General features: G+C 30.3%; 5 protein-coding genes across 10 annotated transcripts; 3 read left to right on the forward strand and 2 right to left on the reverse strand.

The window, feature by feature from the left end:
• Positions 1 to 13,522: 13,522 nt before the first annotated feature.
• LOC137814299 (putative methyltransferase PMT8) lies at positions 13,523 to 19,160 on the forward strand. Of its 6 annotated transcripts, none has more exons than XM_068616953.1 (9): positions 13,523 to 13,789; positions 14,161 to 14,238; positions 14,322 to 14,602; positions 14,730 to 14,894; positions 15,009 to 15,191; positions 15,537 to 16,131; positions 16,405 to 16,517; positions 17,047 to 17,267; positions 18,594 to 19,160. In XM_068616953.1, exons 3-9 carry the CDS (start codon positions 14,366 to 14,368, stop codon positions 18,925 to 18,927), a joined length of 1,848 nt encoding a protein of 615 aa, XP_068473054.1. In that variant the 5' UTR covers positions 13,523 to 13,789; positions 14,161 to 14,238; positions 14,322 to 14,365; the 3' UTR covers positions 18,928 to 19,160. The 6 variants fall into 6 exon arrangements, with proteins under 6 accessions (XP_068473054.1, XP_068473053.1, XP_068473051.1 ...); XM_068616952.1 differs by having other exon boundaries at positions 13,750 to 13,888; XM_068616951.2 differs by lacking the exon at positions 13,523 to 13,789 and adding an exon at positions 13,958 to 14,073.
• A 1,589-nt stretch (positions 19,161 to 20,749) lies between these two features.
• HAP6 (ribophorin II (RPN2) family protein) lies at positions 20,750 to 29,815 on the reverse strand. The gene is made up of 20 exons (XM_068616955.2): positions 29,655 to 29,815; positions 29,404 to 29,539; positions 28,639 to 28,828; positions 28,421 to 28,510; positions 27,985 to 28,047; positions 27,724 to 27,793; positions 27,527 to 27,591; positions 27,030 to 27,084; positions 25,648 to 25,775; positions 25,451 to 25,566; positions 25,237 to 25,306; positions 24,479 to 24,583; positions 24,267 to 24,356; positions 24,029 to 24,177; positions 23,695 to 23,806; positions 23,533 to 23,616; positions 22,971 to 23,051; positions 22,665 to 22,889; positions 21,314 to 21,436; positions 20,750 to 21,015 (listed from the first exon to the last, which is right to left on the reverse strand). Exons 2-20 carry the CDS (start codon positions 29,535 to 29,537, stop codon positions 20,899 to 20,901), a joined length of 2,067 nt encoding a protein of 688 aa, XP_068473056.1. The 5' UTR covers positions 29,538 to 29,539; positions 29,655 to 29,815; the 3' UTR covers positions 20,750 to 20,898.
• Positions 29,816 to 32,110: 2,295 nt separating this feature from the next.
• On the reverse strand, positions 32,111 to 34,185 carry NOP10 (nucleolar RNA-binding Nop10p family protein). Its single transcript, XM_068616956.2, has 4 exons — positions 34,059 to 34,185; positions 33,885 to 33,957; positions 33,553 to 33,595; positions 32,111 to 32,453 (listed from the first exon to the last, which is right to left on the reverse strand). The coding sequence occupies exons 2-4, from the start codon at positions 33,936 to 33,938 to the stop codon at positions 32,356 to 32,358; spliced, it is 195 nt and encodes a 64-aa protein (XP_068473057.1). The 5' UTR covers positions 33,939 to 33,957; positions 34,059 to 34,185; the 3' UTR covers positions 32,111 to 32,355.
• A 1,727-nt stretch (positions 34,186 to 35,912) lies between these two features.
• Positions 35,913 to 40,568, forward strand: LOC137814302 (uncharacterized). The gene is made up of 13 exons (XM_068616957.2): positions 35,913 to 36,136; positions 36,768 to 36,942; positions 37,076 to 37,159; positions 37,264 to 37,505; positions 37,724 to 37,931; positions 38,002 to 38,081; positions 38,302 to 38,386; positions 38,541 to 38,672; positions 38,765 to 38,878; positions 38,982 to 39,032; positions 39,360 to 39,444; positions 40,279 to 40,335; positions 40,461 to 40,568. The coding sequence occupies exons 1-13, from the start codon at positions 35,913 to 35,915 to the stop codon at positions 40,553 to 40,555; spliced, it is 1,632 nt and encodes a 543-aa protein (XP_068473058.1). The 3' UTR covers positions 40,556 to 40,568.
• Positions 40,569 to 47,806: 7,238 nt separating this feature from the next.
• Positions 47,807 to 48,736, forward strand: LOC150029658 (uncharacterized). The gene is made up of 3 exons (XM_090296867.1): positions 47,807 to 48,073; positions 48,157 to 48,363; positions 48,446 to 48,736. The coding sequence occupies exons 1-3, from the start codon at positions 47,807 to 47,809 to the stop codon at positions 48,734 to 48,736; spliced, it is 765 nt and encodes a 254-aa protein (XP_090152993.1).
• Positions 48,737 to 66,194: the final 17,458 nt, after the last annotated feature.

A 66,194-nucleotide genomic window follows, 5' to 3' on the forward strand; every position in this document is an offset into this window, starting at 1 on the left:
TATATGAGTGCAATGATCATGATAAAACAACTAAGATGATAATGCATAATCTGGATGATTTTTTTCTTATAGTTGTTATATCGACTTTGAGTTTGCTTATGTGGATAGAGGATTTAAGATAATAATACATAGTATGGATATTTTTTTCTTAATTATTATATCGACTTTGATTTGTTTATGCTGATAAAGCATTTAAGATAATAATACATAATATGAATAATTTTTTCTTAAATGTTATATATCAACTTTGAGTTTGCTTAGTGTGTAGGGAATTAACTTAGCAGGTGGTGGACCAAATTATGTATTGAATGCTACATCTCTAAGTTTAATTATGTAAGGTCATTTTTAGTCACATCTTCATGGTTTGGATGCAAAGAAAGGAGGTTGCAAGATATTACATAGCCTAGCCATGGAAAGAGATTTGTACATGGTTTGGATTTTTTTTTCAGAAACAATGTTTTTTTTATGAAAATTGGATTTGGTTTTTTTAGCGGTACATCTATCTTAAGGATTTTGTTTTCGTGCATATTGAGTTTTGTAAGCTAGATACATCTCAAAATATGTTGTATAATAGTTTAACCATCTTTTAAATACTTCATTTATTTATCTTATTCTTGGTTGATAAAAAATAAAAAATTAATAATATATTATATCTTTTGAATATCTTTAAAGATACAATATTTAGATTTTTTTGTCGAATGTAATACATGTCAGAAATTAAAGACTATAATCTGTATTATGCCATCAATTAGTGATTAGTCGCTTATAATATAGTTTTTAAGGTATTACGTTTACCTTTGGAGACAAAATTGTTGTTTGTAACAAATAAATAGATTATATTTTGACAAATGATTGGAACGACCTAATCACTAATTGTTACAGAAAATGTCATCCTCGACTACCCTATGTTAAATAATGTTATTATTAAAAAATCAAATAATTATAAGATTGACTAAGATAACAAATAGTCTTAATTAGTAGATTCAAACCCGAAGAATGTAAAAGTACCTGTATATACCTTTCATATAAAGTCGAAGAAAAAAGAAGATGAGTAGATAGAAAAATTCAATGCATGAAGCCTCCTAAAAAAGGAATTCCCTTGTGTTGGGAGTTCTTGAAATGCATCATTCAATTGAGGAAAGTCCTAAAATGTTTCAAGAGGTGACATCTGTTGTACTATAATCTTCTCAAAACCCCCAATTCTAACAAGTTTTGTATCATCATTCATATAAGGGATTAATTGCATGATGTGGATATATATTAGGACACATTTATGTAGGTAATGATTTCAAAAGTGTTTTTTAATTTCCCATTCATTAATGATGTCAATGAAACTTATAAACAAAACTGCATAATTACTTTGAGGATTTATGTCTAATTAAAATTCAATCCAGCTTATGATATATAAACATGTCCTAAAACGACTTTCATGGTCAGTTAGACCTTTCTAAACTAAAAATATATTTGAAGTTTTAAAGTTTGATTGATCAAACTTCTTTATAAATGTTTTGCATGCTAAAATTAAATTATATATACATAAATTAATAAGTAGATGCTCTCACTATATATTTTCTAAATTATTAGTTTTAAAATGTACGCATAAACTATACTTTTAATTTATAAAAATATTATTTCAATTATTTTCATTTTATTTTATAGAAAAAAATTGTTTTAACATTTCCTAGTATCCAAATAAGAATTATTACCTCTCAATCATTTTATATAACATTTTGTTAAGAAAAAAATTCAAATTATATTTTTTAAAACGTGTCAGAAAATCATTCCATGAATCTAAAATTACTTCTATTAATAAATTAAACATGTTAAAAGGTTACACAAAATAATATGTATATATATATATATATGAACTTCTTTCACCCAATTTAAACTTTTTACTACTAATAGGATATTCAACTTCATCTTCCATTCTATTTTTTACTTTAATTTTTAAAAGAGAACAACTTCAACCATCCACCCACGAAAAAGTTGTAAAAATCTCCACTCATTTGTTATTCTTAGTTAAATAGACTTTGATTTTATGTTTTACATCATCCTTACAATGTTTTTCCATAAAATCTCTCAAGCCAACAATGAAAAGCCACCGATATCCCAATATAATGACAAATAATTTCTTACGGTATTCGTATTAAGAAATTTTTTATAAAAAAAATAGTATTTTTCTTATAAAAAATTCATCATTTTTTATTAAATCTAATTCTTAATGTCTCCAACTTCCGTGTATTTGATTTTAAAAAGTCTATAAGGTTTAATATTTAATTTTATATTTTTTTATTTAATTATTTTGGTTCAGTTATAAATAAATCAAAATCACAGAAAAAATTAAAATCACATATAGAAGTCATAGAAACAAAATCACAATTAATTATAAATTCTTATATGAGAGTAATTTTTTTCCACTGGGATATAAATTACTCCTGCAAACCTTGTTGGCCTGGTTTATATATTATGTAAAAAAAAAAAAAATCGGGGTATTTGATTTCGATGCGACGTCGCACCTATACTAACATCGTGGCCCTGATTTTGCAGCGAATTTCGCCTGTCAATTATTGTGGAATTTCACCAACATCTTTTTGGAAATTTTTACAAATTTGGTAATTTTTTAAAATTTTATATAAATGGATAAATTTTTTAAAATTACAAAAATGGAGTTTTTTTTTCATAGTTGTGTCATTATTTGTGAGACTCTTCTTGATAAAACTTTATTTCAACCATTTCATGTTAGTTTTTTTTTTAGGTTCGCTTTATATAAGTAAAGAGTAGTTCCTATCTAAGGAGTCATGATATTCTTATCAAAGAAAAAAGGTTGACCTATTGGTTCTACATACACTTTTAAAAATCTACACTTAAAGTTTTTATAAGAGGAGGTGAAAGGGGCAAACAAATAGGAGCTTAGGTGACCGACTAGTGAAAGCCAAGAAATTCATTGGACAAGAAGACAACTATAATAATGAAGGAACACTTGAGGGGAATGGGATATCTGTACCATGTCACATATCAAGCGGAAAGCTTGAAGCACAGCACACGAGTTCGGATGAAGCTCTGTAAGGGAAATGTTTAGTAGACAAAGTACATTAGTGGTAAACTCATCGTAGGGAAGGAAAATATGGAGATTGATGCAAAAACAATAGTAAATGAAAAAGAAGTCTGGATCGGCATCAGCACAACCATGACACACATTGTCAATTGTTGTCGACACGATACCTACTTTTGCTTCCATACTCAACATGGACCCATTGGCCACAAAAGATCTAACTAAAGATGACCAACTATATCAAGAAAAGTGTTTGATGACCTTTTTGTCAACTCACTCATAGCTCGACCTCAACAACATAGTATTTTCGACTTGTTCTCTAGCCAATTTTCGTGCCTGTTCAGGGGCATCCACTCGACATGACTCCATCTACGAAGCACCACTCCATTTAGCTACCGAAGGCTCCCTGGATTTTACTGAGGACCGCCCACCTGAAGACGTCAAAGAACTCGAGGAAAGAGGCATTACCAACCTGAAGAGTAGGGGAATTCTTGACACTTAACCACTATTCGATATAGAGAGGAAAGGAAAGTGGTCCTCTATGACAATGACCCCTCCCTATTTATAGAATGTGAAGACGGACGAGAACTCAAGTGTCGCAACATCTTGAACCGTTAGATCATTTTCAATCAAATGGTTGAAAAGATACATACATGAATCCCAAAAACACAAAAAAAAACCCCACCAAAAGGTTGAATTTATAAACTAATCTGACTCTAACAAGCAAGGGCTTTACGAATCTAGGGACTAGTGTACCGTCGATATCCATGGGTGACGTGGTTGAATTCAACTCTCATGGAACCAAGGAGCATCCCTTTGTATGACCTTATTAACATAATCACGGTACAAAACATTATCCTAGCTAACACCGAGATTAATCCAATGACTCGCGCTAATTCAAACCCAATATTGAATGTCCACTTCGATCCTATAAATGCACTCCAATCAATACAAATATACACATTCAACAATATTTATTACTCTCAACCGTCACATTCTAAATACGAACTTAAATATAAGAAATCGAGATAAAAAAATCAAGACTCACACGACTTCAACACCAAGATTAATAAAATGAAAATCGAGATGGAGAAATTCTCTAACCATATAAAAACAAATATAAATATTAAATATTTTAAGTGAAGGAGTTTATATATCTTTTAAGTATATTCATTCTCTCTAGTACTTTTACCTATAACAATTACAAAAGTTAACGTTGTCAAATGCATGGAAGAACTAGTGCCTCTCGCCTTCCGTTCTCTTATTCAAGCGATTAGAAAGAGAAATAAATAGTGATAATATTGTTTATAAAAGTCGATCCAGAAAAAAAAATATATGTGCAAGTTGTAGCTGGTTAGATCTTTCAATTAGGAAACAGAAAATATACTAATTAAGACAAATAATGTGAATGTAATGCATTAATTATTGATTTCAGTTATAGAAAGTCATTTCTATTATACAAATCGCAGTCTTAATTTATTATATTATTTTTATGATGTTTTTACAATTTTTACTTTAATAAAATAATTTGATAAAATTTTACACTTTATTTAATACCCTTTATCACATTAAGTATTACTTATCCAATGAAAATACCCTTTTATGTTTCAGTGCTAAACTTTCTAAGGAGAAAATGGTTATTTTAGGATTGGTTCATATTTCAAATATATATATTGGTTAAGATAGGGATAAGTATACCTTAAAAAGATTTTGAAATTGAAGGCTAAAATGTTAGAAGTTGCATAATATGGCAAATAGTGTATTAAACAGAGAATGCTTTGCTAATTTTTTTTAAAACTTAAAAAAAATATTAAAAGATTGTTACCAATTAATATATATATATATATATATATATATATATATGTGTATGTGTTTTGCTCCATTTTAATTTTATAAATAGAGCTGGCAAAAAAAAGGACAGACAAGTGTTGGTGGTGGTTGTGTAGGTACCTTACAAGTTAGAGAGTATGTATTAATATATTTTTATTTTAGACGATAAAAAATAGCAATTTATATATATAAATAAAATCATAACATAATAAATTAAATTTTATTAATTTTTTAAAGGAATTAATTTTTTTAACAATATTATAGATTTTACAATTGTAAAATTCAAATTTATTTTAAAAAAATAAACTCAAAAAATTTGAAAAAGTATGCAAGTGTGTGACGAAGCATAGAGTGACAGTTCCTGGCAAAAGTAAGTCAAAACTAGATACTTGATAAGTTAAATCGTAATAGTTTCTAACCAATAAATTAGATAACAGTTAATAAACGCTTAACTTATAACTTTTAAACTAATAAATAAATTTATTAAATTAAAAATATTTAGTAAACTAACTCATAAATATACAAAGATATTATTACATAAGTTATTATGCTGATTAAAAAAAAATTACGTAAGTTATTATATAAATAAAATTTGTGTTTCTAGACAAAAATATTATGTAGTTATAATTTTAGATTTTTTTAAGAATAATTAATTTTTTTATAGTGCTTTTATTTATTTTTTAAAAAGGTTGTATATTTTTTATTTTAATAAATTATTATTTTTAAATGAATTGATCTAATAAATTGTAATTTATTTTTATTTTTATAATTTTTATTTATTTTTTTCTTAATCTGAACTACTGTTAATTAATTTTTTTCTTATTATGGATAATTTTTGCATAACATAGTATATTAAAATGTTTATTATTTTAATTTATAGTGTTAATTTTTTTTAGTCAAGCACTAGTTTGACATCTATTAAAAGAAGTGACTATTGTTATATCAATTTCATATTGTTTATAAAATAAATGTTACATATACACGAGTGATAATTTATTACTTTATTAAAAAAAAACTATTTTGTATACAATCTATCATTATCTTCGTAATATCATAATATGCATCAAACAATCTATTGTTATTTCTCACATCATGTTTAAATCATATATCAAGGAGATGAGATAAATATATATATATATAATATATTTTCTATCTTGAGTCTGAAATAAATATAAATAACCTAACATATTTTTTCTTCAACATAATTAAGGAGATAAATTGTAAATAATTAATAAAATGTCATGAACTGTGTTTATTATTTAAGTTCCCATTACGATTAAGCTCATTGTAATTAGTCCAATTCTTAGGTTTCTTGACCTTATTTTAAATACTACAAAAAGTTTCATCAATCATGGAGAATTAATTGGATGTCAAAGAAGTTCTTCACATTTTCTACCATTTTCCCGTCATGGATTTGTTGCATCCTCTATGATAGAAGATAGTCTTTTAAACATATGTGTTATCGACAAGTACTATAACACTCTAGTAGGAAAATCCTCTTTTCTTTTCCTCACAGCTACTTCCATCGAGTTTCTTTTTGACTTGTAACAACTCACACTTTGAACACATATCAATGTTGCAAACTCATTTTAGTATAATACACGATCAATAGGCCAATTGTGTATCTTCTTGTACTTCATGTCAGTTGCAAGATGCATGAATGATCTCATAATAGAAGCTAAGTAGGTCAAGTCACAATTGAATAGTGGTATTTGAGTTGTTACACTTAGTAGAAAGAATTGCACTCTAACTATTATAAGTTATCGTTTTTTATTTAGTGGAGGGTGTTCGATACAACAATCAGCATTAGAAACAAGATCACGAGTTAAATTCCCATTATAATATTTTTTTAGGAAAAGATTATTGCAAGTTACATCAATTGTTCGGTGATATAAGTCAGGTGGGTCAGCTTACAATCAAAGAGTTTGATTCCTATGAAAAAATTATTAAGGGAGAGATTGTTGTAGGGTGCATCATTTGTCTTGTAGCAAAGGCGATTAAGTGTGTCAAGTCGCAATTGAATTGTGTGTTTGAGTTGCTATGCTATAAAATAGAAAGAATTGTGTTCTAATTATAAGATATAGTTTTCGCCTTATTGGTAAACACTTGATCTAACAATGTCTATTGGATATAATATTTTCTTGGTTGCGTAGTTATAATTAGGTAATGTATTACCTTTTAGGAGCATCTCCTTCAACAATTCAAACAATTATGTCAATTTTTATACGTCCATTTATTTATTGCTTTTGAACTAAATAATTTTAAAATTATTGACAATCTTGTAAATTTATTAGATCTTGGATACAATGGTTGCTCGAAATTAGTTTTAACATTACTCTTTTAAAATGTTTTTATCTAACAACACATGTTGTTTCCTCTAAATAGGAATCCACCTCTTCATCAACATTATTGTTTGCGACACAATTAACATGTCTAATTTATTCCCATGTCACGTTCGTATTATATGAGTTTTGAAAATCCTAAAGATGAATAGGTGGCACATATCTCTCCAATTTCATTACCCCTCTCACATTACAAGAAAATAATTAAATAGAAATCAATGTTAGAGACTAAAAATAATTAGTTGTTATATTGACTAAATTAGATACTATTGTAAAGACTAAAAAATATTTTAGTATCTAAAGTAGTTTCTATTATTGATAAATAGTTTCTAAGTTGTTATCTAATTGGCTACCAATGTTTTAGGTACTAACTTTAAAATCTAAATAATTAGTAACTAAAACCTTGGTAGCTAATTAGATATTAATTTAGAAATTATTTATCAATCAATAGTATAAACTAATTTAGATACCAATAATTTTTTTAGTTTCTACAATAGTATTTAATTTAGTCAATATAGCAATTAATTATTTTTATCTCTAAAATTGTTTTTTATTTAATAATTCTATAATAGTATTACTCAAACAATGAATACGTGTCCATTAATATGTTCTCTTAATAGGTTTTCTATTTTACTAAATAAATTGTAAAAGCTCCTCAACTTCTTTTTCACACTCTTGACTAATGTGATGTGTATTCATCTAACTAATACAATGTTATTCTTATTTTCTAATTGAAGGTGATGTATTTAAGAATACATTGTTTATAATATGTTAATATATATAAATTAAGTTCATTCTCTTACAAAATTTAGATAACATTTTACATTGGTATTCATAATACACGAAACGAAAATAGTGACTTAGAATGCACCATAGTCAAGTGTGTGTGTATATATATATATATATATATATATATATATATATATATATATATATATATATATATATATATATATATATATAAAATACAAAATGCTTTAAATAGAAACTCTATTATATTTTATATCAAACTTAATCTTTATGTATAAATCAGCTAATAAAATTAATTTAACAATGGGTATATGAATATAATTAATAGGGAACATAATTTAACATTTAATACAAATTATTAATAGGAAAAGTAAGATTTATTCAATGGGTATATGAATATAAAAGTAAATATTAATAAAATTATTAAATAAATACAAAAATATCAATTAAATATGCATATATTTTGAAGCATCATGAGTTAAATAAGTTCATTTTAAAAAATTATCATTTCATCTAACTTTGCTTAGTCCTTATAATTTTGTCATATGGACTAAGATAATTTAGTTCTAAGGATAATTATATAATTTATTTTCTATACTCTATATTTTTTCTAGAATTTAGTCTCCATAATTTATTTCTAAGGACTAAACTATAATTTTAAACAATTTAAAATATTTACTCCTAGAGATTAAATTGTAATTTTAAACCATTTAAAATATTTACTCTTATGTATGGACTAAAATAATGTTGTTCATAATTTTTTTTTAAAAAAACATTAATAATTAACATAAAAAACAAAGAAGATATTCATATATTATCTTCTGGTTGAAATCTTCAAAATCAACCATGCTTCAATTTTAACACAAAAAAAATGGAAAGTAATGTAGGAATAGAAATGTTACCGCATAATCATTAGGTTGATTTTTAGCAACGTAAACCTAATAAAAGTAACATAAAATATTTCTTTTGCATTAGTAAGAAAATTAACTCATAATAAAATAATTTATATTAACTACTTTTGCATTATCAATAACTCTATATATATCCACACTATTAAATTATAAAAAGCTATTTGTATAAAAAAAATTGAGTTTTAAACAACAGTAAAAGGGCAATAAAATAATTCTTATTTTATATATTTTAAAAGTGTGTATTTTGTTAATTTTATAACTTTAGATTAATATAATTTTAAAAATATTGAAAGGAAATTATAATCTAAATAAAATTTGAAAGTAAGCAATTGAATTAAAAATATTGAATAATAAAATAGCGAATATAAATGATTGTTGTGGGTGAATTAAATAAACACTAATTCCTATTGATTTAGTTAATGTGTGTAGTGAGAGAGATAGTTTGAAAGGGAAAGTAGAAGAGAATATATAGTGAAGAATCTCACAACTGATGCAGCTTCTTCTTCACGTTCAAGATATCTTTTTCTACCTTCTTTTACTTTCCATGCCGTGTCATGCATTCAACAACAACTTTTTTAAATAACACACTCTCCTCAATTACCTTCTTCTTCTCTTATACGTAAGAACCAATCATTCATAACACACACAAAACTATCACGTTAAAGGTTTTGAAAGGAACTACATTCAAGATCAAGATCTCACCACTATTTCATACTATATATATAACTATAAATAAGTGTAAATATTAATTTATAAATTGATTTTATTAAATTGAGTTGAATTTAAAGTTATTTTTAATATAATATGTGAAAAATATATTTCACTTCTTTTATAAAAAAAAATTCTAAAATTATTTGTGAAACAAACAGTTTTCTCTAATTTGTCATCCTAACTCAAATATAAAAGTAATAGTTAGAGTAAGCATAAAAGAGATTGTTTTTTTTTTGTAGTTAAGGAAAACATGTGTACATAAACTATCATTAATATGGATTCTTAAGAGTTATAAGATTTTCCACAGAGTACCAGAAAAAATTATAATTTAAGAAAATAAAAATAATTTAGAAGTACGAGGTTTTGCTTTAACAACGTTTTCAGTATTTGTTATTTTCTAATAGCTGACGGTAAAAAATTGTACATCAGTGCTGATTGTTGAGAGGAATATTCCAACTACGTTTTATCAAATATTCCAAACAAAGGTGAGGTCCATGTCCACAAAAACACACACACATAAATATATATATATATATATAATCATAATTTTTTTTAATTTAAATCTTGAATATTAAAAAACAGTTTTTTTTTAATAAAGCAGTATATAGTTCCTGAGTTATATGTGATGACAATTAGATCTATAACCGTTTTAAAATAATTTTTGAATTATCAAAATACTAATTTTTTTATGCATTAACTAATCTCCTTGAAAAACTTATTAAGATATTCCTGAGCAGATAACAACTGTTATATTAATAAACGAAAATAAGAAGAAGACCTTTATACATAAATAGATACCCTGAATAGTTTTTCATTTCTCTATACATGAGTTATGAGCCAATTAGCAGTGTGGTCCTTAATAAAATGGCCCATGATGTTTATACTTCTTTTTTTCGAAAATTTCTTCCTGCACCTTCTTACGTTTCTTCCTGCACTTCATGTTTTAAAAATATTTTTTATTAAATATTTTTTTAATTTCAGAACGTGAAATTTGGAGACTTCTATATTATATTTTAGATTTTCGAATCCAAATACAAAATTTGAATTTTGTAATGTATAATCCAAAATACAAATTTTATATTTTATAATTTATATTATAAATTATACAGTTTAAAATATAAATTTGTATTCATGTTTTGTATTTCATATTGTACCATCAATAATGAATATTTTGTTTGAATGTATGGGGGTAGGAAGAAATGACTTTTTTTTCTTCTCAAACAAACTCACTTCTGCCCTCTCAACTTTGTTTTGTAAATAAAAATATCATCAACAGAAATTAATTTTGGGTGTTTTGACGTAAAGAAAAACTGGTTTTTTTATATGGGTGATACTAAAGCCTATAACAAACACAAAATTTGTCTATGAAGAAGCATAGTGAGTATTAGAACTTATACAGAGAAAATAATAAAATATAAGAAAAGGTAATGGTTGTAGAAGAAAAAATGAGAAGGAGGTTGAAGAAGATTAGAATAGAGGGTACAAAACAACTAAAGGGGGTGGGAAGATAAAAAAAGGGGTGTTAATAAAAGCAGTTTCTATTGAACCCAAAATAACAATTGAAGCAGAAACTCCTTAGACAAAATTAAGTGGAAAAATTCTTCCGGCACCGTACCATTTCCAAGATGCACCTAATTTTTCACTGGAAAATCAAAAACGACACTGCGAAATGACGAAAATAACCTCAAATAAAAAGAGGATGTAGATAAAAAATACTTCTAAATTTTTTTTCCATAAATATTTTGGATTTGGATTTGCATAATACATTTTTTAATTTCGGAAATCTTTTTTTTAATCCAGATGTTCTTTTTCAAAATATACTTTTTTGCGTTTCAGATTTTCTTTTCCAAAAAAAAATTAAAATTTTAACTTTTGAATTATATCTTTTCAATTTTATATTTTCAAGTCCAAAATAAAGGATAGGTTTTAAAAATTTTAAAAATATTGATTATGGTACAAAGAAAAATTTGTCAATAAAGTGACAAGGGACGCTAAACTAATCTGGAAACACAGTAACGGCCCATAAAATATTTGAAATAATTTTGGTTTTTCTGAATAATTTATTCATAACTTTTTTATGATTTAAGTTTGCAATAAAAGAGTTTGAGTTTGAGAGAAAAATGAGAAAAAAAAATCAAACTTTGAATATTTTATCACGTTATAAAAGAACTGTAACTACATGTATTAATAGCCATAAGGATTATCAGAACAGTGTTAGAAAACCGACACTTACTAAACTAAACATAATCAAAAACCATACACATAATTACGAAGAGTTTTACGCATAAACTCTAACACCAGATTTTTAAATTTTGTAATTTTGAACTCATTTTTAATTTTTTGCATATATTTTATTTCTTCTATTATGATCCAATTAAAAAATAATAAAAAAGTAAATACATGCAAAATTAATAATTGAACTAAATGTGTAAATTGTTTAAAATTCAGAACTAAGATTACAAAAAGTAAAAATTAAAATACCACATTAGCAAAGAAACATATTCCCACCCAAAACAATTGCATATTGTTCAACTTCACCAGACACAAATAGGCATGGTGGACCTACTTTAGAGAGGGAGTAGATTTTGTTGTCATTTATTTGAGAAAATTCTAAGAACATGCACATATTTTTTCCAATTTCCATACACTTAAATTTACTGTTTTCAATTTTTCATTTTGTTGTTAAAGTTGATATTGAATAAGTTTTATGGATACCTTATGCTATACTGAGTTAGATATTTTATTCCATCTCATTCTTCACTTTAGTCTATGACAATAATTCAGTGTTTGAATGCATTTGGTGATCCAATGAACCTTTAATGCATTACTTTGACTGTGCAGACAGAGATTGATACTTACTCAAAAACTGTGAAGACAAATTTGTAAAGAAGGCCTACACATTCATTCTGGCAAACAAAGTTAGAAATGGTTTACAAATATATTTGCCAAGAATCGCAAGGACAAGCCACTTTTGAATTACTACTGGAATTGTGAGTGATTCCTAGGAAACACAAATTTATTTCATAGCCAAATAAATATGCACTGCATAGGGTATACTAGCAGCCATTGCAAAAGGTACTTCTGAACTACATACCCCACTCTTTGTTAAAGAAGAAGTTTTCAACAAATCCAACTTAGTACTCTCTTTTTTTAATTTCTTGTTTTTTCATTTTAAATAATCAATTTATTAAAAGTAATGTTTCCTATTAGTTGCATTCAACTGTTAAGCTAACTCTCATGAGATCATGTTATTTAGATTATATAAGTTTTTTTTTTAGCTTATGGACTTTGACTTTTTCTGTGTTGAATGTTGCCACTTAAATGTATGAACAGGGTCTGTAATGCGGCGGCAGATCATACTGCTTATTTCAACTTTTATCAAATGATCCTCCATCTTTTCAAGAGTTCGAAACAATTTGGTTTTGGTTTTTTCTTATGGAAATGTTCAATTGTTGTTTTTTGAGTGTGTTCTAGTTGTAATGGTATGAAGATCTTTTTACATTTGTTGTTTTGAAAAGTTGCAGTCTCCATGTTTTTAGGGTTAAGACTATAACAAATGGATGTTTTACACAGTTATTTTTTATTTTCATTATCTGTTTTTCTTTTCTTTTACAAAACATCCCTAATGTTTTCTTATTTATAAATTTTTTTTATATTACATAGTACAGAGTGTAAACTAATTTTATAAGTTGTGTTAGAGGCTTAAATCCTTGAACAATTCCACTGCCACTAGTCACGCTACTGACCACTATCATCTATTCTCTGAATTAAATGAAATACTCTGTCTGTGCTGCTCATACCTACCCTATTGATGCTGCAAAACAATGAGCTTTTGGTATTAGGTTTGAGGTAAATATAGAAGTTGAGATGTAAAATATGTGATATTATATATTATGCATAAATATCAACGAAGATCCATCCAGAAAACGTGTGAATCACTCACAACATAACAAAATAGGATTCAAATATTTAATAAGAGAAGATATGCTGAAAGATTTGTGTAAAAACTAAAAATTATGCATATTACTGCTATGTGGCATTGTGCAAGTAAAAGTGTGCACGTGAAAATAGATAAAACTAATGTTCCTTAAGAAGGGTGGAGTCACTTTCCGTTGGCTCCTACAATTTCTTCCCTTCCCTTTTGGGAAGCCCTACTCTAACGTCAATTGCTAGCTGGCAAGTGGCACCTGTCGGTGATTCTCTTTCATCTATCCTTTTATGTCTTTCCCACTTGCACTTACTTAGCCTTCACTTCCACTATTGTTTCTACCACTTCCATGTGCTTTTTTTAAGTGAGCCACTTGCATAAGCTTCTCTCACTTTTTGGAATATTATTAGATAGATTTGATTTTGCTGTAGCTTTCATTTTTACTATCTTTCTGCCAAAACCAGTTTTTTCTTTGTTAAATTATTAATGTGTATTGGGTTCAACAGTGATGTTTCTATTGGGACGGTTGTGCTGCAGGTCCCACAGAGAGTAAATCATGTTTCAGACATGCTTATTCTTTTGGGCTGTTTAGTTTCTGTGATTTTCTTTTTCTCAACCTTTCAACTTTCTTTGCAGTTATTGTTTTGTGGTTCTAACTTCTTAGTCACATAAGTTCCTCACGGGCATGACCATGAGTGAGTGAACTTTGAATAAGTAAGTGCTTTGTGTGAAGATTTTGTATGAGTGTTTGAGGTTTGCCTTGTCAGCTTTTGATCTTTGATGCTGTGGTGTGGCAGTTGAAGTCGTATTGAAAAAGGGGATTCTTTTTGAAGTGGCAAGCATGGCAAGAGGAAGAGCAGATGTGAACTCTAGAAAAAAATTGGTCATAACTGTGTTGGTTTTGGTGATTGTTGGTGCTTTCTTCTACTTCTATTGCCAGAGTAGTGATTCATCTATTGTTGAGTATGGTGATAAATCTTTGAGACAATTTGGTTTGAAAGGGGACAAAGATGTGGGTGAATCTTCCTCCACACTTGTTGGAGGAGAGGACAGTGCTATTATACCAAAGAGCATTCCAGTGAGTTAATTTAAGATTTTGAACTGAATACGTGTAACGTTTTCCCTTGACACTGCCCTAGAATTGAAGTTTCTACTGTTATGGGATCTTCAACTTGTTTTTTTACTCTCGTATTTACCTTTTTAAGGTCTGTGATGATCGTCTATCAGAGCTTATTCCTTGTCTGGACAGAAACCTCATATACCAAACAAGATTGAAGCTTGATTTATCTGTGATGGAGCACTATGAAAGACACTGCCCAATACCAGAGAGGCGATATAATTGTTTAATTCCTCCTCCTCCAGGGTACAAGGTAACGTTTCACTCTCCAGGGATTGCTTACATTAGATGTGGAACTAAGAAAGTCCAGTGTTTTGAAATTTTCTTTGCTTAAGCTCTTAGTTTCTCATGTTGATGTTGATAACAGATTCCAATCAATTGGCCCAAAAGCAGAGACCAGGTGTGGAAGGCAAATATACCTCATACCCATCTTGCAACAGAAAAATCTGACCAGAACTGGATGGTTGTGAAAGGTGAAAAAATAGTTTTTCCTGGTGGAGGAACCCACTTCCATTATGGTGCTGATAAATACATAGCTTCAATTGCTAATGTAAGCTTCAATTGCCAATGTAATGCTTCAATTGTTATAGATCTTTTAATTTTCTGTCAAAATTGGTCCTAGTCCCCATATTCAAAAGCAATGATTTTGATCCTCTATTTTGTTTAATTGATGAATTTCATCTTTCTTTATGAAACTTTGGATACTAAGGTGAGAGACAAATTTCACCAATTATAAAAAAATACAGTGACAAAAACAACTGCTTTTCGAAACAGGAACTGATACCAATTTTGACCTTTGAGAACCTAAAAAACACATTTCACCGATGGAATGAGACAATTTTCTCACCTAATTCTGAGTATTTTAACACTTAATCCATTCACAATTTTCTTACAGATGCTTAATTTTCCAAACAATAATATAAACAATGAGGGAAGAGTCAGGTCTGTTCTTGATGTTGGCTGTGGAGTTGCTAGCTTTGGAGGATATCTTCTTTCTTCTGATGTGATAACAATGTCATTGGCTCCAAATGATGTTCATCAAAATCAAATTCAGTTTGCCTTGGAGAGGGGAATTCCAGCATATCTTGGTGTCTTAGGGACCCTAAGGCTCCCTTACCCGAGTAGATCTTTTGAATTTGCTCATTGTTCTCGCTGTAGAATTGATTGGCTTCAGAGAGATGGTATACTTCTCCTCGAGCTGGATAGGTTACTCAGGCCAGGAGGTTATTTTGCATATTCATCTCCTGAAGCCTATGCAGAGGATGAGGAGGATAGGAGAATATGGAAAGAAATGAGTGCTCTTGTGGAGAGAATGTGCTGGAAAATTGCTGCTAAGAGGAATCAGACTGTCATTTGGGTCAAGCCTCTCACAAATAGTTGCTACTTAAAGAGATTGCCTGGTACTCTACCTCCACTCTGCAGATCTAATGATGATCCTGATGCTGTTTCCGGAGTTAAAATGAAAGCTTGCATTTCACGCTATTCTGATCGTGAGTCATATCTCCTCTATTTTGCAATATCATGGATATATGCTGAAGAAAATGTTCTCAGATCATTAGTTGTTCTAAAATACGATTATGCAATTGTTTGAATAGTTCACTTTATCAAATTGCTTTTGCTATTGCCATTATAGATAGGTTCATGTCTCTCTGGATATGATATATATAACAATACTAGATCATTTTTGCATGTTGCACTATCAATGGCTGTATTAGTTAATAACTCTTGTATGCAATAACAGTATATTCTGGTGTTCTATGCAGAAATGCACAAAGCAAAAGGAAGTGGTTTGGCTCCTTGGCCAACTCGATTGACTACTCCACCTCCTCGTCTGGCAGAAATTCACTATTCTACAAAAATGTTTGAGAAGGACGTGGTAATTTAAACTCTATCTTGTTCACCATTTTAATATCTTAATTATAATTCTTTCATTGATCAGAAAGAAGTATCAACATGAGCCTTTTACAAGCTGTAACAACAGAAGAAAAATATGAAACAAAATACAAGAACAAGAGGGAGGGTGCTTTTAAAACCCTGCATTAATCAACTCATAGAGTAGATAGATAACTGAGATCACATTACTAGACCTTATTTGACCATGAACAAGTTCATTTCCCCCATTTGTTGCCCCCTAAATTTTCTTTCTGCAATTGGTGCCTTATTCGTTGTCTATAGGAAGACCATCTAAGGATGACACCATATGAACAATTCTTTATATCCGTTGAATTTGTAGTAATTTTATAATCTTGTTCTCTAGTTCTAAGATGATCATGGAGACAAAAATTAATAAGCTTTGAGGAAGAAAAGATTCTAGAAGTAAGCTAAGGTAGTGTAGCTTAATAGGCAGGCTGTATGATAATCTTGCAATGGAAACTGAGATGAAGAAACAAACGAATGTTGTGCAGGAAGTTTGGCAACAAAGAGTTGATAATTACTGGAGAAAGCTAGGAAGTAAGATTAAAGCAGGCACAATTCGGAATGTGATGGATATGAGGGCAAGTATTGGATCATTTGCGGCAGCTTTGAAGGAGAAAGATGTTTGGGTTATGAATGTGGTGCCAGAAAATGAACCAAAATCTCTCGCCATAATATATGACAGAGGATTGATAGGAGCAGTTCACAACTGGTATGGCTCGTTTCCTTCATGAAACAATTATTTTAACATGCTCAAATTATGGCAAACCTTATTCAATTTTTTGTTTCATTTTTTCTACTTACTCCCTCCTTTAGATAAATGAACACAAAATGCAAGAACCAATCAAAACATTACATTGTTATTGCCACACGGAGGTCTGAACAAGAAGAAGTTTATTTTCTTTTATCATGTCATTAGTGCAGAGTGTGACCAGTTTTGTCAATTACTAATCTCTCTTGAGAAACCTGATTAGTGACCTTTTTGCATCTTTAAAAATGTCACATTATCTAGTTATGATCTTCTAGGTGCATTTTCATGAGAGGAGTAATTGGTCAGTCAATAATCAAGACTTTTCAAAGTAGATATCAAATAATTTATATATTTTTTAAGTTATACCTAAATTTACATCTATTTATAATGTTAATGGTAGTTAAATTAATTTAATGTTCTTGTTTTCATAAAATAATGAATTGCAGTGTCTAAGTTACCGTGAATCATAATAATAAGCAATTGTGTACACTTTAGTGAAATTTGTTTTTTTTATATATACACACTCTTTGGACGCAAATATATAAAATAAATTTAATGCTTATAGTAAGTTTTAACTATCTCAGTGTTATTTAATGTAATTATATTTAAAATATATTTATGTTTTAATATGGATAGTGTTTCCAATTATTTGATTAGGTGTAATTTAGAAACTACAATTATATATTATGGAATCAAAAACATTAAATTAGTTAGTTCTTATTAACATTCTTAATCTATATGAAATTGGGTATAAAAGAAAAAAGTTATAAACTATATTTTTTTTAAAATATTTGTATGTATAAATGATAATATTTCAAAAATATCATAAAAATAACAAATACTAATTATTAAAATAAATTTATATCAAATAAGTAAATAATTTTTATAGTATATTAATTTTATCTCGCAATATAAGGTTTTACTATTTTTGTCAGAATGACAGGATTTGGTCTCTTTAGTGATGAGATCGGGTCAAGAAAATAAAGATTTAGCTAAGAAATTAGAAAGACCAGAATATGCCTAAGCCTTTTATGTATAAATGAGTTCAATGTCAAATATCATATACTGATCCTTTTTGAAGGAAAAGAAAGAAGCAAGTTCTGTTACAAGAAAATCTTTATTGGGTTAAAACCAACATGAGTTGTTCAAATTTTGACTCAACATGATCCGAGAAAAAGTAATTTGTTAAAATATGAATTACAACTACGTGAAATTCAACATAGAAGTAGATTTTTATGACCTGATATTAACGATGTTGTGGATATTTGTATTATAAAAATGGAACAGGTGTGAAGCTTTTTCAACCTACCCTCGAACGTATGATCTACTCCATGCATGGACTGTATTTTCTGATATTATGAAGAAAGAATGTAGTCCAGAGGATTTGTTGATTGAGATGGATAGAATCCTTAGGCCAAAGGGTTTCGTCATTGTCTATGATAAGCGGTCAGTGGTGGAGTATGTGAGGAAATACTTGCCAGCATTACACTGGGAAGTTGTCACCATGTATGACATAGATCAAGGTAAAGATAATGATGATGAAGATGATGATGATCATGCAGTGGTTATAATTCAAAAGAAGATGTGGCTCACAAGTGATAGCATCCAGGTTTCAGAATAGTGTCATAATATAAGTTACCAATGTTAGGTGTAAGAAGGTCACTTTGATTTCCTGAGGCCTGAGTTTTCAGTGTAGCTCTCTTCACTATAGACGTAAGTCGCAGTGAAAGCTCACCCAAATCATCTTATCTTTTTATTTGCATTTATTTATTAAATTTTGGACGCTTCAACATTTATATCCACTCCCAAGAGAGATGCTGATTTTTCAATTAATTTTTACATATTACTGTACTAGATATTTAGATTTTACTCTACACTTTTTCTTATGTTTTGGAGTCACGTTTCTCATTGGCCACCTAGTTGTTAACCTAACTGCTTGTAAAGGGGTACTATTTTGGCATGGCAGGACTCAAGAAAAAACGTTGAGTTGAGTCCTGCCATAAATTGGATTGTTGTTTAAAGGAAAATAGTGTTTTGCTCAAACAATTGTGCACAATCCTCAACTCAATAAGACTAACATAGTGCTGCTAAAATTGGATACTTTTATGATCGATGAGGTTTTGTTGGTTTGTGAGACCCTGCTCCTCAATTATCCCAACATGCTCAGTTTATAAATAATGTACCATTCAAAAGCCTATGCAAACTCCATGACTTGAAAGTCACATTTGACTAAGAAAAGAATGACTAATATTATATTAACAATTGTTTTAGTGAGCTCAGACAATGGTAAGTGGCCTTTCTGAAGCCATAAAAAGAAAATTATGTAAGCAGCATTACTATAACGGGGGTTTGGAACTTTCAATTCATGAATTTCCCTTTTCTTTGTTAAGTGGCCTTTCTGAAGCCATAAAAAGAAAATAAATAAAATAAGTATCAATACTATGTAGGAATAGTTGAGAACATGTAAATCCCAAATGGAAAAGCATGCAGCCGTTGATTAAGTAATCACTATCTGGAGCAATTCAATGAGAAGTTGAGAACTTTTATGTAGTTTCCAATCACTTTTCTAATGTTTTGTTTTGGGCTGCAATTAGGAGAAGTTAGTAATTGCCATAAATTCCGCTTGACTTCAGAAATTGACAATTTAAATCTCATTTCCTTTTAATGGGGAAAAGAAACATAAATAAACTGATCAAAATTTGCATTCAACTCTGACAGTTTTAGTTTACTCGCTTTAATTATCTAAGCTAAATCGAAATCACAGGTTATGACGAAGTAGCTCTTTAAAGTCCATATTTTAATTATGGATGTGTTTAATCTAAAAAAACTAAATAAAATCACATAATAATTTAATCTCGCAAAAATATTCGTGTCAATGATTAAACCCTAAACCCTAAATTAGTTATTTAGTATTTAATACTTTAAGTCAAACATTCTTCAAAGCTAGCATTTTTCCCTGTCTAAGGATGAGGAAAGGGAATTTGGGATTGCATACATTCTTTATCATGGATGCATGTCTTGCTGGCCGTGCTACTCGAGCTACGCTGGATGGATTTTCATATCATAGCCAACGAAAAAGAACCAAAAAATGCATCTTAAAACAAACCACTTCATCACATTTGCACGATCCAACCACATCTTCATAAAGGGGTCTAAGTTCTATATCCACTTGCAGAAATTGTCCATCCCTTACAATTCGCTGAAACTTGTAGACAGTAAACAGTAATCCTCGAAACGATGAGACTCGACACGAAATCACAAACATGTGTCTATAAAACGCAATCATTTGAAGCTGAAGGAGGTACGCAGAGATTCACAAGTGGACCATGATAGCATATGGTGTTTGGGGACAAAAAAATCTGTCGACAGTAAGGTCTAGGAGAAGTATAAGCAAGAACATGCGGGGAGTCGATGACTTTCATCAAGATAAGGCAAGATCAAGATAAAACAAAATTCTTTTAATATACTTGAGCTCTAAATTTGTTACGAACTAGTACAACAAAGTCCTACAAAATTGGATTAGTACCATATTTTCAAGGAAAAACACAAATTAGCATATCTTGTCTTTATAAATAGACAACCTTCCTTTTACTCATGCAGACTTCAACTTGGATGAAGTTGAAGCGAGATGGGAGAGAATTCTGTGCCCCACGAACATTAGAAAAACTCCCAAAAGTCCTACAGTTTTGAGTGTAGTAAACAAGTCCAGCTGCATATGAACAAATGAAAATCAGCAGACAGGCATTTCATATACAAAAAAGGTGGAATGAACTGGTCTGACAATACTGCCCCCCGCCAGAAGAGAGGATGAAAAATTGTTCCACCAAAAACCAATATGGATCATTCTTACCAACTCTGCTAGTTAAGCATTTTGTTTAATCATTATCAAAATTTACAGGAGACTGTGCTTCTCATTTATTAAGATCACCTTACTTTATATTTGAGAAATAAATATCACCACAGAAAAATTGACAGAAACATGTTGAATAGAATATAAGCTGGAATACCTTCAACCAGAAAAGTACATAGAGCAATAGAACTGCAGCAATGCCGAGATGGAATAGGATGGCATATGCAGCAGGTGCTGCTGAAGACGGAAAATTTTTCAAGTTTACCCCCAAGCGTAACAGCTGTAAATGATATAAAAGAGAATGACAAATGTTAACTCACATAAGGAGGATTAACCAAATCATAAGAAAAACACAAGATAGGTAAACCAATACAAGTAACTTCATAGTTGCAACAACATTGAAGGATGCCAAGACAATCATCTATACAAAAACTGTCTCTCCCACCCTCCTATGCATAACTGAAGAAAATACATACCTATTTCTTTACACATAAAATTCAAGCCTTTTAAACTAAAAAGATATAATATAACTTGAACATTTAGCAATAGGTACCAAAAGCCATCAGACCAGAGGCCCAATTTCTTGCAGATAGCCGTAGATAGATATCTTGTTAGTTAAAGCAGTCTTAAAACATAAAAATGTTGAACCTTTACAAACACTATCTTTCAGAAGACGACATTCCTATCAATACTGCTCCGCATTTAAAATATAGGTTTTGGTGTTCTAAGCAGAAAAGACCCCTTGCTCTCCTTTTAAACCGTATTTAAAAATGGGAGCCAGGGACTTATTTGAAAGGTGATGAAAGAAACAAACAGTCTAATGCAGGAGTAGGTTATCCACTTCCAATCCACCACCACAGATGAGGCTGTGTCCGAAATTATACAGAGAAAAATAAGCATGTTGCTTCTATAAAAAAAAATAAAAAAAAAACTAAGCCATTCAGTCTTCAGTTTTTATCCCAAAAGCTCCCGAAAAATATCATATTTGCTAGAAATATGATATAAAAACCCATTCACGTGTAACTGAAAAGTTTTGGGACCATTGGTTTATGATGTGGTAACAAAGCATATGTAACTAAGTGGTATGTGTTTATCCATGTCATCCTCAATCTTCTAGTCAAAGACAAGATTAACTATAGCACCTTGGTGGGCCTGTGCATTGTCCTTGTCCATACTTCAAGCACAGAGGATTCTTGCATGAGGGGTCATGCTAGAAGTATATATAAAAAACATCAATGTATCTTTTGCTAACAGCTTGTGGCTTTTGGATGGTTGGTTTATGAGAACATATAATTCAATATTTTTTTCACAAAATTCATCAAATGTTAGTTAACTAATAAAGAACAGTCACAAAAGTAAATTTAAAAGTAAAAATAAATTATCATTTCTAGATAACTTCACTGCAGCTTCCTTTTCCACTCATCTTATTTGTCACATTATCTACACTGCCTTTTTTCTAAGGCATCAACAAACGTGCCAGTTTCAAGGGAGGATTATTCAAGACTTACCCCAACTAAAAAGCCAATAAATGGCAGAAGAATCAAACTCAAGAAAGTAAGAGAGAGGTTCTGGGGTGGTCGTTTTTCAGGAGCCCTGAATATATGGGCTATCTCTGCTTTGGGACCATATCTTAAGTAAGGATCAACAGGGAGTGGAGGAAGACGCGCTGCCTTCTCAGGAGCTTCTGGAAGTTCTAGATCAACATGACCAAGCGGCCGCAAGAAAGAGTTCTCCTGAAACCACAAATTTTTGCTTAGATTGCTTATTGTATCATGGAGTAAGGGGAACTAAGAAAATCAAATATTGTAAGATACCATGACAGCATCTCCAACTGTCAGCTCAATGTCATATCTGCCCGAGAGATAATAAAACTTCTCCACCAAACCAAGAAAATCCTATGAGCCAAAATTACAAGAACATGAGCAAAATAATAACATCTATAATGAAATGAAAATTACAGCTATAATGAAATGACAATTATAGCTATAATAAAATGAAAATTACAGCCATAATGAAATGACAATTATAGCTATAATGAAATGACAATTACAGCATTCACATATTGCACGTAGTTTCAAAATGACAATTACAGCTCTGACAAAATTACAAGCTTCTCAATCCCGGTCCAGCTCTAAAGAAGTTACAGAAGGTCAAATATTGGTCATAGTTTCTAGATAATAGACAATTAACCCCTCCCTTTCAAGTAGTTAAAGGTAAAATTTATCAGAAACAGCATGTGATTTCTAATTTGAAAACTATAGCAGTCATGTACTAAGACAATATTTATTGGACCTTGGAAAATTATAACAAACATAATGGGACCTAAAGAAGAGCATTTGAGCATAGACAATTAAATATGTAATAAAGATACTTAACCAGAACAATCTCAAACTTCTTGCCAGTATTTCCAACCACAAATATGTGTTCGTGCTTTGTCTCATGCTTCAACTTAAAAAATGCCTGCAGAGAAATAATCCCTCAATAAACAGAACATTGAAATGGCATTCATTTAGAATGTCTAAGGCAACTACTACAGACCTGATGAGGCTTAAAAGCATGACCATGAGGTGTTTTCAATTGGAAAGAAAAGCGCAACTTTTGCAAGTGGTTAGCTGAGAGTTCAACAACAACATTTCCAGCCAAATCTAGCCTGGATAGCAATATGACAATTGAAATTGAAGAAATAAAAACATGCAAAAAAGTTACTAACAGTTAAATACATAACTTGATATTTAAATGCACATGTACTAAGTTCATACATCAAACACAATAAAATGACAAACATTTGACAGTTAGATGTGTAATCAGTAATAAAGCAGACAGATTCCAAATACAACTGCATAAAACTTTTTAACCAGAAACAAAAACATACTTTTTCTGGGTTTCAACACTTCCAAGATCACTGTCAAGAACTGCAATTTCTGCGTTGCTGACCTCAATAATGCCAGTGACATATATTGGTACATGAATTTGACCTCCAGTAGCAAAAACTTTTTCACCAGCAGAATCGTGAAGTACAATCTACAAAATGGGCTTGAAATAGTTGACAGGCTATACACTTTGATGCAACTGAAAAGGAAAAATATTGACTAAACTTAACAAGCAGGTACCTCAAAAACAAACACGTAAGTCCCCACGTCCACATTGTCTGGGAAAACTTCCAAGACATGAATTCCATTACTTTTATCATATTGGAGCTCCTGTGTCATCAAACATCAGCAGTGCTTCAAACAACAGAAAGTAGAACACACCAGAAATATGAAAGAATTCCAACTTATCAGGCCATGTTCCTTAAAATAAACTATTGAGAATTATCTCTCACCTTGCTCTCAATAATAACTGAATCTTTAGCATCAGAGCGGAAAGCTCGGACAAGCTTAACTGTTAAAGGTGGTGAAGCTGAACCAAGTACTGTATTCACCCTAACCTGATCAATTTTGAAATAGAAATTTATCATGTTTTAACAGGAGTAAGAATGAGAACCAGAAAAACTGCACAATTATAAAATAGTTGATATTTATTTAACAAATCCAACCGATGCATGAGGTATTAATGTAAGTACTTCATGTAAATGAATAAACAAGGAATAAATGGAAAAAAGTGCAAATGGAAGAACTCATTAAGCTTCAGGACAGAATAAAAAGTAATGGGACAAAGAAGAGCATAACATGAAGTAATTTTAAAAAATAATGTTGGAAATGAGAGGACTTATAATAACAAATAGTATCCTACAGCAATAAAGAAAACCTAATTAAAACTACGAGCTGTGTCAGTAATGTTTTGGTATTACTGGATTTTGACAGGTGCGAAAATTGTATGCTTGAAGGATGGTTCAGGCCAAAATTGGATAAAAGTCAAAGAGCTGCAGAATATTCTCTACTCTTCTTTGTTAAAAAGGAATGTAAAATTTTTCACACCACCAACCAGGCAGATATAGAATATAGGTGGGAATGAGAATGCTGTTTCTTTCTCGTTGGCACCTAAATTCTACATCACAATCATTATTTCCCAATTCCTAAGATCTATTAATTACAAAACTCTCAAAATTAAAACTTTAAAGATGTTAACTTCATTGAATACCTTGAGCTGATCTCTTTTGGATAATGAATAAACTGTTTCAGGAAGTGACAGTACCAATGGGATGGAAACCCTACACCACAAGAAGAAAACCCAGGGTACATAATGTTACTGAATAACATGAAGAGATCAATGTATGAGAAAGAAAAGAAGAAAAGAGAGATATCACCATAAAGGTTTGTTTCCAATATTAGATTGTTCTTAGAAATGCACTTGCCTGTTGTTTTCTAGAAGAGCTAATGATTCAACTTGATTGAAGAAGTCCTTGGCATCACCTGGGATTCCAATACCCAGGAAAAATTTTGCTAAACCCAACACTTTATCCCCTGGAAGCTGGAAATGCAAAGCCATAAACATTAACAAAATATTCTAACAGGGTAAAAAATTATAATGTAGTCCATGCACTCCACGTACATTTACTTTTCCAGAAATTACAGAAGTAAATGCTATAACCCCTCGAACAACAGATGAAGTTGTGGAAAGAGAACCCTGATGCTCACTTCCACCAACAAATTTCTCATCAAAATAGAAGGTTCCATCATCTGAAAAAGAGATAATATTTTCATCTTAGGTCAGAAAGATGAGAAATGTGGTATAAGAAACAGCACAACCATTTAATGCAGCAACAAAAAATTAAAGTCTATTTGGATAAATTAAAATTACTAGGAATTTGAGTTCCGATTAAATTTATGGAAGAATTGAAATCGGTTCAGAAACATAAATTTACTATTGGTGTGTGCAAAGAATTAAGGTATATAATTTGAAATCCAAATCTATTATTTAAATGTAAAATCTAGAATTTAAAGATAATAACCAACATTTAAAATTTAATAATATTATAAAATAACAGTTTAAAATTTTAAAAAAATGGTTTCCTACGTTTATAATTACTTATAATATAATGATAACCTAATAAATAGATCTTACATTCACATCTACTTTTGTCAAATCTAGATCTGATTTTTATCTTTCAAAATTACCCTAATGTCATTAGAATAACAATATTGTATAACAAGACGGAAAATAAGTGTTAGGAACATCTTTTGTTTTTGGGTTCAGTACATTTAAATTCCTAGGCGTGGAATTGAAGATTTTTCAGGTGTTGGCTAACAAATGGAAAGATCTTCCCCTACTTATTTTGTAATTCCATGGAATTATGACTCTAATTCCAAATGAGATTCCAAACATAAAATAACTAATATGCCAAATTCTAATCCAATGCTCAGTACCAAATGGCAAAGAAGCACTTAGAAAAACTTTGCAGAGGGAAAATCCAATTAGGGAGGACAGGGCATAAGTGAGACTTCCAGCAGATTTTATAATTAATGTTAAGTGCCACCGTTTCTGTTACACACTAAAGCAAACATTGAATTGCTATCCATATCCTCAACCCTAAGAGATATACTGCTACCAAAAACAGGCCTTCAAGACTCAAGCATTTGGAAGAGGTGTATCTTCTATCTTTAGGCCATTTAGTTTATAAAATGGGACAAAAAAAAACTTTCATGAGGATAACTTCCAAAGAGGGGACTGAAAATTTGCAACACATTCAACATTGAACCTAAAGGGCAAAAATGCAGCAAAGAAGTGAAAGAACCAAGAAAGCTTGCACCGCAGCATAAAATACAATGACATTGGGAGATAACAGTATATCTACCATCTATCAAAGAACAGGCTCTTTTAAAGGTAAAGCTATGGCCACTACATACATCCAATCTAGGGGAATCATATTTCATAAATAAATATTAAGCCTTATGTTGAAATTTGAACGAGGTTAAGATCAGACATACACATACCATATTTCTCAATGCTGTCAAAAAGCTTCAATATATCATTTTTTACTGTTTTCACCTGACAAAATAGGAATGACATAAGATATCGATAGAAGTGCAAGGATGCTCAGGATAAAGTATGGACAACAAAGGCAAGTAAAACATAATCTAAACAGATAAAATGTCTAAAAATGCAATACTTATAAGTTTAACCTTAGATTCAAAATATATCTCAAAGAAAGGCTAAATTTCAAGTCTTTGAATAAATTTTTATCACTTTACTCACCATTTAAATTCATTTTCATTTATGAGCTCCCTGCTTGTCTTTAACTTTTAGTAATTCAGTTTACAAATGTTCTAATGAAACTCTCTCGACATAAATTTTATTTGGCATAATGCATATACTTTCATCCACATTAATTGTAGAATTTAAACACAATTTAATCTTTTCAACTAAGCACGTTTTAAAATCCCGAGGAAGGCTGAAGAAGGTAAAGCAACCAATTTAAGACAGATTTTACCCTAGACAGATCAATTTCAGAAGATGCTAATGAGATCACTCCAGCCAGTGCTTCAAGTGCTAACCCTGTGAAATATATGAATAGAAAAAGTTGTCATTATAGATAAACAGCAATATTTCCAAGAATTCCATAACGCTAGTTTCAATGCAGATTGCAGAAAACATAAAATATCATCATATTTCCATATAAATCATTACCAGCAGCATAGGTACTAGACTCTGGATTATCAGAACTATAGCGCCATCTTCCATCACTTTGGCTCAGAGCCTGCCAATAATACATTACATGAAATAACAATTGCAATTGCAGCAACAAAAACATAAGTAAGTTGTAAAACGAAACAAATAAAACAGGGGAAATCCTATCACCATGTTATATGAGACCAGAATGGTAGCTAGGGAGAAACAAAATAAGTTTCACCTTAGTCAATACCAAAGACACTAAAAAGTAAAACGAACCTTGATTGAATGGAAGGTTCCATCAGCATCAGCAAGAAGCACGTCAACATCAGAAACCTGATCCTGAATATATAGAAGGATGTGATCAAATCCAGGAGCAAACCATAATGAAACATAATATCCCATTGCAGTTTGCAAGTGACAATAGAAAAGGCCTAGTCCTTAAAAGAGAGACATTGCCATTATTTAAAATAACTTAACATGAGAAATTTTAGCATATTAGGAGAATATTAGAAGGACCAAAAAAAATTCTTTTACATATCAATTAGATTAGCCAGACGACAGGAAACTAAAACCAAGTGTCCTATGACTATAAAGGATGGGAACATAATCTTCTACAATGCACCACAGCCTCCTCAGAGGTTTCTAATAAAAATTCACATAACAGCCCATTGGGTTTACCACCTATGAAGTAGGATAAAGTCTAGAGATTTACCTTTATAAGAACCAAACTTCCTATTGAATAGTACATGTCAACCAAAGTGCTCGCATCAGTGACAGTGGCTTTAAGTCTCACAGCAATATCCTTTACAAGATAAGTAAATAGCAGGATCAGTTTTCAGACTGGCAATTTAACAACACAATATAAAATTCATAAAACATGACATTCAAGCGCAACCTAATCATAAAAAGATACCCATAGAACAAAATTACCTTGAAAACATCCGCATTAACCTTGCATTTTAATATGCCATTAACCTTTAATGCATAGAACAAATCCTTCACAGGGGATGACGACCCAAGATTTTCCACTACTTTCTTGCACGCGGTTGCGCTCACATCAGGCTTATTCCCAATCGCAAGAATCTCAAACACTCTGAGGGCCTCATAGGCCTCTTCTAAACTGATAAGAAATAAGAGGATAAAAATAAGTTGACTTATATAGAGTTGTCTAAAATTTCAAAGTGATACGACCCTAGCATATCAATTCATGAAAGAAAAATAGGAGATTCACACCCGAGCTATAACAATCTTCTAACGTCTTAGGATGTCCTTAGATCTCAATGTTGCATTTCAAACAAGCATGCGAGAAAACAAAAATGACATTAAAATAGCTAGTACATGGCTTTTGAAACAAAACTATAACTAACTGTCCATCATAGTCTACATCAAGGTTTTAACTAGCGATCCGGACACAGTTTCATTGCTCTGCAGTTGCGGTGACCCCAAAAACCTCATGTTTGGACTAAAATTGCGGTCGGAAACTGTTTTTAAAACCTTGGTTTGTATTTACGATACTCTACTTCGACAAACTCTTCGCTAACTACACTAATTCATGAAATTAATTCACGAGGAAACCACAGTTACTCTTACGAGGCTAATAACATAAGGATCCATGATTTATACATCAGAACTAAGCAACGCATTTACCAAACTAAACAATACGCGAGAAAAGGAGCTAGAGAGAGTTCAATTGACCTTGAAAATGAGCCATCGAAGAGCTCCGATGCGGCGGAACGGTGAGCATCAGAGACGGGGCCAGGAATCGTGACGGCTCCGCAGATCGAAGCAGCGAAAAGCAGCACCAGTAATCCTCCTAGGTATCTGGCCATTCCTGCACCGATGAATCTAAGAAATTCAGAACACAGGTAATCGCATTTACAATTTGGAAGCGGATCGACGGCGAATGTTAGGTTTTTGAGGTCTAGAAGATGAGAATTAGGACATACGCGGCAGCAGCAGGAAGATGAGAAGGAAGAAATGCACTTCGCAGCGACGACTTCAACTGAGTAGTGTTGTTACCTTCGAATGCAACTGAACAAGAAGTCGTCTTTAGTCGTGGCATCAAATTTTATTTTCAATATTGTCCCTGAAACCACGTTTTTAGTATTCTCTGCAATACAAAGGGAAAATATTAAAATGCTTATTTTTTCATTAAAATATATAAATTAATTTTAAGTATAAAATAGACTTAGTTATAATTTTCTTCTCTGTATTCTACAAATTTGTAATTTTAATGATTTAACTTAAATACCTATAATTGTAGTTTTTAATTTTTTTTGCACAATTTTTTTTCTTAATTTTTATTAAAAGTTTTCTGTTTAATTATTGATAGTTTTTATAACACAGTGGAATCGAAAAAAAAGTACGATACTCGTAACTTATTTTTATAAAATTGAAAACAATATCAATAATAAATATAATTTGATAGTAATTTAACATATTTTAAAATTTAAATTTGAATAAAATTAAAATAATTAAAAGTTAAGGGACTAAGATTTAAAAAATAAAATAAAATTGTAAATTTTATAAAAATAGAAACCAAAATTATCATTAAGTCAATAAAGAAATAAAGGTCTCGTGTTTTTATAGTAGATACTTTAGTTTGTGTCTCAATAGGATAAATATTTTTCAATATAATAAGAAGGAATGAAGAAAAGGACAAGTAATTTTAAAAATTCAAATGGTTAATCATGTTTTACTATAAAAAAATCATTTTAGTTCTTTTATTTTTAAATTTTAATTATTTTGCCTTGTGGTTTATAGCTATCAAGTTCAAACACTTCTCTTAAATGACGTGTCGGTGTCGGATACTTGTATCGGACACCGACACTTGCATGATACTTGTAGGACACGTATTCATGAAGTGTCTTATTCAAAAAATATTTGTTGGATTTCTGAAAATTTTAATACGGTTCTAACATAATTTTAAAAAAGAAAAATACATTAATTTTCTAAAACCTCAAACTTATTGTATAAATTTTTATTCTGATTATAAAAATAAGAAACAAATCATTTTGAACCAGTCATAAAAAACATATTTCTACTCAAAAAAATAATATAGAACATACTTGTCCACATAAATATTTATTGTCAATTTATATAATTCATAATTATATAATATATAGATTTGTGTCCCCATATCCTACATTTTAAAAATTGTACGTATTTTCGTGTCCGTGTGAGTATTTGTGCTACTTAGGGTTATAGTCATCACAAAGTATGACCCTCTAAACAACATGAATATTTAAAAGAATGAATCCTTCAAAAAAAAGTGAACTTTTAAAACAATTAAAAAAAACTAACAATTTTTCACTATAAAATAAAAAAAAATGAAAAGTATATCACATTTTTAATTTCAATCTTCTAAAAAAAAATAGGATAAAAGAAATTAAGGCCTTTGGGAATTAATACCAAACACATGTGTGTTGTCACTCTCCTAATCTCGCATACAATTTATTGTTTGTAAAAGGGTAATACAGATTTTCGGAGAATCATTTAATAGACTGGGATATAATAAGATATAATACCATAATTTATCATATCTTATTATTATATACTATTTGTTATATTAAAAGGACAATATTATGCTGTTATTTGTTTTATTTATACGTTAAAGTATATAATTTAAGAGAGATGGATTAGGTTCAATGTAATAAAATAGGTTATCTTTTTATGTATACTCTTAATGTATGAAGTGTATATACAAATTATAATGAAAATTAAAATACTAATAATTAATATTTTATCATTCAAATATTTTATATCATAAAATTTGTTAATTTGTTTATATTTTCACGAAAAAATAACTATATAAATAGATAATATTTTTGTTAATATTAATTTAAATAATAGTATTTACCAATAACTTCTTAATAAACATATTATGTAATACGTATTTATATTAATAACTATTATGACCCATTAATTTAAATTATATTATTTATTAAAACTAAATATCTACTATTTAAATATTTTTAAATATTAATTATAATTTAAGTCTTACATAAATTTGTATAAATAAAAAAATAATTGCATAAATAAAACATAATTAAAATTATATTTTTAATTTCTCATAATAGGTTAAGAAAATATAAATTAAACTTATAATATAACTTATCACGTTCTCATCGTATCATCAACGTATAGATTAATTTTTTTTAAAAAGCATATAGTCCCTTGACATACATTAATATCTGTTTTTATAATTCATTTATCCCCATCAAATTACCTGTGTTAATAATAACTCAGTTCTTTCTCTTACGTTTCTTAATTGGAAAAAGGAAAATACGTGTAAACATATTTGCACAGATAAAAATTTCATTCGTTCTTTGTTGATTCAAGTAGCTGGTTTCATCTAGCTGCACTTTTATCTCGTTTTGAAAGCTGGCAACCACCCCATGCGTTGAGACAAATGATTTGTTTTACAATATTAAATTGACTGCAACAGAACTCAAAATCCTTTAGTGCATTTCAACATTTGAAACTTCATTCTAATACAGTAAGTAATACGTGAGCCATATTTGACATAATTGGTTCAAAACAATATAAATGGCTCAATCACTAGACACCAGGCATCGGCACTACACTAGTACACAAAACACGGCTAAGCACAGAAAAGACACTTAAAAATTGGAGCTTCAAAATCAGTCAGTACTTTAGAGGTGGCTGCTGGGTTGGTAACAATCCAAAACGCTTCTTCAGAAGAACTCTCTGCCTCGAATATTTATCATCGGGTGAAAACCGAGCTGCATTTTGGGAAAACCACAAAAATCATAAACAGGTACAGAAAATGGAGAGAATTATAATTTATAAATAACATTTCACATGTATTTGAGAGTGACAAGTATGCCTTATGCCAATGACAAAATCCAAACTGTGCAAAAAGCAGATCTTTAAAATATTATACAGTGAGCAATGAAAATAATAAGTTGTTTGACTGCTGAAAATAGGAAACAAAGTACTAGGTGGCTTTTTAAATAAAAGTAACAAACATGAATCAAAATAGAAAACATTTTTTTGTAGTAAATTAGCCCTATGCTACCAAGTTCCACACTATAGAAGTTCTTAATCAAACAGCCACAATGATATGTTTCTCAGTCAATTACTTTCATCCAATGTTACATCCAACATGCATATCAAGATAACTCGGCACTTTCGGAAAAACGACGAGGCTGATGGTGTTACTTTTTTTCCACCTTTAACTTTTTTCCCTTATAAAGATGAAAAATCCTTCAGGGAAAAAAGACCAAAAGGTGAAAAGGGGACAAAAGAAAACAAGGATCAAAATCAAGCAGCAAAGCATGCCAATCTCGCTAAGGATTTGACAAAGACGATCTCTAAAAAGGCAATTACCACACAACCAAGAAAAGTCTTGATCCCAATTTAACAACTAAACTCTAGAAGACGAGCTGCCAGAGAAAACACAAGCATTTCTTTAATAAACACCAAGAAACACAGATTGAATGCAATGCCAAAACCCTTTATCTGTCGTTGTTGACAGAGCAGATCCTCTAAAATTAAAACACAAACTGTCAAATGCCCTAGGTACAAACCCCAATTTTCAATGAGAATAATAAACCCATTAATCCATAGAATCCAAGCCAACCCGTTTCAGAAAATTATCTACGCAAATAGAAGAGAAGTGAAAAAAAAGCCCCCAAATAAAAAAATACAAACTATAACAATGTTACGGTCCACAGTGCATTTTAGTATCAACACAGAAATTGCAAAGAAATTGCACAGAGAGGGACAATAGGTTTTCTTTTGAATTCACAAGCAATTATTATAGCATAATTAGAAAGAACTCATATATGTCAAGAAACTGCAGTAAGCAGAGCAAAATACCTGGATGGGCAGATTGTGTAGCTAGCCCTACCGGCGACTCTTTCTGCAAAAAAGAAAAACAACACACTTCAAAACAGTGATAACCACCAAGATTTTGGCTTGTTGCCAATAACCCGTGAGGATGCAATTTCATTGCAGGAAATCATAACACGAAGAAATTAAAACATAGGAAAAGAAGCAGTGCGTTAAACTGAGCTAGGGCTGAAACAGCCTTTCAATGATTCATTTCAGATTGAGTCAAGAGGGTTAAAGAAACACGAGAGAATAAATATTGTCGCTCCATTATTGAATGTTTGATAAATACAATCTTCAGAACCAAATACAAAACTTACCTTAGTGGTGTAGACTTTGTCACCATTGTCGTTTATGTAAAACTGAAGATACATTGTCACTGATAACTTAACCCTGCAAAAACCGAATCAGATAACAATAAAGCTAGAAACCAGAGCACGTGTTGATAACAGAAATTGGAAACAACAATCAGTCTAGGGTTATCAGAAACATACCTGATCGAGAATGAACAACAACAAAAATAAACTCAGCCGAACGTAAAGAAATAAACCTGCGATGGAGGCGAGGAAAGGGTTTTAAGGTTTTCTGGTCTACACCAGTTGCTTTGTTTCAACGATAATGGGCCTTTCATTTAGGTTAAGGCCCTTTTTATTGGTTATGGGCCATTTTGCTAATATGGAGGCAGTTTCTTCCTACACCCCTACACTTTTCTTTCTGCACCCCACAATGTTTTGCAAAGACTAAATTGTCCCTATTATTTTTTAAAAATCCTAAAATTCACTTGAACTGTATTTATTTTCTTGCATTATTGATTATGAAATCTGGAAATATTTCGGATTGACACTTCTGGTAAAATTTTGGATCTACCAATCCGTAATTCAAAATATGTATTTCACATTCAAAAATCCATCATTCAAAAAAAAATTCCAGATCCACCAATCCATAACAGAAATATGCATTTCAGATTCATAAATCCGTAATTCAAAAAAAGCATTCTGGATCCACGAATCTGTAACAGAATTGGGCTTCCGGATTCAGAACACCCCCTCATCTGGAAAAAAAAATATTCAGTTCCGGATTGATGAATCCGTAGCACACTCTCAGATCCCTATTTCCGGTAACCACAATGTCCTTTTTCAAATAAAAGATTAAGGTCACTTTCAGAATTTAGAAAATTGTGGGGGTTCAGGAAGAAAATTGTAGGGGTGCAGGAAGAAGAAGCCTAATATGGAATAGCCCTTTATGTTCACACTTTCTTTTTTGTCTTCTCACTCCCACTATTCTCTTTAATCTTGTATTTTGATAATTATTTGAGTTGGATAATTCATGTAATGTTACCGTGGTTGGGATTGGAATTTGATTGTTTCTTCTTGCACTAGGTTCTTCTGTCACCCTCATACACATGAAAATACTTTTTTATCTTTTTTGTGTGACCCTTATAGTGTAGCTTCCGAATTACGTAATCCGGACACGCATTTGAAAAAAGACTTCTAAATTATGTAATCCATAAGTTAAAAAAGATTTATGGATTACATAATCCATAAATTAATCATGCATCTGAAAAAAAGCTTTCGAATTATGTAATCCAGAAACTAATTACGAATTTGAAAAATAACTTCTAGATTATGTAATCCAAAATATTACAGAGGGATATTTTTTGAAATATAAAAATTTATGAAGGTGAAATAATAATATAGGGAGGTGCAGGAAGAAACAGCCTTGGAATTTCTATTATGATGTCTTTGTGAACACAATTTTTTATATATTATGTAAAAAAAAATATATAAAGTATTTAAAGAGTGTGAGATAATTTTAGAGGATCATTTAGGTGTTATTGTTCAATAAAATGTTCTCTTTGAATATTTAATACTAAGATTTGAAGAACTCTTTGACATTTTAATATTTTGTTGAAGTTCCTAAAATAGGTGATATTTTTACAATAAGTGGTGATAATAATTATTATATGATGTTATGATAGGAGCCAAGTCATAATGATGTACCCCGACATTATTGGATCCTCTCTCTTGCCAATTTTACATAATTATAACTATTAATTAGATGGTAATCCGAATTATCAGCTTCTTCAAACAAATTCAACTTTTTCACATTCCCAATCTTTTAATCCATCAAATATTGATTCACTCAACTGAGTTGTTTTTTTTTTCTTACGTTTGTACCTTCCCAAAAGCTTCAATTATGACCATTTTTTTACTTTCTTGTGGTTTCGCTATTTGATATAAAAATTATGTGCAGGCTTGTCATAGTTGAAATTTGTTGAATTGAAAGTTATTAAGAAAAGGAGTGATGATTGCTTTGGGTAGCGGTTGAAACTGTGATTGGTGAGGGAAATGGATTCTGCAAGGAGTTGGTTACAGAAATTTCAACCACGAGATAAATTAAGAGCCTCTACTAGAAAGAAAGATGATACTCATGGTGGAAACGAAGCTCCAACCGTGCCTATGGACGATGCAACTCTTTCCAATATCACAAAGCAGAAGGTTGCTGCAGCTAAACAATACATTGAAAACCACTATAAGGAACAGATGAAGAACCTTCAGGAAAGGAAAGAACGGTATGTTACTTTTCATTAATATTAATAATTTTATTTTAGTCTTGTTAGTGAGATTTTTAAATGAGTTAATGCGTATTCTGTCATCTATTTTTAAGAATAAATGTTCTTTTTTTCCCATTAATGCATTATAGTTTACTTAGTATACTAGTTGTAGTGCAAGAAGAGATATTATATTAATTGGTGTTCCTAGTTTAGCTTTAATTTCTAATAACTCTGGACAAACTACCCTGGTTGATGTGAAATAGGGTGTAAGTTTGAATAAGAAAACATGCGAATAGGATGAAGAATCAAGAAGGTTTCTCTAGATGTAATATATTGTTTGACTCAAATTTGGTGGAGGTGATCCTTATTTGAATGTTTCGTAAATCTTAATTGGTGGTTCTTAATACAACACATTCTAACTATGCAATCCATGTAAGTTAGTGGAGTTGTATTAATTATTATTGTGGGATATTAATTAGTTTCATGAATTTTCTTTGGAGTGTAAGTTGAGATGAATTGAAGAGTGATAAGTTTTTTCTTACTATTTAGTTAAATTATGTTAAAAATATTGTGTATGATATTAATTTGAGTTATGATGGTTGGATAAACAAATATGTTGGAAACACTTTTAATACTTTACATATTACAGTCGAACCATCTTGGAAAAGAAGTTGGCTGATGCTGATGTATCTGAGGAAGATCAAAATAACCTACTTAAATTTTTAGAGAAAAAGGAAACAGAATATATGCGTCTTCAAAGACATAAGATGGGTGTCGATGATTTTGAGTTATTGACCATGATTGGAAAAGGTGCATTTGGGGAGGTATGTTTGTGCTTTTTGTGTATGATACAAGTTAATGTGATGTGATTACTACTTGTTTTCTTAGTTTTTAAATCTATTTATGCTTATGACCATCAATGATTCTACTTTTACCTACAACTTAAAATTGTTTTAGGTCAGAGTTTGTAAGGAAAAGGCTACAGATCATGTATATGCAATGAAAAAGCTAAAGAAATCAGAGATGCTTCGTAGAGGCCAGGTTGACAATCATTTGTCTAGCTACATATGTTAGTTTACAAAAGATTAATTTTCATGTTAAAGGCTAATGGAGTTATCACACTTTAAATTTGTTAATTATTTTAGGTAGAACATGTTAGAGCTGAGAGGAATCTCCTTGCAGAGGTTGACAGCAATTGCATAGTTAAACTTTATTGTTCTTTCCAAGATGATGAGTATTTATATCTTATTATGGAATATCTACCTGGTGGGGATATGATGACTCTCCTCATGAGAAAGGATACCTTGACTGAAGATGAAGCCAGATTTTATGTGGGAGAAACAGTTCTAGCTATTGAATCAATACATAAACGCAATTATATACATAGGTATGTATGAAATTGGTTATCTACTAGGTATTAATCTTGCATTCTACTATTGTGTTATAGTTAATTATACCATGTAGACCTAGGTGGTAGTCAACCTAAAATAAATTGATCTACAAAACATTCTTAAGAGTAAGTATTATTGTGATTGCTAAAATATGATATAACTTGGGTTGATTTTACATTATATAAACTGATCTTCATAATATGGCACATTGCAGGGATATTAAGCCTGATAACTTATTACTTGATAAATATGGACACTTGAGACTGTCTGATTTTGGATTATGTAAACCATTAGACTGTAGTACACTTGAAGAAACGGATTTTTCCACTGGTCAAAATACAAATGGAGTTGTACAAAATGATGAATCTGGACGCACACAACAAGAACAATTGCAACATTGGCAAAAGAATAGGAGGACACTTGTAAGTTCAAAACTACTATGTGGATTTTCTTATGTGTGTGCTTGTAAATGTGAATGTATAAATGTTGCAGGCTTATTCTACTGTCGGTACACCAGACTATATTGCTCCAGAAGTTTTATTAAAGAAAGGCTATGGAATGGAATGTGATTGGTGAGTTATATGCTTGTGAATGATAAGATTCAAATTAATTTCATTTTTCTTTTATGACACATCTAACACACAAGCATATTTTTGTTGCATTCAATAGTAGTGATTCTTTCTAAGACATGTTTCAAGTAACATAATTTGTTTACTTTAGACTTTCTAGTATATTTGGTGAATTAGATGTTTTATTTTGATACAATGATGTTTGTCATGATAAAATTTCCAGGTGGTCACTTGGTGCTATTATGTATGAAATGTTGGTGGGATATCCGCCTTTTTATTCTGATGATCCAATGTCAACATGTAGGAAGGTAACATTATTATAAAAATATTTACAAGTTAATTCTATTGTTATGTTTTTTATTTGATTTACTTTAACCATCTCTATTATGAAGATGATGATAGTTCAACAAGTTTATATGTTGTATTGCTCAATACATTTAGCTAACTCCCTATTTTGTGTAGATAGTAAATTGGAGATCTCATTTAAAGTTTCCTGAAGAAGCAAGGTTAACTATAGAAGCTAAAGATCTTATAAGTAAGCTTTTATGTAATGTGAGCCAGAGACTGGGCTCAAATGGTGCAGAAGAAATAAAGGTATTGTATGGTGTGTCATTTTCAACATTCTTAAATATGTTGTGTAGACTTTTTGATATAAAAATTACCTTCCTATTGTGTTGTTTCTTTAGGTTCATCCATTTTTCAATGGTGTTGAATGGGAAAGATTGTATCAAATGGAAGCTGCATTTATTCCCGAGGTCAACGATGAGTTAGACACTCAAAATTTTGAAAAGTTTGATGAGGTATTTAAAATGTTTCAAAGTATTTCTTATTCTACGTTTGCAATTGATTTAATGTTAGTCACATTGATAAATTATTCTTATTCTATCTTTATCACTTTTGTAGTCTGACCACCAGGCTCAATCATCAGCAAGAGCTGGCGGTCCATGGAGGAAGGTATTACAACATTTTATTATTTTTTACATTTTTCTTAAAATTCTCTTGAGAATTATAATAAAAATTAAGTATAAATACCACATTTTTTGATAAAAAAAATATTAAAACACAATAGTATTGTGTTTTTAAAAAAGTTATAGTATAATTATCTAATTCAAGTTTATTCCTCTCACTTTCTTCTTGGAAAAATTTATCCATATATTTTGGTATATTTTGTTACCTTATGTATATAGTTGATGTTGGTGTTTACAACTTTTAATTTATTAATTTATCTTACACATTTTTCTGTTTTCATTCTTATTTGACCTATTTAATTTGATGGTACAGATGCTTTCATCTAAAGACTTGAATTTTGTGGGATACACATACAAAAACTTTGAAATTGTCAACGACTATCAAGTTCCTGGGATGAGTACGTCTTTTTTTTGCACATTTCCTTCTAAATGTTGATAATGTTCGTTAGAATAATTTTTTATTTTATTTTTATTTTTATTTTTATTTTGTTTCATCTGTGTACTTTTGAAATTAATTTTTGTTTCTATTTATATATCTATTTGCAAATTTATGATAATATTAATTCTAAATAATAGCGAGAAATATATTAGAAATTTGAAAATCCTAATATAAATGAAAATATTATTTTCAAATGTACACATGTAACTTTCGGTAGATGTTGAGACCAAGTCGTGTTATTTTGGGTGAGAGAAGTTTTAATAATTTTAAAGTATTAATCTCACTTCAAATTTATATTAAAGTAAATAACAATAATTTTGTTTTAATATTTTTTCCTGCTTTTGTGAAGTTAGCGAAATTTGAATTCATTTTTCTTTTGGACTTATTTATTAAACTAGAGAAATTTTTTCATTGATTTTAATTTTTTTTTCTTTCTCTCAGATTTCTTTTTATGTAAACATAAAAAAACTCAATAATGATTTGTCACTTTAATAATAAATATAAGTAAAGTATTCAAATAATATTGTCATATGCATGACTTGACGAAGTTATAAGCTAATCTAATCTATCGATGTTTTTCTTTTGTTAAAACATGTTGAAGTTGTATGTCAATAATAATTTATACCAATGAATTTATAGGAATTTTCGAGAAGTGATGTAGAACACAAATTTATTATTCATATTGAAAATTAAATAAAAATTTGAATGGGTGTGTATGTCTATATAAAGAATGTGTTACATGATAATATTATTATTTTTTTAATTTTGTTTTATCTTTTCTCCTACTTTGCAGCTGAATTAAGGAAGAAAAGTTCGAAAGTAAAGAAGCCATCCATCAAGTCCCTCTTTGGTATATTCACTTCCTTTTATTCTTTTAAATTTGTTTGCTTATGTTGCTCATTGTATACATTTTTTTTTGTTTGTTTATTTACTTGTAACACTAACTCTTGTTCAATTATCTTGATTAACATGTAGATGGTGATTCTGAAACATCTGAAATATCTGAGGCTTCTGATTCAATTGCAAGCACAACTAAAAAGTTTGATGATCTACCCACTAATTCAGAATAGAAACAATAACTCAAGTCTATATTAACCATTTTTTGTGTTTATTGTAATTTTTGCTCTTATTCCAAAATTTCATTTGTTTCTTGAAAACCTCAACATGGATACATGATTGATGGTTCAAAAAGGTAAGAAATATGTTGTTTGTAGATACAATTGATTCCTCTTAAGTTGGTTTAGACGAATCTCATAAGTTTAGTTAGTTACCAAACCTATAGAAATGTAAATCTCTTATTTAATATAACTTATCCAACATGAACACTTTGTAAACAAATAGAAATCATGCATATAATATCTTTATGCATTTACATCAATGATAACAAAGCATTATTCCACTAGTGCAAAAAAATTCTTAAAAAGTGACTTTTAAAGCTTTTAGACAACGATTTTCAAATCGTAGTCTATCTATACTTTCGATTTATAATGACAATTCACAACTGTAGTCTATAAGGCACCATAGATGGCGATTATTTTGACGAACCATCAACTATAGTTCACAACAAATAAAGTCAAAGTATACCAGAAAAGGGTATAGACTACGATCTATTATGGTATTTTTTTAGTTTAAATTATTATATATGTTTTTCTCCTCTTATTAACCTGTTCATTTAAAAACCCAACTAGATACAAATTCAGAAAGATACACATTTTTTCAAACAATCAAATTATATATATATATATATTGATAAATAAATTACAAACACCAATATATATTCCTATCTATCTAATTTCCTATACATTAGAAGCATGGTATATTACTTAAACCTGTATACTATTAATTAGCTATCATAAAGTTATTATAGAAATTAATGAAGTATGTGGCCCAAGCATTTCTCACATAGTCCATTGCTTCTAAATGTAGTGGTTGAGCATCTGTAAAATACTACAATACAAAATAAGTTCAAATTAGTGTTAAAGTACATATATTTTTATTATAAAGAATAACTAATATTATTACATGCTCTCAATTTCTTTGAATATATATATTCTTATATAATGGTAGTCATCTATTCATAACGTAGTAGTCACATTCATGCCCTCCCAGTTGTTTATTACACTACAATTTAATTTAAAGTTAATATTGATATTTTGACAAACAATGAAGAGAGGAATACAGAAAATTACAAACTTTTAGGTTCAACCATGTCAACTTTTGATAATTTTCACTAGATTGACCTTTAAGTATGTTATATCCACGTCATGCCCTGATTAATAGAATAAACATTGTTACTAGACGTTTAAATATTATACACAGATTTGATCGTGCGGTGGTCATACTTTATTAATAATTAAATACCCTAATATTAATTTATATTTTATTATTAATAATTATATCATTAACTAAAATAATATTAATTATAAATCCTAAATTTTTATAAAATCATATTAATCTATTTATAAACCCTAATATTAATTATTAAATTTTAATAATCTTAATTATATAATTAAAATAATTTTAATTATAAATCCCAAAATTAATTATTAATTTTTTTTACTCTAATAATCTATAAAGTAACGTATTCATAAAATATGAGCAAGAGATGAATAGAGGAATGGAGGAACAACATACAACGAGGAATAAAATAAGAGCTTACAAAGAGAAATGAAAGCAAGGTCCAAAGAAGCAAGGTGCACAAAGAGCGAGGTTGACAAGAGCGCGGGAGAGAACAAAAACGAAAGTGATGAGAGGGTAAGTAAGGTAAACTCTAGTTAGGGTAAAATAAAAAACACATAGATAATAATTCTTACTAATAACCGTTATTTATGCTGAAATTCGAAAAAATAGATTGTGCTTTTATGATAACCGTTGTCTATGTGAGGCTCATAGACGACGTGTCATAACTATAAATAGTGGTTTTACCGTGAACCGCTATCTATAGGTTTGTTTTAATTTAAAAAATGTCATCGTGTTTTAATGAACAATGTTTAATTCTGAACTAGTGTTGTAAGGTTGTTGTTGAACTGTTTTTCTGCACTAGTGTTCCCAACAAATGACATTGAAGACATGGAAGTTGTTGTTTATATAATCAATTGATGTTAGCTTAGATGGATCTTAATTTCATCTCTTTGATCTGAAATTAAACAGTTTTATTTTACTATACTTGATTATACTTCTTGGACGGTTGGTACATGTACTTTTATTAATTTCTGGAATGATAAATGGTGTTCTACTACTTCTTTAGCAAATATTGCAGGGTTATCTGATGGTGTCAACATTCCAGATACAAACTCTCAGTTTTGGACAGGTTGTGATTGGAATATTCACTTGTCTTTACAGTAGATGCCTCATGTTTTTAATCATATCATGGTTAGGGAGGAACAAGATATTCCTAATTGGATTCTAGATGAGTCTGGTCGTTTCATTCTTAAATCGGCTATCACTTTTTTCTTGGAACCACGAGTTCTTTGTGGTTGGGGTAAATTCATTTGGTCTTCATCTATTCTGTCTTCCAAAACTCTAGTACTTTATAAAGTTTTTCATGGGCAACTTTCTACATATCAACATATTCAGAATAAAGGTTTGCATATATGTTCTATGTGTACGCTCTGTGAAAAGCATGAGGAATCTATTCAACATTTATTTTTTGAATGTTCTAATGCTTTACATATTTGGAGTTGGGTTCGACAGATTTCTCTTACTTCTCATTTCTCTAATAAGGATAATCTTCTTTCTTTTATTAAGATTGATGGTAGTCCTTTGGTTAAATTGATTAAGCTTGTTGTGATAACTTTTTTTATTTGGATGATATGGCTTATGAGGAATTATGCTAGATTTCAGGATAAGATTGACATTTATAGGGCTATTTCGATAATTAAAGATTTATTTTGTGTAGTAGGAAATTCGTCTAAAGCTTCAATGAAGAATGATATGGCAAATTTCAACGTGATTAAGTCTTTTGATATTAATACTTGTAGTGGTAAAGTTCTTCGTCCTCTTTCTGTTAGATGAAAATTTCCTTCACCATGTTGGGTTAAAATTAACATTGATGGGGTTGTTGGGGATATCATGATCTTACTACTTGTGGAGGTATTTTCCGTGGGAGTACAGGGGAGTTTATTGGTGTTTTCTCTGTGTTTCTTGAAGTTCAGACCGCTATAGTTGGTGAGTTTTATGGAGTTATACATGCTATGGAGGAAGCTCAAAAGATGGGGCTTACTAATGTCTGGCTTGAATGTGATTCTACCTTGGTTGTATTGCGTTTGATGCTAGGACTAATGTTTCGTAATCGATTGAATACTTGTCTTAATTACTGTGGGAAAATTAGGTTTAGGGTTATTCGTATTTTTCGTGAAGGAAATGCGTGTGCAAATAAGTTGACTAATTTAGGATTTATCCATAGAGAATCATTTCATTGGTATAATAGGTTTTCATCTAGTATGTTCTTAGAATTCTTTATGAATATGTATAGTTTACCTATATATCGTTTTTTAACATATGAGTTTTGGTCTGTCTCTCCATATTTTTGTATTTTTTTTTTAATAATACTTTTTTTCATGTGATGACAAATTATTGTTGTTACTTGAGGTGTCAGCCTAGCTGAAATGTCAAAGTTGCATAATAATACCTAACAATAAAGTTTTTATAAAAGAAAATGGATTTTAATTAACCGTCATACTTATGTATATTTAATACTCACTATAGTTTTTCAAATATATAACACTTTGTTACAAATAATAAATGGTGTTCTTGCTTATGTTTATTATGCCTTGCCATGACAATATATATTGTATTATTTTAAAAAAAAATAACATTAGAGACATGAAAGTTGACTTAGGCTCCAGTGAAAAAAAATTGCTTGTAAAACCTAACTCAAGAATTTAAATAACATAAGTAACATTTGTTGATATAATTGCGGAAGCAAAACATTTAATAGTTTATTTTTTTAATTACTGGAAGTATCTTTTCAGACAAATAATTGGTATCATATAGGAATAAAATTGTGAAAAGGGATATTGTTGTATCTTTAGTGAGAAGCTCACGGCTTATATGAAGTTGAAAGGTATATAAAATGAAATCATTTGATGAAATTTGCCAACATATATATAAGAAAAATAGGATATTTTTTAAACTGGTATAATTTTACTTTGAGTTTTTAATAAAGAAGTAGATTTTTTTTTAATTTTACAATTTAGTAAACCTTACATATGAAATACGATTTAATTTGAAAGAAATCGTAAATGTCACTAGTACAAAATTTGAAAACAACGACCATTTATTTAGTGCGGCTTTGCGTTTAAACGTATTTGTAAACAATGCGGTGACATTTTTGTAATTAAATTGATTTACAAATGCGGTTCTAGGGTAAGACCGCATTTGTAAATCAATTAAAATGAATTACAACTGCGGTCATAGTAAAGATTGATGAACTAACTTCACACGGTTGTCGGCGGTGTTAAGATTGATGAATTTGAAGGCAATAAACGGATGGATTGATAAAAGCTTCACAGAATTGCTCCAGCTGTTGAAGGATATGCTTCCAGAGGGAAATAGTCTACCTAATCGTAATTACGAGGCAAAAAAGATTCTTTGTCCAATGGGTATGGAGTACAAAAAGATACATGCATGTCCTAATGATTGTATATTATACCGGAAAGATTTTGAATTATTGAAAAGTTGTCCGAGGTGTGGGTTATCACGTTATAAGTTGAAACAAAAAGATGATGATTCTATTGATGACATGGAAAAGCATGGACCCCCAATGAAGGTTATGTGGTATCTTCCCATCATTCCAAGGATGAAGCGTTTGTTTGCAAACCCAGACGATGCTAAGAATCTTAGATGGCATGCAGATGAGAGGAAATGCGATGGCATGTACCGACATCCAGCTGATTCTATTCAATGGAAGAAATTTGATGATGACTTTCCAGAATTTGGTAAAGAATCAAGAAATATCCGACTTGGTTTAGCTACAGACGGAATGAATCCGTTTGGTAATATGAGTACAAATCACAGTTCATGGCCTATATTACTAGTTATTTACAACTTACCTCCTGGATTGTGCATGAAGCGAAAATACATGATGTTGTCTATGATGATATCCGGTCCGAAACAACCAGGGAATGATATTGATGTTTATCTAAGTCCCCTAATTGAAGATTTGAAGTTAATGTGGGACCAGGGTGTCGAAGTATTTGACGGATTTGCTAATGAAACTTTCAAGCTTCATGCCATGTTATTTTGCACCATCAATGACTTTCCGGCATATGGTAACTTATCAGGTTATAGTGTTAAGGGTCACAAAGCGTGTCCAATATGCGAAGAAGACACTGCTTCTCAACAATTGAAACATGGAAGGAAAACAGTATATCTTCGGCATCGGAGGTTTCTTAGAAGTCATCATCCTTACCGGAGGTTGAAAAAAGCCTTTAATGGACACCAAGAGGGTAGTGGTCCACCAACTCCATTAACCGGTGTTGAGGTTTACGAAAAGGTAAATAACATAGACCACACCTTCGGCAAGTCCAAAAAAAAGTCATCTGTGACAAATATTTGGAAGAAGAAATCAATCTTCTTTGATCTTCCGTACTGGTCGAGGTTAGAAGTCAGACATTGTATAGATGTAATGCATGTTGAGAAGAATGTGTGTGATAGCTTAATTGGTACACTTCTTAACATTAACGGGAAGACGAAGGATGGTCTAAATGCTCGTTTAGATTTGATTGAGATGAACATACGCGGCGAGTTGGCACCCATACAAATGGGTAAGCGTACATATTTGCCCCCAGCCTGTTACACAATGTCAAAAGATGAAAAAATTAGTTTTTGTCAATGTCTAAAGGGTGTGAAAGTGCCACAAGGACATTCCTCAAATGTGAAGAGTCTAGTGTCAATGCAAGATTTGAAGTTAATTGGGTTGAAGTCTCATGATTGTCACATCTTGATACAACAGTTGTTGCCGGTAGCTATCCGTGGGATCTTACCAAAAAATGTTAGACACACCATAACCCGTTTGTGCTCATTCTTCTCTTCCATCTGTTGTAAAGTCACTGATCCCTCAAAACTAGATGAACTTCAAAATGAAATTGTTGTTATCTTGTGTGAATTGGAAATGTTTTTTCCTCCGTCTTTTTTTGACATCATGGTTCATCTAGTGGTGCATCTGGTAAGAGAGGTTAGATTGTGTGAACCAGTGTACTTAAGATGGATGTATCCTGTTGAGCGGTATATGAAAATTTTGAAAGGTTATGTGAAAAATCATTATCGTCCAGAGGCTTCAATGATTGAAAGGTACATAGCTGAAGAAAGTATTGAATTTTGTTCAGAGTACATGACAAAAGCAAATCCAATAGGTGTTCCAGCTAATTCATGGCACCACAGGCGTTCTACAAGTAAATGTTTACGTGGTGTGAATATTGTAAGCAAATCCCGATCAGAAGTCTTGCAAGCACATTTGTACATATTGAATAACACAGATGAAGTTGTACCTTACATAGAAGCTCATAAAGCCATTGTGAAGGCAAATAACCCAAGACAAGCAGAGAAATGGGTCTTGATGGAACATAATAGAACTTTCATGCCTTGGTTTAAAGATGAGGTGTTCAAGGATTCAACGGCATCAGAGACCTTGACTTGGTTGGCTGCTGGATTGAAGTTTGATGTCATCTCATGTACAGCGTACGAAGTGAATAATTGTATATTTTACACGAAGTCCCTGGATGAAAAGAGTACAGTTCAAAATTCTGGTGTTACTCTTGAAGCCGAGTCAATGCAGTTTTCGACTTCGAAAGATACAAATCCAGTACTTGGATCAATGGCATACTATGGGTTTATAGAAGAGATATGGGAGATTGACTACACTAAGTTTTCCGTTCCAGTTTTCAAGTGTAAATGGGTTGATAATAAAAGTGGGGTTAAAATTGATGAATCAGGATTCACACTAGTGGACTTTCGAAAGATAGGGTATCGAGATGAGCTATTTATAATGGTTCAACAAGCATCTCAGGTTTTCTATGTGAAAGATCCTACGTCAGAACATTGGTATGTCGTTTTACACGGGAAAAAACAAGGGGAAGCCATAGATGATATTGAATATGGCGAAACTCGTTCATTCACACCAATGATAACTAATAAAGATGACGATGTACTTGATGATGTACATGCAACCCGTAAAGACCATAGTGAAGGAATTTACATATAAACATTCAACCCACATGTAACATGTAAATAAACATTTAGAATTTTTTGTATTATTTTTATATGATTTTAATTCGATGCACATTAACTAATGTTTGTTACCTAATTTTTTTAACAGAGACATGGATGACGACCAGACTCCAGACAGACCTCGATCTGGACGAGGCAGTAGAGGACCTACTAGATTGAAGCGTCTTGCATTGAGACGTGCTGCTGGTGAGAAGACACATGTTGACATTGACGTCAACACTGGAGTGGCTTTTGGTCCTAAGGCAGATGAGTTTATGAGCTATCTTGGAGTTGTTTCTCGTGAGAGGCTCTCCATTTTGATTAATTCATGGGATGAGGTTTCAGAGGTTGATCGGAACATGCTATGGGAGGATGTTCTGGTAAGCTTTACATTATTATTGTTATCATATAATGCTTTTTAATATTGATTAATTAATTTTAATTTGATAATGTTATTTTCTAGGCAAACTTTGACATTCCTGATGTGGAACCGCTTCGATCAAAGATATTATCCAATATCGCACTTAAATTTCGTACCTTTAAGTCAAGACTGACTTCGAGATACATTTTTGGCGACCTTAAAGACGAAAATCCATGTTTAAAGTACCAACATATTGATGAAGAGACATGGCGTCTTTTTAGAGAAAGCCGTGAAAATGAGGCTTGGATGGTAAGTGAAGTAACTTTTTTGTTTATATAACATTAATAAGTTTATCTTATTTACTTCAGTTTGTTTATTTCAATTATGACAGGATCGTCGGAAGAAAGCTCAAGAGATAGCTTTGAAGAATCTTACCCCGCACGTTATGTCTCGTTCGGGGTATAGAAAACTTGAGCAAACACTGATGGTGGAAAAGGAGAAATCTCAACAGGGGACGTATTCTGAGAATGTGGAAACAGGGGTCACTTCTCCTCCACCACCTTTTCGCCATGAAAAATGGAAGAGGGCCCGAATTAAAAAGTCGGGTGCACCAAGTTCCGAGCAATCCGGGGTTATAATCGAAAAAATTGTAAGTTATTTTTGTTATTTTCAATTTTTTTAAAGCATTAATTATATTAATGATTGAAAATATGATTTTTGTGTACTCTTGCAGGATTCCTTGGAATCCGACGGTACATTTGTTGCTGAAGGTCGTCACGATATCCTGGTTGAAGCAATTGGACGACCTGAACACTCTGGTCGTGTTCGTGCTGCTGGACAAGGGGTCGGAATTAAACTTTATTTTGGAGTTTCAGAACGACAGCCATCCTCCTCCTCCAAGAAGGAAACTCAAATGAAGACTAAGTTACGTGAAGAAATAATGGAGGAGATGAGAAAGGAGACTGATTTGATGTGGCTGGAGATGAAAAAGGAGAATGATCGAATGCGACAAGAGTTTCTATCGCAACAAGTTTGTGCTGAGCCGATTGAACCCCTTGTTAGTCCCACTCCCAAGAGCACAAAGGGGAGTTGTGCGGCTCCTCCAACATCAGGGGATGATATCAATGGGCAGACAGAGGATTGTGAGCTACTGGTAGTGGGCGGCAAACTTCCTCGGGTGGTGGCACTTGGAAAAGTCTATAAAAACGCCACCACCTTACATAACGTTCCTCTCTCCCCTGATGTGGCGAAGGTAACAGTTGAAAAAGTACGATTTCCTGATGCTCGTGTTCCACTACCTTCTGATGAGGTAACCACTGTGGCCGATGCATTTCAGACATTCGTTGCCTGGCCCAGAGAGCTCATTCGATCTATGCCCGAACCTCATGTAATAATTTCGTTTCATTATATTATTTTTTATTTATATTTATATATTACATATAATTTAATACAAATGTTGTTTATCTTGTAGGAACCTTTTCAGCCACCAAGTCCGAAAAAGAAGCGTGAGGTTCCAGTTGACGATCCTATGGCTTCCCTACGTCTCATTGCTAGTCAGATTGGCAATGATCCTTTTCCAGTTCCGTGGGATAATACATTTTTTCAAATCAACACTGAACTGCCACTGATGATTTACAACACAGATTTATCAGAATTTATATATGGAAAACAGGAGCTCAATATAAGTATAATTCAATTTTTTATGATGTAAGTATCTTTACCTATTATTCAATTTACTTTATGTTAAATTATTATTGATTATGTTTTAACTAAAAACTTGTAGGTTTTTGCATAGAGTCTGTATCACTGAGGGGAAGGAAAATATGTATGGATTCGTAGATCCTGCATATACTAATCCCGTTGGACCAAACTCAACTGAGACTCAAGCATACATCACTAACATCCTGGAAAAAGAGGAAAAACAAATTTATTTATGCCCTTACATTAATGAGTAAGTTTAATTATATGTCATCAATTATTATTATTTCATGTTTTAAATATTTACTAACTCTTTTCAATGATCATATAGGCATCATTGGCAGTTACTTGTCTTATCAATGGTTGATAAGACTGCTGTGTGGTTCTGTTCCCTACACAAGAAGATGCCCACAAAATTTAAGGATATCATTGATACGTAAGTATAGTATAAACTTAACTTTGTATATGTTACTAATTAACCATCTACTAACGAGGTTTTTTGTATTAACCAGTTCATGGCGTGGATATAACATCCTAAAAGGTCGATCCAGTTCAAATAATTTGAACTACATAAGAGTAAAGGTTTGTAATTTTTTTCTTTCTCTATTATCATTGTTTATCAATATACTAACATATTACTTTTTATTGAATTATATAGTGTAATAAACAACCAGGAAGCTATGAGTGTGGCTATTACATTATGCAATGGATGATTACCATTATAAGACTAGGTGTTAAAACTGGTTGGAAGGAGGTATATGTTAAATCATTTTTATAATTCTTGAACATATATATATATCTAGAAACTAATTTATGTCAACTTTGCAATGCAGTTATTCACAAAAGAAACACCAATGAGTGAGGAAGGCATTTCATATGTTAGAGATTCTTGGTCCACATACTTCATTAATTTTTATAACTCTAGCATAAGTAAACAATATTAGTGGTTTTATTATATGTAATTTGATCACTTGTAAATGTACATTTTGATGATTTCAATTGGTTACTACATTTTTGTATTTGTCTGGCTGGGTTTGATCATTATGCAGGTTATTTAAATATATGGTTTCTGCACAAAACAGGATGTACAAAAAAAAAAAGCACTATTTACAAATGCGGTCTTGGTAAATGACCGCATTTGTAAATAGTGATTTATGAATGCAGTGTTTACCAAGACCGCATTCATAAATCCTAAACCCCAAACCCCTAATTCAGAATAATATACAAATGCGGTTGTTTTAGGTAACCGCATTTGTAAATGTGATTTATGAATGCGGTCATAGGACCGCATTTGTAAATTCCATATTTACAAATGCGTGTTGATCAAATGCAGTTCTATGACCGCATTTGTAAATTTAAAATAGTCCGCATTTGTTTTACTTATCTGCACTAGTGTGTCCTATACGATTTTGTTAAATTTCAAAAATTTCGTATTCAATATATACAAATTTAGTGCAAACTGAAAAAAAAAAATATATACAAAAAATTGTACATGGAAAATATAATTTTAATTTGAAAATCGTAGATTCCAAATAAATAGATTTGTATATAAATAAATCACGATTTTATATTGAAAATCATAACCTATATACGTTTTGTAAAAAATAAATTGTTATAATTAAAATCTTTTTATGTATAGTTAAAGAATGCAGGAAAAATTTTATGCGTATAGTTAAAAAATTTGCTAAAAGAAGTATATGTTATCTTATATATCTAATACCAACTAAATTTGCTCATTCGATGCATATATATAACAAAATCGTCTTATATAAATATATAAAAAAGTACTATATTTTATATAGTACCCAACTAATTTTGCTCACATGATGCATATATATAACAAAATCATGTTATAGAAACACGTCAATAAATAAAATAAATAAACTTTTTCCTTTTATCTAATACTTAATAAATTTGCTCAAATTAGTAAATGTTTTTTTTAATCTTCAATTGAAATATCTAACATTATAAAACCATGTCAATAAAAATAAAAGAAAAAAACAATTATCAAAATGCTCGATCCTTATAAATAATAAAATCAAATTATTGAATCATGGCAATAAAAATAAAGGAAGGAGAGATTGTCTTTTATTTAATACCGAACAAAATTCCCATGGTGTTAATAAATAATAAAGTTAGGTTATACAAATGTGAAAATAAAAATAAAGATGAAAAAAGAGATAGTATATTTATATAATATCAAGATAAATTTTATCACATGATATTTAACAAAATCATGTTATAGAAACATAGAGTAAAAAAAATAAAGAAAATAAAAATGTTTTTTATCTAATGCCTAAAAGAACCTGCTGAGATTATGCCAATAGATAATAGAATCAAGTTATAAAAAATATGAAAAAAATACTATATTTTATCTATTTTTTGTAAATAAAGAATTACTCACAAGAGATGTTTTTATTTTATCCATAAATACAATGGATTTAAATACCTTGTGCCATATGAAAAAAAAATCTTTTGAACGAAAATAATGGTGGCAAGAGGATGGAGTGTGCATGTGCAAATTTAACTATCTCACATTCATTATTAAAGTAAAAATTTATCTCTATTTTATTTTTCATCTCTTCTCATGGGATAATAGATGCAGTCATATCCATTGTAGTATTTGTGTCATCTTATTTTAAATATTACTTTTTTATATATATAAAAGAATAAAGATTACACTGAAATAAATATGATATTATGAGTATTTAATGTAAAAAAATATACTTTATTTTATTTAATAAAAATATAAAAAAAATTGTAATTATCTAAATATTAAATGAAAATATCAAATAATAATTGGATAAATGTTAAATAATTATAACAAATAATCAAATTATAACCTAAAAATAAGTTATAAAATTAAAAATCAATGAAAAATTAATATAAATTTTTTAATTACTTAATAAGTTGAATATATTTTAATAATTTAGAACAGAAAATAAATATGAAAACATGAATAAATATTAAAACAAGTACAAGGATATTACAGATGAGAATGTATACATCTTCATTATTGTAATCAATTAAAAAAATTATATATTATCAAATATTCATATTCATATCCAATAGAATTTTTTGTTAAAATCGGACGAGTTCGAAAAATATACTTGAATACAAGTTCATTTGTTAAACAAGAAGAAGACTTCAACATCTATTCTCTTTACTTTTATTTTGTTGCAATATTTTTTTTAATTGTCTTGTTTCTTCTTTTATCAATCTTTTCAAAAAAATTATGTTTAATTTAATGTTAAAAAATCAGTGAAGATAAAAAAGAGTTTTCATCACTTTTTCCTATATCCATACTGTCAAACACATAAATAACAGACTATAGAAATTTAAAGAGTTATTTTGTTTGTTTTCAATGGTAAAAACTAAAATAACCTTAAATAGAGCAAGTGTCAATATTATAAGAAATTTGGTATTATAATTTCAAGTGACATTTTTTTAAAATGGTATTTTTTGATTTGGTGTTAAGCAAAATAGGAAAGGTAGAAAGGGTTTTCTCCACCTTTTCCTATATTTATAAATGTGTATGGAAAAGTGAAGTTGTTTTTTAGTTTTGAAATTTCATAGTGTGATAGGACTAAAATAATCTTAAACAGAAAAAGTACTAATATAATAAAATTTCAGTTGTTGTAATTTCAACGGAAAGCGATGAGTTTTTGTTTTTCAAATTTCATATAGGCAAGCCTAAAATAACCTTAAATAAACATTTGTCAATATAATTAAAAAAAACATTATTGCAATTTCAGTTAATGTATTGTATAGATCGAAATGGTCGAAAAATTGGCCAAAATTGAAAAGTCAATAAGACTGAAAATCAAATAAAAAATAATTAATTAATTAAATAGTAAAATATTATAGCAAAACTCATTGAATAGGTATAAACATTGGGATATGTTTAATGAATATTAGGTACAAAAGGTAAAAACTTAATTGTGTTGTGGTCTAAGAAGTAAGTAGAATGAATTTTATCTCATAATTAATGAAAATAGATTATGGCTTTATCACCACATACTCTTACAGGTACACACATCTATTCGAGAGTTGACACTAAGACTAACGACCGAGAGTCAGTTGATCTAACACAATAAGAGAGTCCACAAATTATTTTCAAATCCAAATCCAAATAACGTGAACAATGTAACCGAAAGTCCAAACCCAAATAAAAGACTGAAACGTCGAACAGAGAAAAAAAAAATTGTTTGTTTCCAAACCCTATAAGAACACTTATCATCTCTTTTTTATATACATAAAATTGACTTAGATAGATTAGGTGTAATATAATAAAAAATTTGTTATTGTAATTTCAATTGACATATAGTTTTGTATAGATAACTATATTTTAATAAAATAATATTTATTTTTTATTTAATAAATTTATTATTTTCATCTCTAGAATTAAAAACAGTGATTATGATATATTAGTAAGTAAATTATATTGTAGGGATTTAAAATTATAATAAAAAAGATAGTGAAATGATAATTTTCAACGAAATCGTTATATCTATTAAAATTAAATTATTGAATAAAGAAGTAAACATAATATAAAAACTCAGTCGACAAGATATTAAGAAATTAAATACAATAATAAAGATAAACTAGAAATAATTATTTTATTTATATGAAATAATAAATATATAACTAAAATAAATCATATACTTAAAAATAATGTATTTGTTTTGAGACTAGAAATGTAACACCCCGAAAAATAACATCTAACTATTAAAATACAGGTTCTACATATTTTTATACAAGCATACAGTTTTTCAAAACATTTCTAATACATAATTAGGACACATAAAAATACAAATATTTACAATATAAGTTTCAAAATCAACACCCTAAAGCTCTTTAGATCCTCAAACACCTGTAAGATCATCTGCTCGTGTACGTAGTACAGTCATCGCAGTTCAAACACAACAAGAAAAGCAAGGGTAAGCTAGTGAAAATAAAATTTTATAATATACACAATTAAATCAAAAGAGAAAACCAAGTTACATGATCAATTTCTCAAATTATTCAATCTTCTTCAAATCTCAACAATAAAACGATCACATAGATCTCACATGGATCTACACATTAAGAATATTCAACAAACAACATCTTCCGAAAAACCCGTACTAAGTAAGTCCTACAAGAGACTAACACCTGATCCAAAGATTACCAGCGAATCCAACAGAAAGGATCAGGGTAAGTTCAATACAACCCAAGTCGTGCATCTCATATGTCACAGTGTGCATCACAGTGTGCATGAACTCCCTCATCAGCTTCTCACCACCTGATATCTTAGTCTATGTGACTTAGATCATCAGTGAAGCTCGGAGATCTTTGTTACCACATAGGCATCAATACTTAATACACAACAAACATCAGTCCATACATTATCCCAAATGTATGAATTCAATTTCATACCATTCTGTCATACAACATCATTTCAAAAGTAATCCACAATATTCAAAAGTATAATTGACATAAAAAAACAACACTTTAATACTAATCATCAAAACCTAACATTTCCACAAATTTAAATAATATATAAACAAACAACCCAATATATATAACACACAACATCCCTGCAAGAAAAATTGAATATTGGGACCACGTCCCTTCCGCATTCAGATCTTCTATCCTAGGGTGTTATTAAAAATTAAATTTAGTTTCCCTTACCTCAATTGCTTGCTTTCCAAACAACTTTTAGAATTTTATTCCCCACAGTCTGGATAAACTTCAAGATTTACGGGCCTAATGCAAGTTATCCAAACAAAACAAAAATTTAGTATATAATAGAATAAGTTGAGAGGATTAAACTTCTCAACTGACCCCACTAAGATTGATGACTAAATCCTAAGGAAAAATAGAGAACAAATGATATTTAGAGTAAAAATGAACTTACTCTGTTTGAAAATCTGATCGGGTAGAAATGTTCCTTAACTCGCCAGCTACAACATGGTCCGATCAGATTCTAAAATAGATGAAGATTGAGAGAGAAAATTAAGAGAGAGGAAGAGAAGAGAATATGGAAAGAGAGAGAGAAAGAGAAGAAAAAAAGAAGAAGAAAAGAACAGTGATGAAGGGGGCAGGTTCTCTGCACTTTTTTTTTTTTAACGCTGTCACATTATCTCCAACTACAAAAAATTTCGTCCTCGAAAATGAACTTACCAAGAAAGAGATTAGGGTATGATGCTCGTATCTCTTCTTCAATTTCCCAAGAGGAGTCTCCAGATATGAGATCCACAAAACTTTTACCATGGGAATACTTCTTCCACAAAGTTGTTTCACTTGTGAATCTAAAATTCTGATTGGCTTCACTTCAAACGACAAATTTTCTTTCACCTGGATTGAATCAGACTCTAGAATGTGACTGAGACCAGGTACGTACTTTCTTAGCTGGGATACATGGAAAATATTGTAAATGTTAGCTAAAGGAGGAGACAAAGCAATTTCATAAGACACAGGGCCTATTCTCCTGAGAATTTGATAAGGTCTTATGAACTTAGGAGTCAATTTCTTGGATTTGAGTGCTCTTCCTACACCAGTGAACGGTGTAACTCTAAAAAAGACATGATCACCCGCAGAGAATTCTAAAGGTTTTCTTCTTTGATCTGCATAAGATTTTTGTCTGCTGAGAGATGTTTTCAATCTTTCTTGAATCATTTTGACTTTCTCGTTGGTTTGTTGTATTAATTCTGGTCCAATTAACACACTCTCACCATCTTGAAACCAACACAGAGGTGTCCTACACTTTCTTCCATACAAAGCCTCGAAAGGAGCCATTCTTATGCTAGCTTGGTAACTGTTATTGTAAGTGAACTCTACCAAAGGTAGAATTTCATCCCAACTGCCCAAATGATCTAACACACAAGTCCTAAGCAAATCCTCTAAGGACTGGATAGTTCTCTCTGATGGTCCATCAGTCTGAGGATGATATGTTGAACTAAGTCTGAGTTTAGTCCCCAAGGCTTCTTGAAGTATTTGCCAGAATCTGGGATCTCTATCTGAAACTATGTTGGAGAGTACACCATGCAATCTGATTATTTCATTTATGTAAATCTGGGCAAACTTCCGCATAGAGGTTCTCAAGTCTATAGGTAGAAAGTGTGTTGTCTTTTTCAGCCTGTCCACTATGACCCAAATAGAGTCATGCTTCCGCAAAGTACGTGGTAAGTGGGTAACAAAATCCATTGAGATACTATCCCACTTCCACAATGGAATGTCTAATTGAGTTAACATGCCTCCAGACCGTTGATGTTCAATCTTTGATTTCTGACAAGTCAAACAAGCAGCTACAAACTTAGCTACATCATTCTTCATGCCATGCCACCAATAAGACTTCTTGAGATCTTGATACATCTTGGTCATTCCTGGATGTAAACTGAGTTTGCTTTTATGACCTTCAGATAATACTATTTGCTTTAGTTCATTATTCTCTGGTATGCATATTCTATTTTTGAATCTCAAAATACCATCCACTCCTAAAGAGAAGTCTTTAGCTTTGTCAGTATTTAATAAGTCCATGAAGTTCTTCAATTTTGAATCTTCCAACTTTTTCTCCTTCACCTTCTCCAAAAATTCATTACTTATAACAAGTGTATTACAATGAATGCAATTTGAAGACATGGAAACATCCAAAATCATACTCCTGAAATCTTCAATCAATTCTAGCTCTCTAATCATAAGTGACGACATTTGTATCTTTTTACGACTCAACGCATCTGCAACAACATTTGCCTTCCCAGAATGGTATATTAGCTGGAAATCATAGTTCTTTAAAAATTCAATCCATCTCCTCTGCCTCATATTAAGTTCCTTCTGGTCAAACAAATACCTCAAGATTCTATGATCACTAAACACATCAAAACTAACTCCATAAAGAAAATGTCTCCATATTTTTTAAGCAAAGACAACTGTTGTCAATTCTAGATCATGAGTTGGATAGTTTCTTTCATACACCTTTAACTGACGAGAAGCAAAAACAAAAACTTTCTTATTCTGCATCAAAACACAACCCAATCCCTAATAGGAAGCATCACAAAAAACTTCAAAAGACTGATTGGTATTAGGGATTGTCAATGCAGGAGCATTAGTCAACCTTCATTTCAACTCTTCAAAGTTTTTCTCACATTGTTCAATCCATTCAAAAGGATGATCATTTCTAGTCAATTGGGTCAAAGGAGCCACTATTTTAGAAAAGCCTTCTATAAATCTCCTGTAATATCCTACTAATCCGACAAAGCTTCTAATTTCTGTAACTGCTTTAGGACGCTCCCACTGAAGTACAACCTCCACTTTAGAAGGATCTACTAATATTCCCTGTGCAGAGATGACATGTCCTATAAAATGTATTTCTGACATCCAGAAGTCACATTTTGAAAGTTTAGCATATAACTGTTTTTCTCTCAAAATGTTCTGGACGGTTCTAAGATGTTATGCATGTTCTTCCCTTGTACGAGAATAAATCAAGATGTCATCTATGAACACTACCACGAACTTATCAAGAAAAGGTCTGAATATCTGATTCATATAATCCATGAAGATAGTTGGAGCATTGGTCACACCAAATGGCATAACCAGAAATTCATAGTGACCATACCTTGATCTAAAAGCAGTCTTCTAAACATCTTCCGCTTTCACTGAAATTTGGTGATAACCTAAGCGCAGATCTATTTTAGAAAAGACAATTGCTCCATGCAACTGATCCATTAGATCGTCAATTCTAGGAAGAGGATATTTATTCTTTATTGTTAACTTGTTTAATTGTCTATAATCTATGCATAAACGTGATGAACCCTTCTTCTTCTTCACTAATAGCACTAGAGCTCCCCATGGAGAAACACTAGGTCGAATGAATTGTTTCTCCAATAAGTCTTCTAGTTGTTTCTTCAATTTAGCTAACTCTGCCGGTGCCATTCGGTATGGAGAAATTGACACTGGGCCTGCTCCAGGAATCAAGTCAATTGCAAACTTTATCTCTCTCTTTGGTGGAAGACCAGAAATCTCATCAGTGAATACATCCATAAACTCCTAAACTACAAACATCTCTTTTTGTACTTTATCTGTAACTATAAAATAAGCCAAAAGCATAAAACATTTTGCACCTTCTTGTATATCTTTCTCAAACTGATGAATTGAGATAACCTGCATTCCTTCTAATCCAGGGAAAATTAACTTCTTTCGACCACAATCTATAAGGATATGATTAACAGACAACCAATCCATTCCCAAAATAACCTCCAAATCTTTTAGAGGTATACAAATCATGTTGATCTTGTATCTCTGCCCATCTATAATTACAGGACACTCAACACACATGGAAGAAGTTACTATAATACCTTCTGGTGGTGTAGATACCACCAACTCAAATTCTAACTCTCGAGCTGACAACTTAATTTTCTTAGCACAATCAAAAGATATAAAAGAATGGGTTGCCCCAGAATCAAACAATACAGATAATTGTGTTCCAAGGATAGAACAAATACCTCTAACAAGGCTATCGGACTGCGAAGCTTTAGCTCCACTAATAACAAAAACTCTGCCAGCAGCTTTGAGTTTTTTATTACTATTTTGTTGTACTTGCTGCACTCCACCAGAATTTGGAGCTTCGAATTGGACACGACAGTCTTTTGTTGCATGACCATACTTGTGACATCTATCACATGTCACATTTGACACTGGATGAGGGCAAAATCTAACAACATGTGGCCCACCACATCTAAAACATTTGAAACTAGGTGGTGATTGAGAACTGGGTCTTCCGTTGCTATAAGATTGAGGTCTGAAATAAGGTTTCTTTCTATCTTCATATTTGGGTGTGCTTCTAGAAGGTCCTCCCACTTGAAGCTTAGCAAGTCTGGTACTACTTTTCAAACTCTCCACTACTTTTGCTTTCTCCACTAGAGTAGGGAAATCTCTAATGGACATAGGAATCGCCACTTCTTTCAGTTCTTGCTTCAACCCAAACTCAAATTTTCTACATCTCCAAGCCTCAGTCATGGTCTGGGTGTAGAATCTAGCTAGGTGTTTGAACTTAGTAGCATATTCAGTGACTGAAAGATTTCCTTGTTCTAGCTGCATGAATTCAATTTCTTTTGCATACTTGACACTATCAGGAAAATACTCCTCCAGGAATCTTACTTTGAAGTTCTCCCAAGTGGCATCTTCTCCTTTGTCTTCCATCATTTGCTTCATGCCTATCAACCAAAACTCAACTTCTTCAATAAGCATATAGATGACATAAGATTCTTTCTTCAGGGCATTGAGTAGCTTCAAAGATTCTTTCTATGTCTCTCACCCACTGATCTGCTTCATCTGGATTTACCTTCCCATTAAACTTGGGTGGATTGTGTCTCAGAAAATCCTCCAAACTAAAGGTATGGGGTTGTTGATGAAGTTGAGATGCTTCAGCTGCTAATCTAGTAGTTTCTAATTGATGAAGGGCGGCCTGATGTTGTTGTGCCATAGTAGCACTCTGTTGTTGTAAGGTTGTTGCCATCATCTCTATTGCCCGAGCTAAGTTGGGCATATCTACTGGTGGAGGAGGAGTAGGGGGTCTACGTGCCATCTACTAAGCACATAAATAATTGGGTTAGAAATTACTAAAATTTCCATGTACATCTTTAAGACAAATTAACTTAAAAGAAATCATCACACAAAATATATACAAAACCAATCAAGACTTATCTCTAAAATGTACTCTAGCTACTTAGAATTAAGATAGAAAATAATCTTGATCTAGTCATGAGTGTGCACCCTCACCACTCTATCAAGATTCTTTTCATTCTTAATACTTTCATCTTTATTCATAACAATTAACTTGACTCGAACACAAACAAGATTTCAAGAAAAACAACTTTGTCAAACATCTTATTATAAACTTTTAACTAAGTCTTGAGGCTAGACTTAAACAAAAATCTACATGCAGGAGAAACAAAATAAACCCACTATCCTCAGGTTATCCTAAGGATGAACCGCTCTAATACCATTAAATGTAACACCCCGAAAAATAACATCTAACTATTACAATACAGGTTCTACATATTTCTATACAAGCATAAATTTTTTCAAAAACATTCATAATACATAATTAGGACACATAGAAATACAAATATTTACAATATAAGTTTCAAAATCAACACCCTAAAGCTCTTTAGATCCTCAAACACCTGTAAGATCATCTGCTCGTGTACGTAGTACAGTCATCGCAGTTCAAACACAACAAGAAAAGCAAGGGTAAGCTAGTGAAAATAGAATTTTATAATATACACAATTAAATCAAAAGAGAAAACCAAGTTACATGATCAATTTCTCAAATTATTCAATCTTCTTCAAATCTCAACAATAAAACGATCACATAGATCTCACATGGATCTACACATTAAGAATATTCAACAAACAACGTCTTCCGAAAGACTCGTATTAAGTAAGTCCTTCTAGAGACTAACACCTGATCCAAAGATTATCAGCGAATCCAACAGAAAGGATCAGGGTAAGTTCAATACAACCCAAGCCGTGCATCTCACATGTCACAGTGTGCATGAACTCCCCCATCAGCTTCTCACCACCTGATATCTTAGTCTATGTGACTTAGATCATCAGTGAAGCTCAGAGATCTCTGTTACCACATAGGCATCAATACTTAATACACAACAAACATCAGTCCATACATTATCCCAAATGTATGAATTCAATTCCATACCATTCTGTCATACAATATCATTTCAAAAGTAGTCCACAATATTCAAATGTCTATTTGACATAAAAAAATAACACTTTAATACTAATCATCAAAACCTAATATTTCCACAAATTTAAATAATATATAAACAAAACAACGTAATATATATAACACACAACATCCCTGCAAGAAAAATTGAATATTGGGACCACGTCCTTAAATTTAGCTTCCCTTACCTCAATTGCTTGCTTTCCAAACAACTTTTAGAATTTTATTCCCCACAGTCTGGATAAACTTCAAGATTTACGGGCCTAATGCAAGTTATCCAAACTAAACAAAAATTAGTATATAATAGAATAAGTTGAGAGGATTAAACTTCTCAACTGACCCCACTAAGATTGATGACTAAATCCTAAGGAAAAACAAAGAACAAATGATATTTAGAGTAAAAATAAACTTATTTTGTTTAAAAATCTGATCGGGTAGAAATGTTCCTTAACTCGCCAACTACAACATGGTCCGATCAGATTCTAAAATAGATGAAGATGGAGAGAGAAAATTAAGAGAGAAGGAGATAAAAGAATATGGAAAGAGAGAGAGAAAGAGAAAAAAAAAACAGTGGTGGAGGGACAAGTTCTCTACATTTTTTTTAACGCTGTCACAAAAAACACGACAAATAAAAAATATTTTATAAAAACAAAATCGAAATACATTTATTTATAAATACCAAAATATATTTAAATATTAGTTTGATTTTTAAAAAAAAAAAAATTCTATGGAATTCACCTCATTTCTTATTTCCATGTTGCATATGATGATAAATGCCTTTATCCGAGTGGGAACATTTGACTTCACCACGTTTTGTGTTTAAAGTTAGATTTTGTATTGATATAGTTTTCATTTTTTGATTATGCATTAAAGTCCCTGACATTATTTTTATGCACTTGCGTACCCTTTTTCTATATGCCGTGTGGTTTAGGCACAAAATTCTGAACTTCTTCTGACCCATGACGGTACACGGAGGCACGTTTCAAGTTCCCAACCTCACAAATCAATCATCATTAATAACATCTTTATTCATCAACATTCAACTCTCTCTCAATACCTTTGCTTTTTACCAAAACTAAACCTCTAAGCTTCATTTTAAATTCTTATTTTGCATTTCCTTTAGCCACAATGGATTAATATATAAACATAACTTTAACTTAGGACTTAACGTACTTCTAAAACACTCTATGTGTCATTCCAAGTTGAATTGACATTTTTTAACCATACGGTAAAATTTTATATATTAATCATTAAAATAAATAAAAATTTTAAAAATACTAAAATGGGTAATTTGTGTTAAAATAATATAATTTTAGTATAATCAGATATTTTAACTGCAATCATTTAGTTTGTATTGAAATAACACTGACAACACGATTTCTTGTAACTTTGACATAACTTAATTTTTTTATAATTTTAAAAATTTGACTCATAATTTTGTGAGATTGGATTTTAGTAAAAAATCCATTGAATTGTCAAAATCAACGAATGTTGCATGTCAAAATTTGTCGGATGAGTAACCGCATAATATTTGTGATTGAAAGCGGAGAGAAACGGATAATAAAACAAAAATAACATCATTTTTATATAAAAAATTAATAACTATTTAATGATTGAATTAATACAGAATTTAATATCGTAATACGTAGCTAATTGAATACTCTCGTACGGGAGTTTGATAATTTATATAACATTATAAATTTAAATATTTTTGTTATATATATATACGTATATATGTATGTATAAAATTTGTGTTTTGTATTATTGTACCGCTAACGATAGGAATACACATGTCTTAGATGAAAACCAACCAAACCATTTTAGAGAAGCTCACTCAATAGGTAACGTCTCATCTATATTCTAGTCATTAGATGTATTAACATAAACCATAGTTATCAATATACACTATATTTAACATAACACTGCAAAAATAAGTTTATAAGACAATATATAAGTCATCGAAATTGTAAAAGTAGATCTGGGTATTATATTATTGGACATGTGATTCAATCCAGGTGAAATGTATAATGAGAAAAATTATCTAGATGAAAATGATTGAGATTTGATGATAAATATTTTATTTGTAGAAAAAAAATTTATAACCAAGGAGTAAGAGGGAGAGTTTGGTTGAGTGTCATTCTAATTAATTTGTAAAAGGAATATTTCTCTCTTAGGATGATGGGTAAATTTTCTATCTATTACCATTTACACTTTTATTTTTCCATCTACTATTTTTTTGTTTTTATTTTTCTATTTAGCATCTTTTTGTTTTTATTTCTCTATATAGCACCCTTTTATTTTTTATTTGTCTATCTAGCACCATTTCAAAAATAAATAAAAAATTATTATTTTTTGATAATTTTAATTTTGAATGCATTAAAAAATAAATATTTTTAATGTTTAAAATAGTTAGAAATATAATTAATGAATAAATAAATGAATTTTTACAAAAATAAAAATAAAAAGATAATAAATTTAAAATGTTTAGTTTAAAATCATTTTTTTTAATAATGAAGAAAATAAAAAATTAAATCCTACAACAACATAAAAGTTGAATCTATAACATAAATTAGTATTTATTTTTATTATTATTGATGATATACCCCCACTTAAGATACATCCCATGCTGAATAATTAAAAAAATAAAATTGCGAAGGGAAAATTTTACACTAATTAGTTATAACAAAACACTTATAAGAGTTTAAAACATCACATTTATTCTAAAACTTGAATTTGAGATGAAACAATTTTTTAAGTAAAAGTATTTTAGTTTAAACAATTTTTAAGTACAAGTATTTTACTAGTTATCATTTTTTTTGTTTAATGTTTTATAACAGGATACACTTTTATAAAATGAAAGATCTTTGGTATAAGTAAAAGTTTAGAATTTTCTACCTATTTTATAACATATTCATTTCAGTTATTACGAAATGAACTATTGACTTTGATATCACTATTATGTTCTTTACGGAAAAAATACTAGAGAAATTTAACATCATTGAATCATTAACAAACTCATATTGACTTTAATATCACTATTATGTTCTTTACGGAAAAACACTAGAGGAATTTGACACCATTGAGTCATTAACAAACTCATAGAAGAGACCAAAAACAACTTTCACCATAAGACCTTAAGGTGGTGAGTTTGTAGATCTTTCTCCTTATATGTTGCTCATCTCACTCATTTGTATTCAATTTGGGACTTCTAACTCACCTTGAGTTTTTAACATCATTTTTACATTAGGTTATTGTCTCGGGAAATTGAAAGACAACAATAATGGTACTAGAGTCAACAATTTGTCTTGATAACTAAATAAAATGAGTATGACATAGAGTGATACTTGTATCAAAAGTCTTTCTAGCTGAAGTTTAGGTTAGGTGTCTTGTTAAGATAAATGACTACAAAAGTAAATGATCTTAGAGGGACAATGAACTACTCTTGTGTCATTTAAGAGTGATAGTATCTTTGTACATGAAACTCGTACTTGAGGGAGAGATTGTTAGGAATTTAAGTGTGAGATTGAGTTCCATATTAAGTATAAATGAAAAAGTTAAGTACACTATAATATAAATTCTTTATTTTAAGGTTTTGAGTTTGATATGATATTATAATATTTTACATGAGTTATTAACTACTCAATACCACTCTAATTGTTTGAATCATTTTAAGATTTGGATTGAAAGTGGTGTAATGATCTTTTATATAGTTTATTAATAACTCTTGTGATAAATTCCAAAATATCGAACCAATAAACCAACAACATCTCACACTGAAAAAAAAAACACAAAAAAAAAATCTTTAATAAATAATAAATAACAAACTATTTACCAATATCAAGACTAGCTAAACATGATTTTCTCTAATCTACCTTCTCAAAACTATATTTTATCAGCATATGTTGTATTGATTCTTTAAAATTTATATAGAATTAAAAAAAAAATTAGAAAGATATAATTTATAATAAAACAAATATAGTCTAATTTTAAACTTTCTATTATTTATTCATTTAAAATTTATCTGTATATATTAAAATCTTAATTCTTACTACACAAGTCAAATCTCCTTCAATTTAGTATATATCTTAAATAACATGTTTTCGGTTGTATTATTTGCATAAAAAATTAAGAGATTAATGTTTATATTAATAGTGAAAAAAATTATCTTTTTGAATAAACTAAAATCATTGTTGATTTTACTTTTAATATACTTTTATAGAAGCTTGCAAAATTGTTTAATTTTGATAATTGAATTTTATATATTACATTAAATATTTTTTTTCAAAACCATAAAGTAATAAAGTAAAATAAAATAGTTTTCAATAATTTATTGTATTATACGTAGATATTTTAAATATAATTAAAGTAGAAAAACTAAAAAAATCTGAGAGAAAAAATAACATAATAAAAAAAAAACATTTTAAAGGTTGTTAAGAGATAAATAAATACAAAATACATGCACTAAAGCTTTGAGTTTTTTTTTAAAAAAAAATCAATTAGTACTCAACAAACTATTTTTCTTTTCATATATACTTTTATTAATCAATTATTTTTTTCTCTTTTATTAATTTTTTCTTATCTTTCCTTTTTTTTCTACCGTAATTCACTAGAGTTTTTTTATTTTACAACCAAGTCATGAAGTATGAGAAACAAACATTTTACAAGTAATTCTAAATTTCAAATGAATCTTAATACATCATAATTTTTTTTATATATA

Source organism: Phaseolus vulgaris, chromosome 1, assembly GCF_051622355.1.
Source record: "Phaseolus vulgaris cultivar YP4 chromosome 1, ASM5162235v1, whole genome shotgun sequence".
Lineage (NCBI taxonomy): Eukaryota > Viridiplantae > Streptophyta > Magnoliopsida > Fabales > Fabaceae > Phaseolus > Phaseolus vulgaris.

Coding starts and splice junctions, on each gene's coding strand:
- LOC137814299 (XM_068616953.1), top strand. CDS start 14,366: ATGGCAAGAGGAAGAGCAGATGTGAACTCTAGAAAAAAATTGGTCATA. Junction 14,603..14,729: donor TTATACCAAAGAGCATTCCA/GTGAGTTAATTT, acceptor TACCTTTTTAAG/GTCTGTGATGATCGTCTATC. Junction 14,895..15,008: donor CTCCTCCTCCAGGGTACAAG/GTAACGTTTCAC, acceptor TGTTGATAACAG/ATTCCAATCAATTGGCCCAA.
- HAP6 (XM_068616955.2), bottom strand. CDS start 29,537: ATGGCCAGATACCTAGGAGGATTACTGGTGCTGCTTTTCGCTGCTTCG. Junction 25,776..27,029: donor TGACAGCATTGAGAAATATG/GTATGTGTATGT, acceptor TCTCTTTTTCAG/ATGATGGAACCTTCTATTTT. Junction 24,178..24,266: donor CTTACGTGTTTGTTTTTGAG/GTACCTGCTTGT, acceptor CCCATTTTGTAG/ATTGTACTTCACGATTCTGC.
- NOP10 (XM_068616956.2), bottom strand. CDS start 33,938: ATGTATCTTCAGTTTTACATAAACGACAATGGTGACAAAGTCTACACC. Junction 33,596..33,884: donor ACAAAGTCTACACCACTAAG/GTAAGTTTTGTA, acceptor TCTTTTTTGCAG/AAAGAGTCGCCGGTAGGGCT. Junction 32,454..33,552: donor TACACAATCTGCCCATCCAG/GTATTTTGCTCT, acceptor CCCAAAATGCAG/CTCGGTTTTCACCCGATGAT.
- LOC137814302 (XM_068616957.2), top strand. CDS start 35,913: ATGGATTCTGCAAGGAGTTGGTTACAGAAATTTCAACCACGAGATAAA. Junction 36,137..36,767: donor CTTCAGGAAAGGAAAGAACG/GTATGTTACTTT, acceptor TACATATTACAG/TCGAACCATCTTGGAAAAGA. Junction 37,506..37,723: donor AAACGCAATTATATACATAG/GTATGTATGAAA, acceptor GGCACATTGCAG/GGATATTAAGCCTGATAACT.
- LOC150029658 (XM_090296867.1), top strand. CDS start 47,807: ATGGATGACGACCAGACTCCAGACAGACCTCGATCTGGACGAGGCAGT. Junction 48,074..48,156: donor TGCTATGGGAGGATGTTCTG/GTAAGCTTTACA, acceptor GTTATTTTCTAG/GCAAACTTTGACATTCCTGA. Junction 48,364..48,445: donor GTGAAAATGAGGCTTGGATG/GTAAGTGAAGTA, acceptor CAATTATGACAG/GATCGTCGGAAGAAAGCTCA.